A 72,089-nucleotide genomic window follows, 5' to 3' on the forward strand; every position below is an offset into this window, starting at 1 on the left:
GTGCGTTCTCGTAAGATTTGTAGCAACCGGTACAAGCCCAATATTCGTATTCCATATCTTGCAGCCCAATACATTATTTATCAGACAGTGACAGTGGCAGGGATCTGCGTGATATAAGAATAAATATAATAGTGGAAGCAATATAAAATATGTAATATTTAACACATTTATCCTGATATCAAAACTAATTAGACAGTTCTAGCAATACGTAGAGATAAATCATAAACATCAACTTCACCCTCTTTGTGTACCAACGACGAACAGTTTGCCGCTTACGAATGCTAGGTACTTGCATCACGCAGACGGAAGTAGAGAAAATGAGAAAAAAATACATTACAGATTGAATTAGATAACCTGCCGTTTCATTAATTCTACAGAGCTACCAGAAGTGATTCGATGTTCAAAAGAAATTCATGTGGAATATCAATAAAACATTTATGGTAATGAGCTCTTCCAGTTGAAACCAAATACCCATATTGAGTACTTTTACGTGCACTAAAGTAATTACAGGATCAGGTGCAAAGTATGATAAATAACCAAAAATATCAGAAAATTCACGACTATTCTTTTGCTTTTCCGCAGTAAACAAAACTTACGTAAACCTACTGTTGTAGCATTTTAACATTCATTATGAGAAGTTATAGTTTTCAAGATACCCTTTCATGTAGCGTGAAATCTTGAAAAGAATGTTGAAAATCGGTCAATACAATCTTTGTTAAAAGGTACTAGTGTCTCTGTCTGCTCACTGGAGTTAGACGTTATGCGTTCCAAATTGTAAATTTTTTTAACAGCATTACTGGAATAGTGGTGAAGAACCTCCGTGGCTCAGATGGCAGCGCTCTGGCCTCTTACCGCTGGGTTCCGTGGTTCAAATCCCGGTCACTCTATGTGAGATTTGTGCTGGACAAAGCGGAGGCGGGACAGGTTTTTCTCCGGGTACTCCGGTTTTCCCTGTCACCTTTCACTCCAGCAACACTCTGCAACATCATTTCACTTCATAATTGTTCCAGAGGAGTGCGACAGGCTTCGGCAGCCGGCACAATTCCTATCTTCGCCGCTAGATGGGGCTTCAATCATTCCATTCCTGACCCGGTCAAATGACTGGAAACAGGGTGTGGATTTTAACTGGAATAGTGATGAAATCATTATTTATTGGTGGCTCAAATTTATTACAATGTGTGTCATATCTACTGTTAATAATAAAATTCGTCGTTCTCTGCTAAGTTGTAAGTAAGTGTATTGAATACAATAAAAAACGCAAGTACTAATTAAGTAATGAGAGATAGAAACGAAAGTAACAACGGCACCTAATGAAAAAATACATATTCTTACAAGCAACGGCTGTTATGAGGTTACAATACCTTTCACCTCCTTTGAGTACTCAGTAGGAATTTGCATCATGGTTACCTGAAAGAAAAAGAAACCTCGTATAAGAACTAATGCATACAGATGCCATATACAAAACAGTATTTTATTTTATTTAGAATATGACTTTCAATGCCTGGTATAGGCCTTTCTATTTGACGCTCATGGGCTACTTGCGCCCCTGTGATTGAGGTGATGGGGAGAGGGTGTAACCCAGTGTCGAAAAATAGCCTACTCCTGTCGAATAACACAGATGGGTCTGCTCGTCTCCACCCAACGGACGAATCACCATCAACAGTGTCACACGTCCTCACTCAAAGTGAACGCCGTGCAGAAGTTTAGAATTGAACCCAAGCTATCTAGTGTTTATAAATTGTATCCCACAACCTCCCCTACCCTGTCTGCCAACATTCTGATGGTGTTTTTTTTTCCTAGAACGGGACCCGAACTTACCGCCCACTGTTCGGAACTTCTCATTAATAATATCCATGTACTTCTGTCTAATTTCCTCGTCCTGGATATTTTCTACCCTTATTCGTTTGCTAGCAGATTTCACATTCTCTATCCTAGGCTTAGAGAAACTTAGTTTACAACAGATCAGATAGTGGTTTGTATCTTCAATAAAATCCCAGGAAAATCTGATAATTCGAAGTCGCTTAAGATATAGTCTATTTTGGATCTGGTACCCCTATCCACCCATGTGTAGCAGTGAATAGCCTTATGCTTCAATAATGTATTCGTAACTGCTAAACCCGTTCTAGCATAAAAGTCCAACAAACTCTCCTCTTTCTATTAGTTTACATATCTTCCCCATATTTACCAATCACCCTTTCGTATCCTTCAGTTCTATTTCCTACTCTCGTATTGAAATCGCTCATTAGCACTATCCAATACTTGCTGTTGACCCTGACTACGATGTGACTCAATGCTTCATGAAACTTGTCAACTTCACCCTCACATGGTGAATACACTGAGAGAATTCTCATCCTATTTCCTCCAACTGACAAATCTACTCAGATCACCCGCTCATTTGCGTGCCTAACAGAAATTATGTTGCGTGCAATGGTATTCCTGATAAAGAGCTCTACCCCACACTCTGCCTTCCCTTCTTAACACCCGTGAAGTACACTTTATAATCTCTTCCTCGTTATCTCCCCTTACCCGAATATCACTTACTCCTAGCATATCCAGATGCATCCTCTGTGTTGACTTAGACTGTTCTACTCTCTTTCTTCCATAAGCCCCATTAATATTGATACCTCCCCATCGAATTCCATTTCGTTCGCCAAGTTGTTTCCAAGGAGTCCCCTGGTCTGTCAAATGGGAATGGGACATCGTTACTCCCATAAGTCCGAGGTTTGCTTAAAATGTTCTGAGCTCGGTAAATTTTGTGAAGCAGGATGCTACCGTACTTACACATAGACCAAGTGAGGATCTCTCCTCTAACGCGTTAGGGACCACCGGTGGATTGTATAGTCCTAGCCACCTTAGCACAAGGAGGGCCACGACTCAGAATATGTACTAGATGCCAAATCCCATTCCATAGCAACTGGTATCCCGACTCTCAGGACCACTTACTAGGCCACTCAGTCGTTGCCCATGGTTCACGGACTAGGACGTGACTGCAGTAACCCACACCATGAACCATTTAAAGAGAAAATTCGAACGATTTTGTATTTAAAATATACAAGAGCAAACTTGCGCAGAAATATCCTCTGTTTGGCCTATAGTATTTTATCTAATATAATAGTTTTATTACAATAAAATTTTCAAAATAATTTCAAAGTAATAGACTTATATCTCGATTCTCTTTCATTTGTTTTTTCTACCCAGCATAATCATTTCGAGAACTTGCAGTATCGTTTTCATTCATACAATTACATTCTGATTCCTCGCCACCTCACTAACACCTCCAGTTAATCTATTGTAGTCGTCGTGGATTCTTTTTCCATACAATTTCAATTGCTTTATGTCTTCCACGAAACTGACTATAACTCACCAATTAACAAGAAATCATGAGATGTTAAGTAACCAAGTGACTGAATCCAAATCTCTAATTTGCTCTAAAAATGGCCATTTTTTCACAAAACCACCATTGATTTGGCCGTTTTAGTTTTTATTGTAGATACATATTTCAAAATAATTTTAACATATTTTTGGCAATTTTTGTGACACAGTGATCTATAAATCGTAAGCATGCTGACAAATACTTTTAGACTCCAAATATTCTATGAAATGAATGGGGATGCAACATTTGGTTGACCTGATCTTAGAATATCTTTTATATCTTCCTGTTAATTCTGTGACCAATAACCAAGATTTGAACACACATTTGAGTAACTCAGTGGCATATATTCCAGATATTCCATCAGAGCCGATGTACTTGCTAAGCTCCTTTAGAGAACGTGTGGCGGTGTAGCTCAACAGTAATGTATGCAGATCTAGTACTTGTATAATTTAATTGTTTATTTGATGACCTCTTACATTCAGGATAGCCACGGGGTCTGCTCTAGATTTAAGCTGTTTCAGTTTAAAAGACCGTGACATAACTGCTAGACAGCCGTCACAACACGTATGTTCTGCGGAGTGCATAATTATCCCCTGCATCATCCAAGTTATCGCAGGGAAGTACAGTACATTCATTTCAGAGGTTCAAGGTTCAAACTTTCCGAGACCAGAAGCAACGGAGCAAACACGTCAGTTCCTTATCGTGCCAACGAGGACAAAGTGTATAATGGTGGGAGTGTGAAACTTCGTTTGCTGTTACCACAGGTCTTCTACTTCAAACGGTTTTTGGCTGAAAACATTATATACGGAAGAAGATTCACACTTGCTTTAGAGACACTATATTTACAGCCCAGAACTCTTATACGTAATTTTCTAAAATGTTACAAAATATTTGCAAATGCAGTCAACTTCTACAACTGAAATATTTGAAAAAGTTTACATTTCCCTACAAAATCTTCCATTTTTATGTTTTACATATGAGGTGTGTAATTCATAGGGGCTGCCTGGCCGAGGTAGTAAAGGGATGCTCGGTTCGCTCAGAAGGATGTGGGTTCGAATCCGCGTCAGGAGGTCGTAATATTAAATAAATGAAATTTTCACTTCCCATAGGTACATATGGCCCTGAGGTTCACTCAGCCTACACCAGAAATGAGTACCAGATTAATTCCTGCGGGCCAAGGGGGCCGGGCGTAGAGCTAACCACTCTACCCCATCAAGTGCCGATGTTACGGACAGTGGAAGCCTTTATCTTCCACCCTTCGAGGGGCCTTCATGGCGGAGATGACCCTTCTTTTGCTTTTTATATCATAAATCGTTGCTGGTCGGGCAAGAGGTCATATCTCACAATGCTCTTCCTATCCGTTACTTCCCTTAAGCCTGGTCACGCCTCCCAGCCACATAATGATATACAGTCCATCAGAACAATTTTCGTTGTGTTCACTTAGCCTACCTCTGCTGGTGTGTAAACGTAAATGAACCTTAAGCACGGTATAGTTTAGGAGTGCGTTAATAATTCATACAAACATACATTCCTAGAGTGCAGAATGATAAGGTTCATTTTCCAGTCTTAAAGTCCTATTGGGAGATACGACCTTTAGGCCGAACAGCGACGAATCAATAGCGCAAATTGAAACAGCTGTAAGTGCACAGCACTAGAAGCAAACAAGTCCAAGTAAGGGTTGGTCCGCAAACGAACCGTTTGCGAGATAAATTAGAATTTGTAGTTATCAGCCACCGCTGAGTTGATTATGTGTAAACGTCATCCTAGTTTGAAAACCGTGCCAATACAACATTAACCCTTGGAATGTCACTCTATTTTTAATTTCATTCTGTACCTAGGGCGTAGGGGGGGTACTTTGTACCTTGTGACCAACACTTAAAGTCAAGTTTCCGGCAATATTGGATATATTTATTGAAACAGAGTTTAATAACTTATTTTACATTCCTTAAAATCAATTATATACAGTATTTACCAATAACAGCTTCAACTTGATCACATTATCAGTAGTCAAACGTTCAATGGATTGCCTATTAATAAACTGCTGACTGATCTATTATTAAAATGCAAATATTTTCTATGTTCCAGTTTCAGTCTGATGAATCATAACTTTCACTGCGTTTTCCACACGTCTGTTTCTCTGTGTATCTCTTGCATGATGAATGTATGAGGACGTGAGTTCCAAAACATACCACGTGACTTTTTCGGTCAAATTGAGTTATGCATACAATCCGTCGTCAATTTCAAACTCTACCATGTGCTGAAAAGTAATCTTGCATAAGTCAATCATGTGCTGTAATGCAAGGCATTGAATATTGCGATTATTTTCAAATCCTGCAACTTGAACAGAATTATTTCATTCTTTCCCTTTCAAAACCTGCAACGTGTGTGCACCAATCATAACGCTCCGCGTCGGGTCACGCCACTCTCGCTGCCTTTCTTTTAGGGTGTTAGAGCAAGCATCACTTAGTTTCTGTGAGCTGTAGTTGTGAGTGCTGAGTGTGTTGACGGCCAAGATCGAGAAGAGCATTACCTAGAATAACCACTTACGTTTTCCTATTGTTAACTCTGAGGATAGAATAAAGCATAATGTTATTAATTATGAAAGATGTACTTGCTCTACAAAATCCTATAACACATTTTTTCACAATTCCCTTCAATTTGAGTTTCAGAACTGACAATGTGCAAATAAAATACACAAAATTCCTGGCAACAGTAGATTCAGATCTTTGAATATTCTAGATTTTTATAGAGATCACAAATAGCAATTCATTCACAAAATCTGAACTTTGTAAGTATACTAGTATAGAAGTTACACGTTTTTCTCCTTTTTCTTAAAATATTAAAAATATTACGTGGCAGACACTGAAACTCACCCCCTCATGTGATCTGGCCCACTTTCATATACCTTTCATCTTTTGAACGGAATAGAGCTATGATATTCTCAGTTCCACTTTAATTTTCACTAACAGAAATATCACTGCTATCATCTTCAGATCAACTAGTTATATCTGAGAATATTTCAGAATCCAGCAGGTATAAATTACTTATGGTGAATGTTCTTGGCGTAGACACAGAACTATGCACGCTACATCCAGTTAATAATGACTTGTAGCAGTCAACATTGAGTTCCACAGCAAAGAAACTATTTAAATTTTACCCTGTGTGGTCAACAATGCTTTTAGTAGAGATAAAGACTGCCAATACTAAATAAGTCATTTGTGACATCAAATACCGACCGGGTGGGAAGAGGAGGTTGGGGGGGGGGGGGGAGAGGCTACTTCATGCCCTCTCATATTCGAATGAACCTGTTCCGCCTTCAGACGGAAAAAATTATAAAACCAACTACACCATTCGGCGACATTGTTAGTTAGTAACAATAAATATATTTCACAGCCTTTTATTTCCAAAGTTAAAAGAAATAGAGAAAGAAATAGCAGATGGCTATTATTATTATTAGCGTATGATGTGTACATGACAATCAAAATATACAAACATAATACAAAATATATAAATATACAAGTTGGTGACAGCATCAGGACTTCATTTTTATATTTTTATGTCTAAATTTTTAATCCATGTAATCACTTCTGGTGTTACTTCAAAAAATTCCTCCGCAGAAACAGGAAATGCACGTAGGGGCACTCTTGAACTATGTGCTTGATAGACTGCACTTGAGCACCACAGTCACAGCAGGAAGAATCTATCCATCCCCATAGATGTAAGGCTGCGCCAGTCTTACCAACACAACATCGGATTCTGTTCAGGGTTGACCAAACAGCACGGGGAAAACTGAAGCCAGCCAGTTTCCTGCTGGGTCGGAGATATCACATAAGCCACTAGGAGACGACATCCTCCACTCTTCTCTCCAGGGATCCCTGGGATTGAACCGAGGACATGACAGGTCCAAAGCTGTCTTCCACGCTGATTTTCTTCATTTCACTCTACTTGTAGTGTGGTCATTCTTCACTATTCTGCACCATAAGCTAGTAAGTGCTTGTTGTCTCCTTATATGAGGAAGAGAGATATTGCAAAGAACAGGTAACCATTGCACTGGAGTTGAATATAGCGTGCCGGATACAATACGCATAGCCTGGCGAAGTTGGATATCAATTAGATTGCAGTGTGAGCTATTTAACCATATTCCGGCACAATACTCAGCTGTAGAATACACCAAGGCCAAGGCGGTAGATCGCAAGGTATTGGTGTCAGCTCTCCATGAAGTTCCGCCTAACTTGCTCAGCAGGTTATTCCGGGTCGCGTTGGTATTCCTAGGGTTAGGAATATTTTGTAGATTATTGATTTTAATGAACAAGTAAAGAGTCTTGCTTAGTATGTTACTTTCTTTCTTAATCTGCTTACCCACCAGGGTTGGCTTTACCCTGGGACTCAGCGAGGGATCCCACCTCTACCACCACAAGGGCAGTGTCCTGGAGCGTGAGACATTGGGTTGGGGGATACAACTGGGGAGGATGACCAATACCTCGCCCAGGCGACCTCACCTGCTATGCTGAACAGGGGCCTTGGTGGGGGGGATGGGATGATTGGAAGGGAGGGAAGCGGCCGTGGCCTTAAGTTAGGTACCATCCCGGCATTTGCCTGGAGGGGAATCGGGAAACCACGGAAAACTACTTCGAGGATGGCTGAGCTGGGAATCGAACCCACCTCTACTCAGTTGACCTCCCGAGGCTGAGTGGGCCCCGTTCCAGTCCTGGTACCACTTTTCAAATTTCGTGGCAGAGCCGGGAATCGAACCCGGGCCCCCGGGGGTGGCAGCTAATGACACTAACCACTAAACTACAGAGGCGGACTGTGGTATGTTACTGTTAAATGATATAATGCTGTACGGTGTACTAACTCGTAGTTAAAGGAAGTGTCGCCCTTATATCCGAATGCAGGAAATCCTGGAAGATAATGCCGCAGAAACTGAAGGTAATTCCTTCCTTTGAGTTTGTCTGGTAAAATACGGCCAAGTGAGATGACACTCCGGTTAACACGGTTGAATAATTCGGGCAGAGACTTGGAGATGCTTGTCAAGAATTTCATAAAGATTCAGGCGTGTTTGAAATAATTCGAAACTCAATGCAGCGACGAGTACAGGTCTGCATACGGTTCGCATCAGGAAGGGCATCTGAGCGTAAAACAAGGCAAATCCCCAACATGTTCCGAACGAAATTAATTTGGAAAAGAGCCTGAAGAAGGAGTAGTCTGCATTTGTTTCGTGTGGCTAAGAGTGTGTGTATGGGGGGGGGGGGGAGGGGTGAGACAGAGAGAGGTACTGAATTAATCAATTTTGAAATAATTATTCCAGTAATAGTTTCAAATTCCCAACTCATAAAATAATACCCCTTGTAAAGGAATGGCAGTTAACTGAAGAGGTACAAAACACTTCTGATTAAACCAGGTTGTATGCAGTTCGTATGAACGAACTCAGTAACACTTCATAATGTATTGAAGGCTCAACATGTACCGGAGGTGTTACAGCTACGAAAGTGGAAGCGAGTGTATTAAGGATTGAATATGTGTTTGTCAGTTCACCACTGCACCAAACTCTGCTTCCCAGTGAATAGGATAATGGAAGTTGCGCGCGCAAATCACGGATTTCTTTAATATATATGTTTTCAGCACGGTTTAAATCCTAAAAGTGGCTCTCCATCTCGCCCACAGAATGCGAGGCACGTAAATGTCAAACAGCAATTCTATGAAGCTGAAAAAAATGTATGACTGCAAAAAAATAATTTTAGGAGTTAATCCAGCGAGTGTTATCCGGAACGTGTGGGTAGAGTTCTGTTTAATGAGTTTTGAAATAAAAAATCTTGTTTTTTCATAATTCTTTTTAGGAATTAGTCCACCGTGGTGTACACAAGATCCCATCTACGAGGAATACAGGATCAATGATGTATTTGAGGATATGTCAGCGTCAGCACGACCGAGTGCGTTGGCTGTGGGGTTTGGGTCGCGTATCTGTGAGATTGCTTTCTTGAAATGTTGGGTTCGACTCCCACGGTCGGTAGTGCCTGAATATGGTTCTCCTTGCGTTTGATATTTACAAAATAAATTTATTTAATTTATAATAATTTTTCTTTATGAAGTTGTCAGCATGTATTAAGAACTTGTACTGTAAAAATGGCTACTAGTGAACAACATTCTTGTTCATTTTTTATACCAAATCCCGCCCGGAATACAAAATGAAAAAGAATGCTGTTCACTAGTAGTCATTTTTACAATAGAATTACTTGATACATACTGACAACTTCAAAAAGAAAAATTATTGGAAATTAAAGAAATTGACTGAATATTGAATTTTTACGACCGCATTGTAATAGAAACCGACTTTCAAACTATTCGGTCATGTTACGTACATTTAGTACGTGTAGAAGAGATGTTAAGTACAGAACAAAAATTGTCCAACCGCACACCAGTGGGATCCGAATCCACAACCTCCCGATTTCGCATCAGTTGCTCTACCAATTGAGGTGTAGTGGCCTAGGTCATCCTTCTTCTGTTGTAAAGGATCTAAGCTACATTACTGCCATCACACCGTAGAGTGCGTTCAAGTCGCCCGTTGTGGGCCAAGTCAATGAATATTGAAATTTCACGACCTCATTGTAATCGAAACCGACTTTCAACCTATTAGGGCGTGTTACGTACATTTAGTACGTGCAGAAGGGATGTTAAGTACAAAACAGAAATGGCCAAACGGACAACAATGGGATCCGAACCCACAACCTCCCGATTTCACGTCGGTTGCTCTACTAATTGAGGTATGGTGGCTTAGGTCATCCTTGTTCTGTTGGAAAGGAAAGAAGTTTACCTTGAAACATCAAGCAGTATGATTTCCCCATTTTCACACCAGACAAATGCTGGGGCTGTACCAATGAGCTAGATAAACGTAGAAAGGGCAGACATGTTTCTAGTTGTCAGAACAATGCGTGTCGGCGCGAGAACGTGATGAAGAGATATGAAGATTGTGCGTGGCGATTGAACATTCCTAGTTTTACGAGGTGAAAACTTAGATTCTCGCCTTCAAGAATGCCAGCTAGTCGTATGCTTAGCGTACGGCTGCACTATTCGGAGTAAGTTGATAGATAATATTCTATTTTTTTCAGATTTATCATAAGTAATGATTTGTTGGTTCCGTTTATCTTTGATGTTGGTGTATGATTCATTGAAGTTTGATATTCAGGTTCTTTATTTTTTCTCTGCATAATGGTTCTAACGACTTGTCTTGTGCGTAGTCATTGGTTTGATTTAGATTTGTTTCAGTCAAACGTACACGAAGCATGGTAAATACAGTATTTTACTGGTCTTCGTGAAATTTATGAAATGTTTATTGTACACCGAGCCGAGTTAGCCGTGCGGTTAGGGGCGCGCAGGTGTGAGCTTACATTCGGGAGATAGTGGTTTAAACCCCACTGTTGACAGCCCTGAAGATGATTTTCCGTGGTTCTCCATTTTCACACATACACACATACCACCTGGCGATAGCCCTAATGGGCTTTAATCTACAGTACAAGTCAGCGTTGCTCTTCCTGAAGACCAGCAGCTTACAAGTTGGCGCGGGATCAATGCGACGAATCCTATCCTCTTGGTCATTATACTTGGACTTGTAGACTGAGACCCAGAGTTGTTTTTACGTAGGCTGAGTGAACCTCGAACCAGCCCTCAGACCGAAGTAAAATTTCGTGAGCTGGCCTGGTATCGAAACCGGATAAGAGACGGGCTCACTACTACTAGACCTAATTCTCCCTCGTGCAAGGATCTCAGCCTGCTCTTTTGGTTATTTGCATCGCATCCTCCCTTCTGGATCCCTCTCTCCAGGACCAAAAGAATATTTCGTCCGTTTCCATCCAGTAATTCTCTCCTGGCAGTTCTGGATTTACACAGTATAACAAAATTTAGTTGATGTTAGAGCACAGTGGAAGAGAGATACTGCGACATACTTGACACAGAACAAACACACCACATCGCTAAGCCGTAAGCCTTAAGATAACTATAATGTCAGCAGGTAGCTGCAGCTCAGCTGGAAGCGACAACAAAAGGAGAGAGCTGTTCTCGCTTGAGCCGTGACGTCAATATGTCAGGGGTGCCAAAACGTCTACCGGTTTGAATTCTCATCTTATGCGGATTTGGAGGAGAGAATTAGTCTCAAATTCTCATTAGCCTGGAAATGCGACCTCATCTTCATACGTCAGCGTTCTGTCTGATAGTAAAACAATGTTTTGAGATATCTGCTAGAGCATATTCAAGGGCAACGATTGCTTTCCTTACCACGGCCATGTAAAGTAAAGACAGGTTTTAATTGTGGTCGTAATAGTTATATACCCAACTGACACGGAAAGTGCTATTTACGTTACCAGTGAGATGTTTATACCCGAGCCGAAATGAGAGCGGAATTTTGAAACGAAAAGCGTAAAATTATCACTTTAGAGGCTATTGCGTACAATGTATAATTTTTTCTTCTTCACTTCGAATCACTCATCTTTGGGGTACGTGAGATAAGTCTCTTCTTACTTGCCTGTGCTCTTTTGTTCTCCCAATAGTTCTTCATTGTATCTGATTTCCACCTTCTTTCCTCCTCTGATATCTGAATCGGTTTTCTGGTATTGATCTTAACTTGGAAGCTTTTAGTTTTTTCTTTGGTCACGGTCTTGGCTGTTCCATTCTTTAACTTGACTTCGATAATCTGAATATCTCTCAGATCCTTTTTCACTTCCTTAAACTAATTGGGTTTAGCCTTCCCCTTGTAAAAGAAGTCAAAGATCTGTTTAGTTAATCTCTCAGGATTCATTCGGAATATGTGCCCATAGAAATGAATCCTCCTTTTCCGCATTGTATCCGAGAGTATCTCCGACTTTACGTTTCTATAGAAAACTTGTTTGTTTATTTTGGAATTTGGGACCCATCAACTTCCTCAACATTTTTCACTCTTTGATTTCCAAATATTTTATTTCATAATATGTTGAATGTACTTATTTTAAATTAATAAATACTTTCTATTCGTCACGATCCATGCATTGACGCGTCCTTGTTTTATTATTCTTGCCTTGCCTCGAAAGGTATAAGAGGTATATACATGGGGTTATATTGCGATAACACATATAAATCTTAAAAATTAATGTTGTTTGTAGGAGCGAAAAGTCTACTAAGCTACCAGAGTCGTAAACATGGTCTTCTGATCCTGGATTAATGCAGGTAATACGAAATGTGTAATATACAATAATATCTATTGCAATGGATTAACCTATACAATATTCAGTGTTATCATGACGGCAGATTATCTATGCCGGTAATGCAGAGACGTTAGTTTTGGTACAGGTCAGGGCCTCTCAAACGACCAAAATCTCACGCGTGCAAACTGAGGCGCAGAGTTCCTGTGCACAGTGCATCGGTCCCACTCGGCTCTGCTCGGACCAACGCTTCGTCTCTGGGCTACTCGGCTAAGCTCGGCTCAACTCGGCTCAATTCGGCTCGGATTTGGAGCGCTACGGAGTAAGTGAGGAAGAGGGAGACGGGCGGAGCGAGCGAGACAGGCGTGGGGAAAGAGAGAGACAGCGCTATTGCTGCAAATCGAGGAGTGGTGGTCTGCACTCTGGTCAACCAAGCGAAGTCGTCTTTTGCACCGTGCACAGTGCATGCACCCTGAGAGGCCCTGGTAGAGGTGGATATGACACCATGGTGCTGCATCTGGCGGGGGAGCAATTCAAAGAGGGTTGTTCCTTGATTCATGATCTCTCTGACTATCCTTATTTACTTTACTGTGAAGCGGAGTTCAACCAAAAAGAGACCATTTGTAAAAAAGACCAGCAGCAGCAGCAACTACTCATTTGTATATAGAGATGTTGCTCAGGATGCAAAAATCTCTATCATTTGTTTACCTACGGCTTACTTAAATTATTTCAAAGAATTTAGAAAGTTATCGAACATCTCCCTGGGTAAATTATTACAGTCCCTAATTCTCATTCCTATACACGAATTTTTGCCCCACTTTGCTCTTTATTAATTACAACGTTAAATTTTCTAAGAACTTCATTCAAGCGCATTCGCCTTGTAACGTCATTCCACCCCGTCTATCCGCTGAGTACTCGGAACACACCGCTCAGTCAAGCAGCTAGTCTCCTTACTCATGAAATTGCGCATATTATATAAACAGCTAGACATTAGTCTATACTTTTGAATTATAGAGTTTCATTATACAAATAATACCATATCTCTCGTCTCACACCTAAACTTAATGATGTCAGGTTAAAAGTAGAACGAAAGTTTATATCGCTTGTAGATTTGTGGACGTGTTCTTTGAAGTTCCTACCGTTGTTCACTGAAACAATAAAATAAAGAGCACGGTCATCCTAAAATGGCTATACTTATTTTTAATTTTTAAGTAATAATCCATATTGACGTTATTTGCAATCTATGCACTGTAACTCAGCCAATGCAACAGCTCGTCAGCAGTACAAGAGAATACTGACCCGCAATACAAGACTGACCCGGGACTACTATTGAATTTTGAGACAACCTACATAAAACTTCATTTCTAATTTAACAGTTGTAGCAAGGTAAAGATGTAGATAATTTGGTTCTGGAACAAGAAGAGGCTGTTGATGCTGATGAAATGGGAGACCCAATTTTGAGGTCAGAGTTTGACAGAGCTGTGAGAGACCTAAATAGGAACAAGGCACCTGGAATTGATGACATTCCTTCTGAATTACTGACTGCCTTAGGAGAAACCAGCATGGCAAGGTTATTCCATTTATTGTGTAATATGTATGAGACAGGAGATGTCCCATCCGATTTACGGAAGAATGTTGTTATACCTATTCCCAAGAAAGCCGGTGCTGACAGGTGTGAAAAATACCGCACCATTAGTTTAGTATCCCATGCCTGCAAAATTTTAACACGTATTATTTACAGAAGAATGGAAAAACAAGTTGAAGCTGAGTTGGGAAAAGATCAATTTGGCTTTAGAAGAAATGTAGGAACACGTGAAGCAATAATGACTTTACATTTGATCTTAGAGGATCGAATCAAGAAGGACAAGCCCACGTACATGGCAATCGTGGATCTAGAAAAGGCATTCGATAATGTTGATTGGACCAAGCTATCTCCAATTCTGAAGGTGATTGGGATCAGATACCGAGAACGGAGAATTATCTACAATCAGTATAAAAATCAGTCTTCAGTGATAAGAATTGAGGGCTTTGAAAAAGAAGCAGCAATCCAGAAAGGAGTGAGGCAAGGCTGCAGTTTGTCCCCACTCCTTTTCAATGTTTACATAGAACAGGCAGTAAATGAAATCAAAGAGGAATTTGGAAAGGGAATCACAATTCAAGGAGAGGAAATCAAAACTTTGAGATTTGCCGATGATATTGTTATTTTATCTGAGACTGTAGAAGATCTCGAGAAACTGCTGAATGGTATGGATGAAGTCTTGGGTAAGGAGTACAAGATGAAAATAAATACGTCCAAAACAAAAGTAATGGAGTGCAGTCGAACGAAGGCGGGTGATACAGGAAATATTAGATTAGGAAATGAAGTCTTAAAGGAAGTAGATGAATATTATTACTTGGGTAGTAAAATAACTAACGATGGCAGAAGTAAGGAGGACATAAAATGCAGACTAGCACAAGCAAGGAAGAGCTTTCTTAAGAAAAGAAATTCGCTCACTTAAAGCATTGACATATGAGTTAGAAAGGTGTTTCAGAAGGGTGTGGAGCGTGGCATTGTATGGAAGTGTAACATGGACGATAACTAGCTCAGAAAGAAAGAGAATAGAAGCTTTTGAAATGTGGTGTTACAGAAGAGTGCTGAAGGTGAGATGGATAGATCGAATCACGAATGAACTGATACTGAATCGAATTGGCGAGAGGAGATCGATTTGGCTAAATTTGACAAGAAGAAGAGATAGAATGATAGGACACATCATAAGACACCCAGGACTTGTGCAGCTGGTTTTTCAAGGAAGTGTAGGTGGTAAGAACGGTAGGGGTAGACCAAGGTATGAATATGACTAGCAGATTAGAGCAGATGTAGGATGCAGTAGTTACGTAGAAATGAAAAGTTTAGCACAGGATAGGATGGCATGGGGGCTGCATCAAACCAGTCTATGGACTGATGACTCAAGCACAACACATAGATTTAGACACAAGCAGAACGTGACGTGTCGTGGTGAAGATGAAGTGATCATGAAGACGATACATACACCCACCCCTCGTGCCGTGGAATTAACCAATGGTGATTAAATTTCCCGACCATGCCGGGAATCGTACCCAGGACCCCTGTAACCAAAAGCCATGACTCTAACCATTTATCCATGGAGCCGGACAGAACTACGGTAAACATGTCCAATATCACGCGCAAACACTTTTAAATCACCGACTGAGCTTCCCAAATGTCACCATGGGAATCGTTATTTATAGCATATCTAAATACATAGATTGTATTAAATGGAACAAATCTGTGTACTTGCCCGTATTTACAGTAACATCACACTTAAGTCCCCTTTACAATTTGAGTATTGAATAAGTAGGTATAGAAACATTTGTTCGAATTTCGTCAGTAATGGTACCGTTAGGGAAGATAATCTCAGCAGAAATTTTCACAAGGTATGGAGTTCATTGATTCCCTTTGATATCCTTTGATCCTGCTTCTATTTTAGTCTCCATGCTGAAGACAGAGATAGAAGCGAAATGTCCAGTGCAAAGCAAGCAGATGAATTGACCCTTCTTTTGTTATTTTCAACTCATTATAAAAGTGGGAGTCACTCAGAATGAATCCAACCCTTTGGGATTTGCTCGGAAGTCGAGTAAAAACATAACAGCGAGTATAATGAGGACATCAGTTACGCTGATAAAGCTTTGAACATGTTCATAGTCACTGTAACGTTTCCCAGTAGTATTGTTAATCATAACTCCTAATCGGCTGTGTTCTATTCAAATGTGTATTTGGCGTTCTCGAACGAACACAGTATCCAATCTCTATACTACCAGATTTCCCAACCGATGTCTAGAAGTACAAACGACACATTGGGATAGAATTGCGCTTGATATATTTATCCTATCTGTAACTGGAAATCCCATTCCAGCGTAAACGCTGTATAAAGATACACGAAGGATACCAGATTTGCCTGTAATTGTGCCTAATAAAATTCTGTAATTAGTTAAATGGCAAGCCAGTACAAGCCTTTTTACTCTGCTTTTTATTCACGTTTAAAAATTACCATATCATTGTGGTCAGTTGAATTCCATTTAAATCGATAAACAGGTGAGTGGCTAACAAAAGGGGGAGAAGGCGTCGTAATATTGTTGGTTTAGCGGCTCTAGAGGGATTGGATTACATTTTCCTCCACAGTAACACTCGTTTAGTTAAATTTAAACTCCTTACAAAGCATCATTATGCATAACAATATCTGTCAGAATCGATATTTTATGCTATTATTATTATTATTATTATGATTATCATCATCATAATCACCATTATTATTATTATTATTATTATTATTATTATTATTATTATTATTATTATTATTATTATTATTTCCCTGAAGAGATCTAGGCCAAAGTACGTAAATCAAGCAAGCTATGTTTCGAACCATTCTTGTGAAGTTGATTCAAAAAGATACACCACCTGACCTAAGTTTCTGGTCACCTACCCAAAACTGAAGGGGACCTAGACCCGGACTTTCCTATACCTTCAGCGTTAAATGTAAGGTACATTTTCTTCTAAACTGCACTAGCGGAAATGGAAATTGTAACGTCATGAACTCATGACGGAATGATACCAAACTAATACGCCAGTATTCCCATGCCTGTGAGATATGGTGATTAAATTGTCATCCTTATATAACCTGTGTAAGTACAGGAAAAAGCCTTTCCTAAACATGGCGTCTGGGGTGTGTACGTGATGGCTGTTGGATGTGTCTAGCATTACTGTCTCTTTTCAAGTACAGATTGCAACACAACATACCTAGATGACGTGCATCTTTCGGACTTTGTGAAGATCGAATCATTGGCACGAGGAATATGGGAGCACCATACCGACAGATTACGCAGACGGTTGGTGTAGTGCGATGACTGCGGACCGAGTAGTGACGAGATGGACTCAGGACAACAGTGTGGCAGGAAGAGTAGGCACGGGTCCTTACAGAAGGACTACACCACAAGAAGATCGTCGGAATCGTCGGATGGCTCTGACGAGCAGACAGATAACAACAGCTGAAATCCGGGCAGACGTTAAAAGCAGAGAGTCACCACGAACCGTCGGGAACAGATTACTGGAAGCTGGGTTGAGATCTCGCGTTGCCTTACGTTGTTTACCGGTGACACCAAACCACAGACCACGGAGACTTGCCTGGTGTGGAGCCAGAATCAAGTGGGATATTGAGTGGTATTCTGTGTGGTTCAGCGATGAGTCTTGCTTCTGTTTGTGGCGATGAGATCGACGTGAACATGTCCGTAGACGACCTGGTGAAAGTTTACAGGAAGCAGTGATTATCGAGATGGATACCTCTCCAACTCCTGGAATTGTATAATAACAACAGGACGGAATTGGTACTTATTGACGGGAGACTAAAGGCTCGCCACTATGTGGCAAGAATGGTAAACCTTGTTGTCATACCCTTCACGCGAGGGTACCAAATGGCATATTGCTGCAGGATAATAAAAGAGCCCACACTGAAATTCACACCAGAAACGCCTTAATGAATGTACGGATCCTTGACTGGCCTGTCCGGTATCCTGATCTGCCACTCTTAGAGAATGTCTGAGATATGATGGTAAGACGTATAAGTCCATACCAGCCTCCATCCAGCAATATTCAAGAACTGAAACAGCATGTGTTTCAGGCATGGTAAGAACTTCCTCAAGATGGCATTCGGAAGTTCTTTGCTTCCATGCCACGAAGAATACAAGAGTGTGCTCATGCCCGTGGGGGGGGGTCATGCCTCATACTAATAATGATTATGATGGAACGTTCCAAATGGACTGAACGTTTAATCATTTAATACCTGTTATTGGTGAACATCTCCACAAAGTTTGATTAATATCGGAGTGGCACTTCATGGTGTAACACTTTCCATTTCCGCTAGTGTATTAACACCAGAATGATGAACCGTTTGCAGTAGTATATTACATTTATTTACCAAGATGTTCCATAGGAATTTCAATGTATTGGCATTTCCTTGGAAGATATTAATCAATTTGTTACTGAAAATAATTAACATATTTTTGACATAGTTTCTTTGACATAAAATCTGTCATCAATTAAGTAGGGCAAAAAGGCTGTGTGGAAAGGAGAATATTCTACAATCCCTGAAAATGTGATGTCTCTGTTTCTAAAAATTTAAGATAAAATGTTCCTTATATGCCAAAAAAGTAAACTTGTGGAAAATGAGGTTCAAAATTTAACTAACTTTCTAGTTGAGTCCAGCATCATAAGAGGGATTTTCGTATTCAGTAAACATCTCATTATCTAGCCTTCTTTCTACACCTTTCATTCTTTGTCCAGCATGCCTTTTATACTCCTTTTCTTTCCTTTCAGTATTCCGTTTCCTGTTATTGTCTATCGACATCAAAGCACTGACCATGTATTTTTCGGGCATTACTTCTATCTTCTGCAGCACACATAAAATTGTATCATGTTAAATTTGCTTTGTATATAGCGATATAATCGTATGCTACAAAATGAAGAGTATACATTTCCAAGAACAAACTTTTTGGAATTTTGATCCAAATTACATTATTTACACTCTCATTTTGTTTTTGAAGTACTTTCTATCGTTTGACATTTAGTGACAATATCATTTTTCAACATTCATTACAAAATTTTGAATTATCTATCACCTTTTATAGCAATGAAATATTAATTATTTTGTTAACATTATCATCAATGCACTGTTCCAATAAATTGGAGAATTTTTCAGTTGATCCATGCAACTTCTTCCTTGTACTAAAGACAGGAGCAAATATCACTTCACGTATATCCTCACTATTTTCTTTGTATATAGCGATATAATCGTATGCTACAAAATGAAGAGTATACATTTCCAAGAACACACTTTTTGGAATTTTGATCCAAATTACATTATTTACACTCTCATTTTGTTTTTGAAGTACTTTCTATCGTTTGACATTTAGTGACAATATCATTTTTCAACGGTGCAATAAATTGTCTCAGTTCTACTAGTGTACCTCTAAGGAGGCTTTAATGTTCGTTGATCTCTGGGTGCCGGTATATGTTGCCGAACAGTTCATGCTTGTGATTCGGTTGTACATTCACTGTTCCACTTTACAGTTACAGAACTGACAGTAGATTTGGGTACACTTGTAACGTTAGAAATTCCTCTTGCAGATTTTGCTTATGTGGCAGCCAAAGATTACCCCACGTTGGAAGTCACCAAGCTAACCCGACCGACCTATATTGCTGTATCGTAGTCGCAGTGAGCAATACAACCCCCATTTTATACCATCACGATATACGGGTGTCCGTATACCTTTTATCATATAGTGTATTTCCTTTTCTTTTTGCTAGTGGTTTAACGTTGCACTAACACATTGAAGGCTTTCGACTACGATTGGAAAGGGGAAGTTAGTAGTAGTAGTAGTATTTATCACTCATTACGTTGTTTAGATATTTACAGAACTCTGTGTCTTATATACATACTAACTCTTATAATAGCATTAATACTTTAAAAAATAATCTTGTAATTAACTCTTACATATTTTACAGCTGTGGTATTATTATACTAAATATAAATTGAACTTTTAACTCTCTCTTTCGCACATTAAATATATTAATAATATTATTATACACAACAAATCACACCAACTTCAATAGAGTCCAGTCAGGACAGCAGAAATATCACGTAAGTGAAACCTTGTGCGTGGCAATTTAGAATGTTAATTAAATAGAATGAAATACATTTAACAATGATTCCTGAAGGACGAGTATGGGTATGAGTGAATGGTAGATATGATCAACATCACATGGTGGAGCATCGAATGAAAATTGAATATGATGATGCGATATTTTCATTTAGTTATTTCTTCAAATTAGCAGCCGCAGCCTTAATCAAGGTACAGCTCCGTACTTTATTTGTGGTGAAAATGGGAAACCACGGGAAATCACAATACGTGACAATACTGACATTATTTTTTCCTTTCACTTTTCTTTACGTTGCGCCGATACTGACAGGTCTTACAGTGATGATGGGATATTAACGGCTCCGCCTGGGAAGGAAACGACCGTGGCCATAAGTGAGGTACACTCAACTGCAAAAAAAAAATGGCCGGCAAAGAATTATTAGTTCTATACATTCTCTAAAGGCGTGAACTGTGAAAAACCGGTGGGCGAAGAGATGAATACTTGGAATTCTACCAGCTGCAGAATATGTTCATCATATTTCAACCAAGGGAATTTTGATTAAGTGCTGAGTGTATATTTGCCTTGTGTGAGAATGGAAAACCATCTTCAGGTCTGCTGACAGTGGGATTCCAACCCACTATCAGCCGAATGCAAGCTGACAATTACGTGACCCAAACTGCAAAGACATTGGTCTGGCCTTAAAATAAACATTCTGTATTGCAAATCAAGGTTATCAGCTTACAGAAAATAAACTACCTTTTTGTCACTCTGGCCAGGAATATAATTGGAAGGGTGTCGTACCTCCGATAGTGGCTAACGTATGAATGCAGTTCGGATGTACCTGGGATAAGAAAATCACAATCAGTGTTACAAGAACTGCGTTGGTGATTTTGAAGCATTTTGTCCACGTCCGCAATTTCCATTTGGGAAGTCTTTGGCGTTTCGTGTGAAGTGTAATAATTGTTGGAAGAATATTCTGCTGTCGAAGGCTGGACATTAATGGCTTCCTCACTGAACCGACTGCATCTTTTTGAAAAATCGATAATGTTGAATTAATGTATACGTCTGCACTCTACAAGGACCGGCAAGAAACTAATGAACCTGAGCACGGCCGACTGGATCCCTCGATGCGCTCCTTGAACTAGCTAGAGCGACGCATCAAGTCAGCCGTGACCTGAGTAAACTGCTAGGCACATAACAAGCGCCAGTTCATCGTTTGAATTTCATATTTATTTCCCTCATTACAAGCCCCCGTGGCTCAGGCGACAGTGCGTTGGCCTCTCACCTCAGGGTTCCGTGGTTCAAATCCCGGTCACTCCATGTGCGATTTGTGCTGGTCAAAGCGGAGGCGGGACAGGATTTTCTCTGGGTACTCCAGTTTTCCCTGTCATCTTTCATTCCAGCAACATTGTCCAACATCATTTCATCTCATATGCCAGTCATTAATCATTCCCCCAGAGGAGTGCGACAGGCCTCGGCAGCCGGCACAATTTTTATCCTCGCCGCATGATGGGGCCTTTTTTCATTCCATCCCTGACCTGGTCACCGACTGGAAAAACAGGTTGGAGGTTTCCATTTTCATTTATATTGCTCATTCCATTTCTGTTTATATTCGTAGTAAAAGTATATCATGAGACACAAAATGATATGTAGTATATTTTTTGTGTACAGTTTTTAGATAGGACTAATAATAACGGAGACATTTCATTATTTACTTTCAGACGTTCCTCTAAATTCGAACCCAACAGTCCTTATCATACTGTTACGAATAAAAGACTCTCTGTTTTACCGACCTAACTGAATTAATAATGATGATGATAATAATAATAATAATAATAATAATAATAATAAAAATAATAATAATAATAATAATAATAATAATAATAATAATAATATCATTGGATTTACGTTCCCACTAACTACAATTTTCAGTATTCTGAGACGGCGAGATACCGGCGAGACTCCTGGAGGAGTTTTTGTACGAGCTCGTAAATCTTCCTTTACGAGGCTGACGTATTTGAGACCTTCAAATACCAACGGACAGCCAGGATCGCACCTGCCAAGTTGGGGTCAGAAGGCCAATGCCTTGACCGTCTGAGCCATTCAATCCATCTCTAATTTAATTTAACTGAGGATGACCGAAATGGCACAAAGGCGCATATATATATGTACAACCGTAAATGACCACTAACTGCTGTCTATTTAAAAAGTAAGAGTAGGTAGAAGTACTGCCTGGAATTATCTGACAGGGCGAAAATCCTGATTGACAGCTCTCATTTTACTTCCACTTAGATTCACACGCTCAGTCAGTTCAATCAGCAGTTGCACTCAGACAGGCTCGAACACACAATAATGATAGGGAGGAGAGGTTGGCGACATAACCAGGCTGGCAGGGAGGTTCACGACCTGACTTACTCAGCACTTCCAGGAAATAACTAAGTGAACTACGACAGCGCTGACAGGTAACAATTTACTAAAGCCAAGGTCCGCCTTTGCTGGCGAGACATAGTGTTGACAGTGCACTATGTCCTCTGCTAACGATCACGGATACCGGTGACTGTTCCTTGGTTTGACTGCAGATTAATCCGGAAAATGACATAGTCAACACAGTAAATTCAATTAACTCGCAGAATATGTGACTACTCCACACAGTGAAAAACTTAACACTAAGAACCAATCAGCGGTTACACAACAGAAACACCTCAACAGGGCTAATGAGCACTATACAACAACGACAGTTGGTAGTGGTTCAACTCTGTTCAAACCAACTGTTCCACACACAGTACTACAAGGCAGCACACACAGTACTCCAATTACACTTCAGTGTGACGATCTTCTGACACAGACCCCGACGGAACATCCACCACACCAACACTAACAACTGCAAGTTCAAACTACTCGTTGACTATTCGCGCTAGCGTCCGTTTTATATCCTGATGATGGAGTACTAAAATATTCGGGGACCGTGCAGAATGGAAACGATGTCGTTTAATGTTAGAGAAGGTACAGGGGGAAACCAGACAAGAAGAGCAATAGAGGGGAGAGGGTGGCCAAATCTTCGAGTCCCCTAGGAGGTTTCCTGCATGATTTACTCATTCCTTCCATGAAATAACAAAGGTGGCCAAGACAGGTTTGGCACGTAACATTTTACTGAAGTCGAAGTGTGTCTTTGTTGACGAGGCCTAGTGTTTACAGTGTACTATGTCCTCTGATATGGACTAGAAAATATTTGTCAGCTTCATGGACGTTTTTCAGTTTAATCCTTGGTTTTTCGACAATATAAAAGTGACTGAAGTATGATTGATGTCAGTAACATAACTCTTTATGCTGCCAGTCTCTGTTATCGATGTTGAAAAATGTCACTCATACGGTCGGTTTTTAAGTGCTATTCAGTAGGATTGGCAGACTGCAGCGTAATAACCACTTATCACTCGATGAGGAAAGCAACGGAAAACATTTCTCTTGATTAGCCTATTCATGGTGGAGCTGTTAAGGATCTAACTAGTCTTCGAACTGAGTACTCTATATACACATAAAGACAAAGTCTTGTCTCTGGAGTTAAACATTTTAAATTTAGAGTAAGACTTGCAGTACATCCTCGTCAGCAAACTGAAATAATACTTTTTATTTCCTCATATTTCCGGCAATTCTTTCCTACGAAGGAAGTCACTATACCGTGCAATGTGGCGAACAAACCTCCTGCTTGAAACTTCACCGATGAGATCTTATTTTTATCAACCTCTCCCAACGCTTCTTGTTATATTTTTACACAATGTTTCCTCAGTATTCACATTTCTACTGCTTACATATTTTCTCCCACTTTCTTTCCTTCCTTGAGTCCAGCTTTCTCTCCCGATTACTAGCACAGTCCAGTGGAAAATGTTTACAAAGACCTTCCGTATTTCTGGGCAATATTTCCTTCAATGTACAGAAATAAAATATTAGCCATTGTCATCCTCTTTTTGATACCAGATATGCTCCCGTTACCACGAGCTTTCATGGTTTAATTTTGAGTATGCACTTGCCTATTACTGCTTCTTATACGTTAAGCATTTTGGCCATTCCTGTTTGTACTCTGCTAGTGTGGCTTTAAAAACATTTCTTCCTAATTTCTGATCATGTATTAGGCTTCTGCGTGAAAGGTGAACTGTAAAGGAGCTGACATCATTACACAGTGCGGACTGTACTGGAAGCATTCCTGCATTTGGAGAAATGACAAGTGTTTAAACAACTAAATCATGTTTCAGAAACCAACTCAAAAAAGAGATTTAACCAGTCAATATCACTATGCAGCCTACCTATTCGACCCAATGGTCCGGTTTGAGACGATCATTGACCAACAGAAAAGGGAGATATATATAACCTCTGCCTGCCCTCTATCATTAAACAAATGGAGAGTTCAAATCTTACTCTTTGGTGCCAGAGGCGCTACAAGACACTGACTCAACAAGGTTTCTCTGTCAACGTCCTCAGGAGTATGATCTTAGATGTGATAAGGGGCTCTAAGTTTTCTTAATTGCCATCACTACTTCTATCTCTCATTCAGCTTCGGAACTTCCAGATTATCTTATATGAAACGCCTACCAATTATACAGGGCCATTCAATTAAGGCAGAACCGCAGCTGAGACGAGACTGAAGCTTCCCACCGGCTACGCAATACAAGAGTAAGTTAAAGTGATTACCTGATAAGTTCTAATGCACTTTAAAATTAATGCCTACTTCCTCATGATGAAGAGGTTCCTCACGAAGCAAATGAGGGTTTTAGGTACTTCAATATTGGCCTGTTTTGAGAATTTACGTACCCACGTAAATTAAAACACTATTCGCATGAGAAAAAAATGAGATTAGGGTAAATTTTTCGGTCATGCTCTTTGTTCGGAACCCATTCAGTAAATCTAACCCTGCTCATAGGATCACCCGCTTTTAGTTCTTCCACCATAGTACATTGTGTTAAATTTAGTAACTTCGTAGCCCTATGAACCCTATGAAATTCCCGTTGGCTGTGAAAGACGGCTAAGAGGTTTCTTAGGAAATTCTTTAGGGGTTGTCCAATGTCGGCATGAATTTCTTGTCTTAGTACCGTACATCGCTTTCTTGGATCCTTGTCATTGATATTTTCTGTTCCACAAAATGCATAAACTAATTTGTGGACCGTCCCAGGACTTAGTACTCGAACACCTTGGAATTTCTCTTGTAATAATCTCCTAACAGAAGGAGCGAATCCTGTACAGACACATGGATCGTAAATGAACACTCTATATGGAACAGAATAATAGGCATATGCTTCTTTTCTTATTGTTAATATTATTATTATTTCTTTCCGCGTTTTGGTCTTCTAGGGACTAGGTAACAATTTCAATGCTTAATCCTTTGTTCCTTCTTCTTCCTCTAATACTCCATCTGCTCACTATGTCTCCTTTTCTTCTCCCTGAATCATTTTAGTCTGTTTTCACTCCCTCCCGACCTTGGAAACCTTCCATTTTTAACACTTTCTTTCTAAATCTCTCTCTCTCTCTCTCTTGCTGCTGCTTCTCTTATATTGTTTATTTCCAAATCTTTCTTGACTTCCTCCAAAGATATTTGAAGATGTTTGGTTAACCTGTTGCCATACATTCTGTATAAATGTCCATAAAATACCAATCGCCCCTTCCGCATTGTTTCTGTTTAGTTTTCTATGTCCCGGTATATTTCATCATTACTGTTTGATTTCCAGAGTTCTGTAGTTCTTAGCAGGCCAAGTATTTTCCGTGTAAATTTCCTTTCCGGCACTTCTACCAGTCATTTACTCAGCTTATAATTAAGTACTATACATTCACTCGCGTATAACATTACCATTTGACTAGTTTTGTAGTGTTCTATTTTGAGGTTTTTAGATATACACTTTTTGTTGCAGATATTCCTAGTTATACCACATGCTCTTGCCATCTTGTGTATCCTTTCTTCTAGAACGGACATTTCCAAACCATTTTCTTGAATAGTTTCTCCCAAATATCTGATTGTTTTTACCTTCGTTATACAACCAATTTCTGTTATAAGAATTTCTGGAGAATTTTTTATATTTGTCATAAATTTGGTTTTCTCTTCAGAAATATTAAACCTGATCTGTTGGCTATTTCTTCCAAGTGATTGAATTGTATTGATTCATTTTTCAGGTTTTCTGAAAGTATGGCAAAATCATCTGCAAATGCTGAACAGTTTATTTCAACACCTCTGGCTTTTCTTTCCAATATTATTTGTCATAGCTTCTGTTCTTTCAGTTTTCATTCAAATTATTACTTTTGTACAATTTGCTTAACGCCGCACCGACACAGATAGATCTTATGGCGACAATGGGATAGGAAAGGACTATGAGTGAGAAGGGAGTGGCCGTGGCCTTAATTACGGTACAGCCCCAGCATTTGTTTGGTGTGCAAATGGGAAATAATGGAAAACCATCTTCAGGGACGCCGACAGTGGGGTTCGAACTCACAATCTCCAGGATGCAAACTCACAGCAGTGCGCCCCTAACTGCACGGCCAACTCATTCGGTCAAATTATTATTATTATTATTAATATGCCTTTGCTGGCAGGATGTAGTGTTTACAGTGAATTTTGTCTTCTGGTATGGGTAGAAAAAAATGTGTTACTTTCATTGACCTGTTTCAGTCTCATCCTTGGTTTCGTCGATATGAAAGTGACCGAGGTATGAGCGATGCCAGTAATACCGTTCCTTATGCAGCCAGTCCCTGTTATGAATGGTGTGAAAATATCGCACATAGGGTCGGTTGGTGCATGCATTTCACTGGGCTTGGCGGACTGATGTGTAATAGCAACTTCTGGCTCAGTGAGGAAAGCAACGGGAAACTACTTCACTCCTCATTTCCCTAGTACGCCTCTTCAGTGACACCTAGGCTATCTATGACAGCTAATGGTGGAGCTGTGGTGGATCAAACCAGCCTTCTCGCTGAATACCCAACATACATACATACATACATACATACATACATACATACATACATACATACATACATACATACATACATACATAATTCTTATTCGTATTATTATTATCTGTTTATTCTCACTTCGCTTTTGCACATAGGTGTTAAACACGTAACAAACTGTGTTGCGAGACAAAACCCGAACAGGTAGTCGCCGCAGGCTACTCTCCCTCCAGCGCAACCAACTGTCGGCTGAGTCGCTCCCAGACGCCACTCCAGTTCCAAGGTAATTGGATGACCCAACACATTGTATCAACATATTATGTGTGTATGTATGAATATATGTATGTATGTATGTATGTATGTATGTATGAATGTATGAATGTACGCATGTATGTTCAGTTCTCAGCCGTAAGGTAGGTTGGATCCTCAACAGCTCCACCATTACCTGTCACAGATGCCCTATGCATCAATGAGGAGGCGTTCTAGGAAAAAATGGTGTGAGGTAGTTTCCCGTTGCTTTCCGCACTTATCTAGATGTTACTACTATCATTCAGCCAAGCCCACTGAAATGCTTGCACCAACCGACACTATGACCAATATTTCCGCACCATTTATAGCAGGGACTGGCTCTATAAGGGATGGCATTACTAGCATCGCTCATGTCTCAGTAACTTTCATATTGTCAAAGCCAAGGATAAGAGGTGACATAAGTGCGGCCAGTATCCAGTAATCGGGAGATAGTGGGTTCAAGCCCCACTGTCCGCAGCCCTGAAGGAGGTTTTTCGTGGTTTCCCATTTTCACACCAGGCAAATGCCCGGGCTGTACCTTAATTAAGGCCACGGCCGCTTCCTTCCACTTCCTAGGCCTTTTCTATCCCATCGTCGCCATGAGACCTATCTGTGTCGATGCGACGTTAAACAAATAGAAAAAAATAGACTGTGTCATGTCAATGAAAGTAATAAAATTGTTCTATCGCATACCAGAAGACATAATGCACTGTAAACACTAAGTTTCGCCTGCAGAAGCATGTAGCATCCTTATACAATACATATTATGGTATTCTGGGTTTTTGTGGTAATCTGAAATTCCAGGCAGACGAAATAACATTTGTTCCTCTTACATAAATTAAATACAGAATTAATAAAAATTACATTTACCAGTATTTACGTGATTTATTAAGAGACAGACAGACAAAATGTAAGAAATTATAACATACTATAGACTCTTGTAACTCAACTTTATAATGATAAAAAGCAAGGTACGGAACAGACGTTACACGCTGATAAACCAGAGCACAGTTCTTTCATGAATAGATTTTTATTGCAGAAGGATGCTGCTCATATCCTCCCTACATATGAATTCGGAACTAAGTCATGTACTTGGGTGTCGGCCAAGTTGACAATAAATGTAAAGCCAGGGCTTCGAGGCAGGAAACCACCATGAGACTGAAATGTGCTAACTGCATGTGGTGTTAATGTAGTGTAAAATGTCGATGTAGATATCGATAGTTGTAACACAAACACTGTATGCCCCCACACAATTATTCTGCCGGTTAATTGCCGGTCTGGCAATGTTCCGCTGTTTGGAGCAAGCAAATAAAAAGAGAACTGGATGCACATGCTACAGCATCACTAATTGAAGTTTGACTACGGTACTACCACAAGCAGTACGTTTTACGACATAATATTATATTGGGAATTAAATAATTCAGAACAGCCATGACGGGAAAGTGTATTATGGTAATAGTTATAACGTGTTATTGCTTTTGTCGTCAGTCCGTAGACTTGTTTGATAATAATAATAATAATAATAATAATAATAATAATAATAATAATAATAATAATAATAATAATAATAATAATAATCGTATGGCCTCAGCTACCGTGTGCAGACATTTCGATTTGAAGCCATCTGGCTGTCTGCTCGTCAATCTCGACGTTCCGTTTTACTCTAGGCCCACTAGATGGCAGACCGAGTAAACCGAATCTCTCTTGGGCGTCTTTGGTTGAGATTTAATTAATTTTGTCGGGTAAATACCAAATGTATCACCAGAGATCTTTTACGTGCCGACATCGTACAACATAGAGTATCGAATGGACTTTTTTCCGCCCTTCAAAAATCCGACTACCTCTGCCGGGTTTGAACCCGCTATCTTGGGATCCGGAGGCCGACACTCTACCACGAATCGACAGAGGCAGATAAGTTGTTTGATGTAACCCTGAATGCTACCATATCAATCGAGCAGGAATGTCCAAAATGACCGAGATTATGGATGTAAGTATGTATGTTCCAGCATAGCTTTCGATCAAACATGATACATGTATGACTTATCTGGAACAAATCTACTGCGGGAGGAAGACACTCCTAGAACACGTAGGAGAGGGGGTGAAAGGGGGTGAAGTATACAAACAAGAGAAAACTGCCAATATTAACGTATAGTATTTAATAATAAAAATAAAATAATGTTATTTGTTTTACGTACCACTAACTAACTACACTTTTACGGTTTTCGGAGACGCCTACGTGCCGGAATTTTGTCCCGCAGGAGTTATTTTACGTGTCAATAAATCTACCAACACGAGGCTGACGTATTGTGAGCACCTTCAAATGCCACCGGACTGAATCAGGATCGAACCTGCCAAGTTGGGGTCAGAAGGCCAGCGCCTTAACCGTCTGAGCCACTCAGCCCGGCCAATATTAATGTAGAATCCATACTTTTCGGGCTCGCTGAGACGATTCATGACACTTTAGATGTCGTTTTAGTCCATGTTCAGCCCTATAGGCATGTGGGAGCGATAAGGTAGAAAAAAGATTGTGTCCAAAATGACAGAGATTAAGGATGGATGTGTGTGTGTTCCAGCATAGCTCCGAACCAAATTTCGTACGCATATGACTTAATATCTGAAAAAAAAATACTGGTGTGTGTGTGTGTGTGTGTGTGTGTGCGTGTGTCTGGGGAGAAAGACACCCTTATCACCCCTAAGGAGCAGGTTAAAAGGGGGTGAAATAAAACAATAATAGAAAACGAAAAATATGAATGTAGAATCCATAGTTTTAGGGGTCACCGTGATGAATAGTGACACTCTAGATGTCGTTTTAAGTTCAAGGTCAGCTCAATCGGCATGCGGAGTCAAAAATTAGTTTAATTAACTCGAAAGAAGATAATTTATAAAGAAAAGTGAAACACATAAAAATAACACTTAATCTACAAAATATTTCGTAAAATGTCATCTATCAATATTCGTTTAACAAATAATTCAATAATTCAATTCAGCAAAGTACTGAAATAAATTTAGCCTGATAAGGTATGGAGTTCGCGGTACACTGATGATATTATGTTACTATTTGTGAAGATACTTCCAAAATGAAGCCAAATATTGGCATGATCGTATTTGATAATTTGGCATAAGAGTACCTTGAAAATGCCCCATCTACTTGCTACATCGAGATTAACGTTAGAAGTACAAACATAATGCTTGCAACGCAATGTAATTTCATTAGAATGCCAACGTCGTAAGCGCGACGCATAGAGCAGGCAATCACTTGAGGGGAGTGGGGACATAAATTATGCAATTTTTGACCCAAAACAGAATTTTCTATTTTAACGTTTAAAATCTCCCAAATCTACCTCTTCCAATCCCGTTAGCTCTTTTGCCTTAACGCCATCTTTAAAGCTGTAAATGCCGCATTTAAAGGATAGTGGTACGGTGTATAAAGAGCATGCCCACGCTCCCTTTATGTCACGCTGTCAAAACTAATTAGCTTCGATGTTCTTTCGGACTACCATTACAATAATGCAGTTCATGCATAAGATGCTCCTTGTGACAGAGTTCTTCTCAGATTCACCAGAAATTTTCAAAACCTCAAGAAGTACTCATCTGATTTGCAAAATAGGCACATCACCGAATTTGTCGCTCGATTCTAAAGTATTCTATTTGGTGAAAATCGTTTAGCCCCATTTAAAGTAACAAAGTTGCTACCGTTTCTCTGTAATTACACTTATGATCGAGAGGGATAGGGCAGGAATTTATGAGCCCCTAAACACAATTTAAGAATTTTAAAAAAGAATGTTTATATCTTTAACAGAACAGGTGGATAACTTAGCTGAATCACCCTGCATATAAGTTAATAAATACACTGACTGACAGAGCAAATGCAACACCAAGAAGGAGTGGTTCGAAAGGGATGAAAGTTGGGGAAAAAGCAGAGACGGCACGGACGAATAATTGATGTTTATTTCAAACCGATATGCAGGTTACACAATGCGCACGGCATCGACTCAGTAGGATGTAGGACCACCGCGAGCGGCGATGCACGCAGAAACACGTCGAGGTACAGAGTCAATAAGAGTGCGGATGGTGTCCTGAGGGATGGTTCTCCATTCTCTGTCAACCATTTGCCACAGTTGGTCGTCCGTACGAGGCTGGGGCAGAGTTTGCAAAAGGCGTCCAATGAGATCCCACACGTGTTCGATTGGTGAGAGATCCGGAGAGTACGCTGGCCACGGAAGCATCTGTACACCTCGTAGAGCCTGTTGGGAGATGCGAGCAGTGTGTGGGCGGGCATTATCCTGCTGAAACAGAGCATTGGGCAGCCCCTGAACGTACGGGAGTGCCACCGGCCGCAGCACATGCTGCACGTAGCGGTGGGCATTTAACGTGCCTTGAATACGCACTAGAGGTGACGTGGAATCATACGCAATAGCGCCCCAAACCATGATGCCGCGTTATCTAGCGGTAGGGCGCTCCACAGTTACTGCCGGATTTGACCTTTCTCCACGCCGACGCCACACTCGTCTGCGGTGACTATCACTGACAGAACAGAAGCGTGACTCATCGGAGAACACGACGTTCCGCCATTCCCTCATCCAAGTCGCTCTAGCCCGGCACCATGCCAGGCGTGCACGTCTATGCTGTGGAGTCAATGGTAGTCTTCTGAGCGGACGCCGGGAGTGCAGGCCTCCTTCAACCAATCGACGGGAAATTGTTCTGGTCGATATTGGAACAGCCAGGGTGTCTTGCACATGCTGAAGAATGGCGGTTGCGGTTGACGTGGCGTGCAGGGCTGCCACCGCTTGGCGGCGGATGCGCCGATCCTCGCGTGCTGACGTCACTCGGGCTGCGCCTGGACCCCTCGCACGTGCCACATGTCCCTGCGCCAACCATCTTCGCCACAGGCGCTGCACCGTGGACACATCCCTATGGGTATCGGCTGCGATTTGACGAAGCGACCAACCTGCCCTTCTCAGCCCGATCACCATACCCCTCGTAAAGTCGTCTGTCTGCTGGAAATGCCTCCGTTGACGGCGGCCTGGCATTCTTAGCTATACACGTGTCCTGTGGCACACGACAACACGTTATACAATGACTGTCGGCTGAGAAATCACGGTACGAAGTGGGCCATTCGCCAACGCCGTGTCCCATTTATCGTTCGCTACGTGCGCAGCACAGCGGCGCATTTCACATCATGAGCATACCTCAGTGACGTCAGTCTACCCTGCAATTGGCATAAAGTTCTGACCACTCCTTCTTGGTGTTGCATTTGCTCTGTCAGTCAGTGTACACAAAAATTATTGCGAAACAGAGTTGTAGTTTTACAATGAATATAACGCTCTTTTATCCATTAACTTGATATTAAACATTCGTGTAGTATTCTTCAATGGACACAAGTAGTTAAGTGAATAAACACAAAACGAAAAATAATCGGGATTTAAACATGGTGCGCAAAAGTGTGGAGTCGCGGTGACCGTGTCTCTTGAACTTGGTGAGCTCTAAGCACTTAAGGCACATCGGAAGCGGGTTGAGTGTCTGTGAACATACAGTATGTTCGCTTATTTCCACCCCTTTTTTTACTGAGCATATTTTCTGGGCAATAGGCTTACTTGGTGGGTAGCCCTCGTAAGTCCAGTTCGTCTTGAAGCAGAAGGAGAAGAAGAAGAAGAAGAAGATATTAGTGTTTGGCTCTATGACGTAAACATATCAATTCTGTCTCAAAAATTCCGAAAGTTATGCTCTGAAACAACATAGTATATTAAGTAATACATTATGCATCTGTAATTAATTTTGAATTCTCTTCTGAGAGTTACACGATTATCAGAATGTTCACAGAGCAAAACAATTTCCTACGGACTTGTTTATTAAATGTAGTTGGAACAGTTGATTATTGAAATGTCATTTTCACACTCTTATACACATACATTGAAACGATTCACCACAATTAAATGCTGCAAGTTGTACCATGGTAACCATTCCAATTCCAGTGAATTGCGTCACATGCTATAAACACTTACCCAAAGTCAACAAAATTTTACGTTTCACAATATTGCTTTAGGGAATATATGTTTAACTGGATGAACTGTATAAGTCCCACGTGGTAGGTATTTACACAATAGGCAGGTTCAGAACCTAGCTGTGGAAAATGTACTAGTCTACCAGAGTTGAACAGTCGACTTTTCGGGAATTATATTATTGTTATGAAGAGAGACTGAATAATTCAGTGGCTTAGCTGCTGGCTCTCCACCCAAAAGGGTGGGGTTCTAATCCCGGTCAATCCTTGGTTGAGATATTCATATCAAAATTCACTTGGCGTCAGGAAGGGCATCGAACCTTAAACCTCGTTCAAAATCAAATTTAGGCTGTGTAGCTCCAGTGAATCCAGAAATAACTGGGTTAATTTGAAGAAAATAGTATTGTTTTAGAATGTAATTGGATCATGATAATGATGATAATGATAATAATAATAATAATAATTTCGTGTGGCTATTTCTAGCCGAGTGCAGCCCTTGTAAGGCAGACCCTCCGATGAGGGTGGGCGGCATCTGCCATGTGTAGGGAACTGCGTGTTATTGTGGTGGAGGGTAGTGTTATGTGTGGTGTGTGAGTTGCAGGGATGTTGGGGACAGCACAAACACCCAGCCCTCGGGCCATTGGAATTAACCAATTAAGGTTAAAATCCCCGAGCCGGCCGGGAATCGAACCCGGGACCCTCTGAACCGAAGGCCAGTACGCTGGCAATTCAGCCAACGAGTCGGACTTCGAAAGGGTTAAAGTAGGGGCTTTGACCAGGCCAGTCAAACACATCCACCTGATTTACTTCGAACCACGATGTAGCGGGCCTTTGCTTTCGAACAGAAACATTATCATGCTGATACTGAAGAGGTCCAATTCCAAACTATTGTGGGAAGTATACTATTCTCTAAACTGTGTTTCATAAACAACTACGGTCATTGTGCCATCGAGTCCAAAACTAGTAATTAGACCATTACACCACCTCCAATGTATTTCACTGTTGCCACAATACACTCGGGTAAATATCATTCGCCAGGCATCGTATGTTTCCAGCCACGCTCTTCTGAGTCCTACAGCGTATTACATGACTCATCACTCCATAAAATATTCCTCCACTGATCAACAGACGAATGACGGCATTATTTGCACCACTCTCATATACGTCATGCATTCGTTTGTGTGATCAGTGGCTTCCTTCAGCAGCATGACCCTGAAAAGTGAGTCCTATCGTCTCTCAACGTATCTTCCAGTCGCTGAGCTTTGTCCGTAACCTGCAGCGGAAGTCTTCTGCAACAATTGACAAGGATGTCTGACGATTGGCTCTTATAGTGTGCTTTAGAGTTCGGTGGTCCTTACCATAGCAATGATTGGGTTCAGTACCTCCTTGACTTTTCCACTCCATAATAACATCGCTATAGTTCTGAAGGTATACCTTTAGGCACTTCCCGCCGCTGCATTGGTTTGAACGCAAGGCACTGCCTTGGGGCAACCAATCACAGGTGCGTATCCTGCGGAATGTTGACACCCAGTTAGTGACACCCAATCATGTGTCAACAGCACACTGGATCCCCGAGTGTGATTGGTGAACTGAAGGCCGTACCTTGCGTTCAAACCTATGGGCGGTAGGCGCTCGAAGTTATACCTTCTGAAATACAGTATAAAAGTGGATCTGGTCGTATGGATCTCCCGTGAAATCACTCTCATGGAATGCCGAACTTGTGAGCCCCTAAATATCACGTTCCGTTCGAAATCACCCAGTTTCCTACATTGACTCATTCAACCAGAAATTACATCGAAAAAGTTGACGCATTGTGTCCGCACTTATATACGATGGGATTTATAACCAGACGTCACACAGAAGGGGTTCATTGGGGATCCGTTTGGATAACAGTGTATGTAAAACTCAATGTCTTTATCGGTGTTCCGTTTTAACTCGCGAACGGATAGATAGATATATAGGTGGTTTTCGGTGTAGGCTGGAAGAGCTTTCGAAGAGCACATATTAAATATCGAACTGTAATGAAAGGAAGCAGAGTATTATTGTCCTACGAAACAAGTCGAAGAAAATGATGAGACTAACTCTTTCTTGGCTTACGCTGCGTAAACACTTATTTATATAATACTGTATGCATAAGAGCCGGCCCCGTGGTGCAGGGGTAGCGTGCCTGCCTCTCACCCGGAGGCCCCGGGTTCGATTCCCGGCCAGGTCAGGGATTTTTACCTGGACCTGAGGGCTGGTTCGAGGTCCACTCAGCCTACGTGATTAGAATTGAGGAGCTATCTGACGGTGAGATAGCGGCCCCGGTCTAGAAAGCCAAGAATAACGACCGAGAGGATTCGTCGTGCTGACCACACGACACCTCGTAATCTGCAGGCCTCCGGGCTGAGCAGCGGTCGCTTGGTAGGCCAAGGCCCTTCAAGGGCTGCAGTGCCATGGGGTTTGGTTTGGTTTGGTTTGGTATGCATAAGAACTGTAGCGGGGGTGTTTATGACAAGTAATACTTATCCGTGCGATTCGAATTTCACTACAGACTACAGGTTCCGTGGTTGTAATAAGGACATGGACAGTCAAATAAGGCCACACGCTTGGTAGCTTGAATTATCTTACATTCAGAAACTGCCAACATTTGAAAATTACAAAACATTTTACATATTTTTGTTCAATGTTAAGAGTTAATAACTCACCACTCACCTATTTATCGGGTACTCCTATTAATTCGTATAATAATATCAGAGACATAATGTGACATTATAAAGTGTCCATTAACTGACAGATTTCTCTTATCGCTACCATTCAGAACATCTCTGTAGATGAAATATATCTGTTCAACTAATCAAATTCGCTGCACTCGTGCAGATGATTCTACTATATTTTGAAGAACCTAGTAACATGCTACAAGCCGCAATTTTTGGACAATTCCAAGGGCAGCAACACTGTACCCTTGTGTAAAGCCGGTTTCTTCAATAGAATTTCTTTATCATAGAGAAACTGCCCGTGACGTTTCATTTCATATCATAGCTGTAAGGTAACTGTCAACCGATAGTTACACATTTCAATAATGTATAGATCTAATACTACTGGTATTTACATCATTACAGATCTAATACTCGGATTTGGTAAAGAAAGTAAAAAAAAATACTGCAGATTAATTTAATGTACACCGTTCAGATTCTAAATCCAACTCTGTAGTTTGACGGAAATCTATTATTTTTAACACTATATCAAGTATATTCATTTCCAAATCACCGTTTGCTCTGAACTGGATTCAGATATACAAATTGTCTGCTAAATTTAGTCGAGTGTACACGTTATGTGTTTTCTGTTCATGCGGTAGCTAAGTGTAAATCATCAATATTCACCTTCATGCACATGGGTGAGTGGTAGGTTGTTGGCTTTTAGCCCGAAGGATTCCTAAATCGAATTCCGACCAAGCTGTGTGGCTTGAACCGCAGTTGATTAATAGCTATGTTTCTGGAACTGGGAGTCTACACTTCATTGCAACTAGCAAATGGTATACAATCCGCTCCCACAATTAAACTATAAGCCATAAATCACACAGCAGATGCTACCTTCTCTCCGCGGGAGAATTGCTTAACAAAGGCTCCCTTCATATTATAATAGTCAAACAAATAAGACACACTAATATTCACGATATTTGATACGCAAGTTATAAGTAGGCCTTTGCTGCAGGACCAGGTGTTTACAGTGCACTGTGTCTTCTGGTATAGGCTAGAGCAATTTTGTTACTTTCATAGATCTGTCTCTGTCTTATCCTTGGCTTTGACAATATGAAAGTGACTGAGGTATGAGCGATGTTAGTAACGCCAATTCCTTATGCAGCCAGTCCCTCCTATGAATGATGTGAAAATGTTGCTCATAGGGTCGCTTGATGCATTTCAGTGGGCTTGGCAGACTGATATGTAATAGCAACTTTGTCTCGGTGAGGAAAGCAACGGGAAACTACATCACTCCTCATTTCCCTAGTACGCCTGTCCAGTGATGCCTAGGCCATCTATGACAGCTGATGGCAGAGCTGTTGAGGATCCCACCAGCGGAAGCGCTGATGGACTGAACATACCTACATACAAGTTATAAGTCATTCAAAATTGACAGGATGGATTAGAGATCAAAAATTCAAAAAATCAGCTGGTTAGCTAGTTTTGGTCTCTCGGAAGGAAAATTATCAGTGACAACACAAGTATTCATCAGGTGAATAGATGTGGCACAGAAAGCCTTCCAGAGCAAAAACCATTCACTAACCAGTCAGTACGTAAATATCGAAACATATAAGGCATTTGTAACGAGCTATCGCTGAATCGTACTTGTTAAAGGATGTATGAGTTGGACGTTAGAAAAAAAGCCCGAAGAACAAATGTTGGAAGCAGCGAAGGTGAGGATGTGTACAAAAATGATCCAAAATCTGGATACAATTGAAGTGTAAGATCACCCAGAGTTTCAAGGAAGTTGATAAAAAATCTGACTCACGTGTTCGAAATACGGAAGGCAAAGATTTTAGGGTACATCTCTGGACATAGGGACTTACTTCGCAAAAACATTGCAGGAATGTATTAGAAGGAGTCTTATTTTTAAGTACTTGACTACAGGAATGAACTGCAGTTCTTATACAGAGCTAGAAAGTACTCCGCGTTTGCTGCGAAAGAGCTTAGCCTTGAGATCATGAATGGATGAAAGTATGGTAGAAATTTCTGAATAAATTACGTATATCGTGTTTCAGGTTTTAAAAAAAGCAACATAACGACTATCACATTAATTACACATCACTATACTGTAGACTTAACCCCGGTGATTGTACTTACCGTTGATATAGAACTAAACCTATGAATCTACGGCAAGAAATATTTTATCACAACAGAATGTATGTTTCTAAAGGGCAGTTACAGAAAAATTTAATTTCTTCCATAATTTATATCAGCACACAAATATAAATCCTCATTTCCAATGAGAAACATTAAAGCAGACCCATTTTTTACTTCTAAACGACTATTTGTTCCATGTTCTTGGCTGGGAGAAGCCTTAACGTAATTTAGTGTAGACGATGCGCAAGGAAAATTGCTTGGCCGGAGAGGAAGACTCAGGCGTCCTGGGAGCGAAGCTATTATCTTATGGCTTCTAACATGAAGGCAAACAAGGCGAATGGAAGTCTGCAGCATTGTGGAGGAGAGAAATAATATTGAGCAAGACCATCGCTGTGAATCTGGGGCTCAAAATTAGCAAGCCATAGTCCTACTTAGAAATTATGAGATAATTTAGAAATGAGAATCACATCTTATCCTGAGTTTAGCTATAGAACACGTACACTTACTTACATCTATATTAAACATTGTTGTGCCTTTAACCGTTAAACCTTCACTATTAATATAATATATATACATAGTACAAAATAAAGGCCTCGATCCTGTCTGTCTGTCTGTCTGTCTGTCTGTCTGTCTGTCTGCCTGCATGTCTGTCTGCCTGCATGTCTGTCTGTCTGTCTGTCTGTCTGTCTGTCTGTCTGTCTGTCTGTCTGTCTGTTTGTGACGGATATTCTCAAAAACCACTTGATGGAGGTTGATGTGGTTTCCACCATTCTACAAAGCATTACCTAAGAAAGGTTTATGTATACAAAAAAATCATCTACGACCAACAGAAGCCGAGCAGTAGCGATTCCAGTGAAGGAAGTCGAATAAAAAATTGCCATTCGTGCGAATTTTTTGGCTTACGCTTACTAAATCGTTATGAGGGTAAGAATTTTTCAGCATAGTAAGTTCTACGAAAACGTCCACAACAGCATATGTCTGTCTTTAACACGTAACCCTTTACAACTGTTTTAATGTTACAATTTGCAGTAATAAACACCACATTTAAAAGCAATTTTTTAAATTCAATAGTTAATCTTTTATAAAGTAAACTGTTTACTTCCCTCAAGCAACTGATGAAGATTAAATTATCGTTTATAGAATGTAATTTTCGTACATAATTTCGGAGATATTATCGTTTTCAATTTTTCGCGCAATCTCCACTCTGAAATATGGAAATGTAAATGGCCAGCTTCAGAGCGAGTGAGAAAACTGCGAGTCAGCTGGAAAAACTCTCATCAAATATATCAACACCTTCGGCCAGCCGCTAACACACCTAACAATCGAGGTGTGGATGCGTAGCAGGTTTCTCGATGAATTCGATTCACATGGCTTTTCGGTATTCCCTCGGTGAACATTTCGTTCCACTGTCTGTTTGTAGTTTCCGTTGTAATTTGATGCACATCGGCTTTTATTCATTGTGAATATTTCGTTTCCCAGGCTACATAGTTGAATTGAGATTGTGGGGGAGGGGGGATATGGTTACCATGCCGGCTTTTCGTCCATGGGATCCTTATGATTCTCGGGCGGGTTGGAGATTTTAAATTTCATTGGATAATTCTTCTGGCTCGAGCAGAAGGCTTCCCTGGAGGCCACACAACATTAAAAATAATGACGGGCCACTGTTGTACCCTTCATACGATGAATAAAACAAATATAAACCTATTTCTCCTTTAATTATATACGACGTAAACGGAACATTTACACACAAAATCTAAGGAGAGGAAAACAAAATAATCTAAAATCACCCTGAATTTTATTCGTGCTTGGTGAGACCTACAAATTTATTTTATGTTTAGCCGACTATTGGATAGATTCACTCCCATATTTTGACAGAGGGGGTCATCCGAAAATTCGTGTAACGTGACGCAATGCGATAAAATGTGTCACGGAAGTGTAACCATAGCAACCGTGTAGGCAGTGATGTAAGGTACGGATGGATGGTCGGACAATGTTACCTAGCAACCATGCAGACTATGTCTTACGGCTGGTTGCCATCTGAAATTAACAGCTGTTGATAGATGGCCATGACCGGGAGACATATTTATGATCATTTGATTTGTGCAAAGGGAAACGTTTGTCTTATCCAATCAGTATTTCTCAGCAGCATGATATTTGGCATGACAGATAAACTTGCTTTGTAAGAATATTTTGACGAAGGAAGTAACAAAACTACGGCAGCCCGTTTAGCGATATGTGGAAAATCTTCAAAAAATGAAATCCAGAATTGATCTACATCATCTCCTTGGTGTCTTAAATTCAGGTTCCTATAATTTTTAAATGCCTTTGCTGGCAGGACCTAGTGTTTACAGTGCACTATGTCTTCTGGTACAGGCTAGAGCAATTTTGTTACTTTCATAGATCTGTCTCTGCCTTATCCTTGGCTTTAACAATATGAAAGTGATTGAGATGAGCGATGCTAGTAATGCCTTTCCTTATGCAGCCAGTCCCTGCTATGAATGGTGTGAAAATGTTGCTCATAGGGTCGGTTGGTGTATGTATTTCAGTGGTCTTGGCAGACTGATATGTAATAGCAACTCTGGCTCGGTGAGAAAAGCAACGGGAAACTACCTCACTCCTTATTTCCCTAGTACGCCTCTTCAGTGATGCCTAAGCCATCTATGACAGCTGATGGCAGAGCTGTTGAGGATCCCACCAGCGGCATCGCTGACGGACTGAACATACATACATCATCAGATAGTTGTAAATACTTCATTTATTTCTTCATACACAGTGAACTTTACTGTAATGGGAACATTTCATTACTGCTCTCTTTCACTTTCCAAGACTTCGTGGCAATCCATAAATCTCCAGGTGATACTCCTGGCTATCATGATACCCACTTTGGAAAGCACTGATCTACACTATTGTCCAAACGTTAAGCATAAAATAATTACAACTAAGCAGGGCAACAGAAAATTCCACGACATATGCACCTAGCAATCTTACGTGTTCGCTAAGTATAGGAAAGGAGTGTTCCCTGCTTTGATTAGCGGCGTAAACGCAAGGTAAACAAAGCCGGTGTCTGCGCCCCATATTCCCTCAGTCGTGTTTGCCCTGCTATAGTGTGCAGAGTGTAGTCTCGTGGTGAACGTGACAACATAATGGCACTACGACGCCATTTGAATTCCGTTTTCCAGGGTAGAATACTCGGCCGCCAGGAAGCAGGCCAGACACAGACCGAAGTCGCCATATCCTTGAATGTGCCACAAAGTGTCATTTTCAGGATTTGGAGACGATTTAGAGACATAGGAGATGTTAGTCGTAGTCCAGTACCAGGTCGACCAAGGGTAACCACCCCATAGCAGGACCGATATCTGGCCTTAACCGCCCGACGAAATCGGAGTGCACCTGCAAGACAAATGTCGGCGGAACTTTCAGCCGGCTCAGGGGTTGCCGTTTCCCGGCAAAACTGTAACCGGAGGCTCAGAAAATCAGGGCTGTCTGTCCGACGTCCAACGGTGTGCGTCCCGCTCACTCCAGCATAGAGATGGGCCCGTTTACTATGGAGCCGTCAACATCGAAACTGGACCATGATGAATGGAAGCATGTGCTCTGAACAGAAGGACCCCGCTTCCGTTTGAGGAACGATTCCCGTTGCACAGGGTAGGCGGTACAACCACAGGAACATCTTGGAACGGGACCAGTATGGTGGTGGTGGTGTCATGGTGTGGGGCGGCATCATGTTGAATGGCCGTACGGACCTGCATATCTTCATTGGTGGTCCGAGGAAAACTGTTAACGCTCGGAGATATAGGGATGAGGTACTGAGATCACATATTCGACTGTTCAAAGGTGCGGTTGGCCCAGACTTCCTATAATGCCAGACCGCACAGCGCGCTGCTCTGATGGATCAATTCCTGGCTGGGGAAGACATTCATCGCATAGACTGGCCAGCGAGTTCTGCGGATCTGAATCCTATAGAACATGCCTGGGATGCATTGGGGAGGCGAATTGTATCCCATCAGCCTCGACCCAGGACGCTCCAAGACCTTCGCATTGCCCTTTCGGAGGAATGAGATCGGCTGCCACAAGAGCTCTTGGACCATCTGATAGAGAGCATGCCACGTCGCTGCGAAGCATGTGTGGTCGTTAGGGGTAACCATACATCCTATTAACAGCATATTTTGTTGTGGATAACATTGCCAAGTTTTGTTAGTTGTTGTCAAAGGTGAACCTTAGCTATCAGAAATTTTCTGACACTGTTTTTGTGGACAAGTTGTGTGACATATCGTGTGTGATTCAGCTTCCGTTTGTTATGCAATCCGTCTGACATTCCTATCAGGCGGTATGGCCTCGTTTTATGATTATGCTTAGCTTTTGGACACTAGTGTACATGGACCCTATCAACCCGTATGTTTTCGTATTACTCTCATAATCCCGCACGTACTCTGTTTGCGAGGCGTGTTGTGTATTTTTCATGCTTATTTATCATTTAAAGAAGAATTGTCTTAGATCCTTTTAATGTCTCACCATACTGCGTTTCTAATTCTAATCTCTAACACGGCAGTTTTACTTATCGTCTTATACAGTAGAATTGTACCTGTTGAAGGTAAACAAACAACAGACGAGCAGATGTTGCTACCGAGGAATTTTTAATGAATTACGTTAAATCTCTCTGCATGTCGGCAGTGAATTGGATTACAGAATATGAATGCAGTACTTCCGCCGGTATTACTTCCGCAGCTTGAATTTATTGTGCCATAAAACGTACTTAAAGCCCTCAGCTGCAATACAGGAATAGTTCCGCGCGTCTCTATTACAAATATTCTGCTCCAAAATATCACCTGATATTCTTGAAACGTCCTAGACATGAGGTTTTGTTAGAATATCATTGAAGTAGCTGTGACTAAATTATTCCCTCATATTGTCATATGTTTCTTTCGGGCTGATTTGTAGTACCACTTGACCTCGTAGCAGACAGAGTAGAGTTCGAAACACAGTCCTCACATAAATGTTTGTAGCCCAGACACATTTATAATTCTGGTCTAGTTGTTATTTTTTATTTTCCTGAGACGAACTTCTACCTATCAAATCGTCCTTATTTATATCAATACTAGCCGATGTGCCCTTGTTTCGCTACGGTATTCTACGTTGTATAAAGATTTCTGCGTAAACTACTGTACACGCAGTGAATAAAATTTTATTAAATTGCATGTCCCTTAGCGTGATCCGAAAAAAGAAACACCACGGGGAGGACCCCATACTTTGTTTCCGATGTGAGATGCGCGTTGGGGAGTTTTCATAATAATGGCAAGCCACGTTTCCTACTGCCATTCACAATCAAGTTCGGGAAGTTCTACCATACCGGCAGGCTTAGTTGCCTACTGGCATTCACAATGGAGATGGGGAGTTTTTATTATAGAGAGAGGCCCCTTTTTCTAATGCCAGTCACAATCGACTTGGCGAGATTTGATTATAATCGAGAAATGCAGCTCTACATAACGTATATAAAATCGAGGTCTTATAAAATGTCTTAAGACAAAAGTTGTAGATTTCTCCAAACTGAGCTGCGAGTTATTTTTGATACGACTTAACATTTAGCCAACAATTACCCAGAAACGAAGGTCTGCGCCGTCATTAAAATTGTCTCCACAATTCGATGTTTATCGGGGCCAAAATGTTGCACATTTCATCATCTTGGAATTTTTCCTCAAAGGAAAGGGAGTCCAGTTTTCGGAATCAGTATTCGCATACATACAGAGAAATTAAGAAAGAAATTAATACAGTTAAGAAAATTTTCATTAATTGACGATAGGACAAAACATGTAAATACCAAGTGGATGAATTGTCTCTCACTAAATTGTGATAATGTTAGTTACGGATTTAAGACAGGGCTAACCGAGGAAACATTTTCGCGCAGGGATTCTTATGTAAGAAGATGACTTATGGCGTTACCACTTAAGCCTAAAGAGGTAGAGGAAGACATAAAAGGAGATAACGGAAATAGAACAGAAATACAATTTATAGCCCACCAAACGCCCCCATGGCGCAACAGCCCCGAAGGGCTTTGGATTATCAAGCGACCGCTGCTCAGCCCGAAGGCCTGCAGATTACGAGGTATCGGGTGGTCAGCACGACGGATCCTCTCGGCCGTTATTCTTGGCTTTCTAGACCGTGGCCGCTATCTCACCGTTAGATAGCTCCTCAATTCTAATCACGTAGGCTGAGTGGACCTCGAACCAGCCCTCAGGTCCAGGTAAAAATCCCTGACCTGGCCGGGAATCGAACCCGGGGCCTCCGGGTAAGAGGCAGGCACGCTATTCCTACACCGCGCGGCCGGCAACAAGGAGAGAACGGAAACAGAACAGAAATAGAATTTATAGCCCACCAAACGCCCCTATGGCGCAAGCCGTGAAGGGCCATGACCTACCAAGCGACCGCTGCTCAGCCCGAAGGCCTGCAGATTACGAGGTGTCGGGTGGTCAGCACGACAGATCCTCTCGGCCGTTATTCTTGGCTTTCTAGACCGGGGCCGCTATCTCGCCATCAGATAGCTCCTCAAATTGTAATCACGTAGGCTGAGTGGACCTCTAACCACCCCTCAGATGCAGGTAAAAATCCCCGACCGACTTGGCCGCCGGGAATCGAACCCGGGGCCTCCGAGTAAGAGGCAGGCACGCTACTCCTACACCGCGCGGCCGGCTACAATTTATAGCAAATGCCATTGAATACCTTACAGTGCGAAATAATGGCTTACAGTCCGCGGTAATCTATATAAATAAAGTTGTATGGGGTCCGATGTCTGTTATTTCGTTTGTTTAGCCAATATTTCGGATATTTATCTGTTTTAGGTCAACTCAAGACCGAATCTGTGATTTTTATTTTTCGTATCTGTTTGTTTGTTCCACCATCACAGCGAAACGGCTGAATAAATCTCGACCAAACGTCATATTTAGAGTATAATTATACCGGGGAAGTTTCCAATATGTATATAATTTAAAAATATTAGAATAGACGGGGGTTTATAGGAAAACCAGAACTGTTGTCCTCCATTTTCTCTTAAACTATTGATTTTATGTAAAATCGGTGGACTGTATGTGGATTGTTTCTTTATTATAAACAACTTTTGTTATGATCATAATTTAGCTTACTCTTCAAATGACAGAACATTACTATTTTCTGCGATTATCATGCTGTGCCTTGAGTGATCGGCAGACCGACAACAAACCTACAGGTTAACATGGCAACGTCTCTGACTGCTTTCCAGCAGGGATGTAAAGTATTGCCATTTTCGTCATCATTCCTGTAAACTCGTGGTTGTTCCTTGGGTAGAAATCAAGAGAGACGTCAATCGGACATTCTGCACGATATTGGCAGAATATTGTTGGAGGTTATAACCGTCCTCGAATAACTTAAGGAATAACACCATAAGTCATCTTCTAATACGATTACCTAAGATTCCCTGAGCCTAAATTTCTCCTCTGTTACCGCTTCCTTATATCCGTAACTTCACACCTTCATAATTTATTGAGGGACATTTTATTTTCCAATACATTCACTTGGTATTTACACATTTGTCCTATCCGGCTGTCCTCAGTTATAATCCTATTTTCTATTAACTTCCACTCTCTTAACTGTATACTTTCTTCCTTAATTTCTCCGCATGTAAAGAGTGCTGGACAATCTTTTCTTTGAGGAAAAATTACAAGTTGTTCAAATGTAATACTTTTGGTCCCGGAAAATATCGAAATTTTTATGAATGCATTTTAATGACAGTTCGGACCTTCATTTCGGGTTAATTGGTGGCTAAACGGTAAGTCGTATTACAAAACTGATAGCACAATCGCCGTTCTATTGTTGATACGATTGTTGATACGTTAGATAGCTCTGCATTTCTCTATTATAATCAGATATTTTGATCTCGATTGTGACTTGCATTAGGAAAAGTCTTATAATGAAAATTCTCCATCTCTACTTTGAATGTTTGTTGCCAAGTGAGCCTGCCGTTATAGTAGAAACTCCCGGACTCTATTTGATTGGCAGTAGGAAATGTGGTCTGCCATTATTTTCAAAACTTCCCCAAACTTCCCCTTACATCGGAAACAACGTATTCTGTCATCCCTCCTTTGTTTTTAGAATAGCGCTAAGAGGCATGCAACTTAATATAATCTTACTCACTACCTTTACAGTGGTTTACGGAAAAATCCGTGTACAATGTAGAATACCGCAGCGAAGCAAGGGTACATTTGCTAGTGTTGAAATATGAACAGCCACCCTTAGTATTATTCGAAGACTATTGTAACTCCCAACAACATTCTGCAAATATCTCGTAGAATGGCAGCTTGACGTCTCTCTTGCTTTCTACCCAACAAACAACCACGAGTTTACAGAAATAATGACGAAAATGACATTACGTGTTTCCCTGCTGGAAAGCAGCCAGAGACCTTTCCATGCCGGCCAGTAGGTTATTGTTAGTCACTTAACGCAGAGCATGAAACCCGCAGAAAATAGTAACTTTCTCCGTTATTTGAAGAGTAAGTGAAATTACACTAATGTTCATAGAAACCAGAACACCTTGAAGGACTATAGATAGGAAGTTCATATTCACATGACATGTGCATTAGTATGTTCTGAATAAATGATTAGCATTTGAATTATGTCGGTCCTCAGGTTCAAGGTCCACATCGATATCTCGGCGCACCACCACCGAATGGTAAAATGTGTCTTCGGCTCTCGTTGCCGTTATAAACCGAAGGTAATTGATCAGTACGACTTGAACAGACGCGCAGAATGCCTCGCAGACGTATGCGAGAGACGTACCTTTAAATGAGTGAGTTTGAAAGAGGGCGCATTGTTGGCATGAGAGAACGTGATGCATCCATCCGGGAAATTGTTGCTCGTATGGAACGAAGTGTGTCGGCAGTGCAACGGGTGTGTACAGAATGGTTCACAGAAGGCCGCAGAACACGACCACCCATACCACCCCTCGAGAAGATCGACACTTCATCCGAATGGCATTGCGGGACAGATCTGCGTCCTCCTCGGCTCTGGCGCAACAGTGGAACAGTGTTACACATCGTGCACTATCAGAAGTGACAGTCCATCACCGTTTATTACGGTCTGGGTTACCGGCGCGTCGTCCACTTCTCCGACTACCTTTAACTAATGTTCATAAACATGCTAGACTGCAATGGTGTATGGAACGACGTCACTGGGGACAGGAATTGCAGCACATAGTGTTTTCGGATGAATCAAGGATCTGTTTGTTGGAAAATAATGGCCGTATTTTGGTTCGCCGCAGGCAGGGGGAGAGGCATCACATTGACTGCATTCGCACAAGACATACAGCGCAAAATCAAGGCCTTATGGTGTGGGGGCTATTGGGTACAACCACAAATCCCAGTTGGTGCGTGTGCAGTGTACTGTGAACAGTTTGACCTACGCGGATGACATCCTGCGACACGTAGCCATACCCTTTCTGCACGACACCCCAGACGCAATATTTCAGCAGGGCAATGCGCGACCACATGTTTCTGCAGGAATACGTGCTTTCTTCTTGTCACAGGATGTCAGACTGTTGCACTGGCCCGCCCGATCACCGGACTTGTCGCCAATCGAAAATGTGTGGGATATGGTGAAACGACGGGTGCGGGGCTGTGACCCAACACTAGCCAAAGGTGAACTGTGGAACCAGGTCATTGCAACATCGATGGTTATAACTCAGGACGCCATTCGTGCCTTATACGCGTCAGTGCCATCACGCATGGAACAGGATATCAGTGCCCATGGAGGACCCAGTGCCTACTAGGAAACAGGTCACATGCGGAACCTAGGTGACTGAAATGCTAATCGTGTCTGCAGTACATACTAATGAACATGTCCTGTGAATATGAAGTTCCTATCTCTAGTCTTTCAAGATGTTCTGTTTTTATGAACATTAGTGTATATACATAACAAAAGTTTTTCAAAATTAAGTGAAGTTTCGTATACGGTCTACGGATTTTACAGAAAATCAATATTATAAAAGAAAATTGAAAATCCAGTTTGCGTTTTTATATAAAACGCCAGTCTATTCAGTGATTTTTAAATCATATGCATATCCAAACCTGCTACTGGATGTGTATACTCTAAATATAAAATTTGGACGAGATCTATTCAGGCGTTTCGTCGTAATGGTGGAATGGTCTTGAGGTGACCTAAAAGGGATAGAAATATGAAAATTTTGCAAATCAAACGAAATTACATACAGCGAACTCCTACAACTATATTTATATAGATTACTTCTCGGTATACAGAACGCATTTATGAAACTGGATAATGGTAATAGTTCAAATACACACCGTGATAATTTCCAATATTCTTAAAATAATAAATGAAATATACTAGCCTGTTTGTCTAACACTATAGAACTCTACAGCAAATGGTATGCGTGAGTTTGTCTCGTGTGTCAAGGAAAAACCTCTTAAATTTCGGAGTGTACAACAAAAATCTCAAGAGAAGTACGTCCACTATATCGTGCATCAATTGAACCTTTGATGTTATCAAAATTTCATCAACATTCCCATACATGTAGAATCAACGTTCTGCAACGCATATCTCAGAAAGTTTCGATTGTACCAAAATAATTACATGAAGGACTAAAAGATGTGAAGAGTAGGCGCCAGCTCCTTACATTTGATGCTGAGGATAATTAGTGTGGTCCAGATAGGGATTGTATGTTTGGTTGTTGAGCACAACATTTCTCCCTTTTTACTCACCTGTTGAGTTTGAATTTTGTTCACATAGTAAAAGTGACATGGTATTTTATTCATGAATAAGCTGCAGCTTTAAATATTTCTATTTACTTCCACCATTCTACATGAATTCCTCTTTTCATTCTACATCTCACCAGCATTAACACAAAACTGTGTAATATCATCATGATCATCATGGCTTTTATAAATCGTTACTATTGTGAAATCTCGCTGTGACATTTCGTCGACGTTTCCATGTTAATTTTATTAACAAATTGTCATTTTTGAACTCTAAACATACCATATAACTCGAATGAATACAGTTGGTATATAAAATATCATTAATGAATATTCATATAAAACGCGATCGCATATGAAATGTAATAATGTATGCATCATTTCATACGCAATAATGATTATTTTTACAGAAATTTCGTTAAAATTGTAGTCCTAGTTGTGATGTTTTATTCGGATATGTAGTAATGTTATTTTAGTAAATAGTATACTATATACGTAAACAAAGTTCGTTTCTTCCTTATAATTTACCAAAGGTGTATATTCAATTATATTTTATATTTATTTATATTTTTGCACTGGAAACTACCTCACTACTCATTTTCCTAGTACTCCTCGTAAGTGACGCCTACGCTCACAGTGACAGCTGATGGTGGATCTGTTGAGCATCCAGTAGGCCATGGGACACTAAAGTCAGCAACAGTATCACGGTTGTGATAAATAATATCAGTTTAATGAAGCAGATTCGACCCTGACTTAGTATATAGTATATGTTTAGTATACAGTATAATGCTGCAATATTCGAGAACTTGAGGAGTTAACAATATTTGTCTTCGTATTAAGTAGCCGCTTTTACATTTATTTAAACAGCGTGTAACGAAAAAAAGTGAGTAAAATTCAGGTTATATAGACAAAAAGTGCTTTGTTTCAGAATGGCTCTCGAAATGCTTTGTTGCCGTGTCATGGGTTACAAGTGCATGAGGGTGTATCTGGAATACATGTCCTGGCGTTAAGATAATGAAGCTCACTTCATTCACCCCACAAATGGTATTACACATGACAAAATCATGTGAGACGTGCCTCGCAGTTTCCTTCAGCAAACGAAGGTTCTATAGTGCACACTGGCCTTGCTGCAATACTTGATAACGTGGCAAGAAAAGTATCCCAGCCTATGTTGATATAAAATTGTTATACTTTCTGCGCATGAAAAATCCATATCTGAAGTGTTTACAACTTTATTCATTACACCCGTATTGTAGTACAAAATAGAAGGAAATTTCAGATTTATATTTTGGAACAATTGGAAGTCACTGCCATAATTTGAATTACGGGGTAACTTTGTATGGATTTAATGAATACTGTTAGGAAAATTTAGACAATCTGTTTGGTGCATCAGAGCACATTCAACCAAGGATGCACACAAAAATTTACCACCGATATCCAAAACTTAATCACAGGAACAAGGAAATTACGGAGAGCACTTGATACATTGCTTGCAATATCGAGCACTATAACAAAGAAAAATGAATGTGAACAAAAATATCTGTTTAGCAAGATATTCAGATATCATTAAAGAAACCTTTCTCCTTTCTTTGACGTATTATAATGATTGGAAATTTAGCTATTATTGCTTATTTACATGAGAAACCATCAATAAATAGAAATACGTGGGTTACTTCGTATTAACCACCTTTTCGCATGAGAAGAGAAAATTACTGATAAACTTGTTACGTCTGTATTTTAATTTAGAAATTACTGTGTTAGCAACAGTCATGTAAACTTACTGTGCTAACTGAGATCGGTAGCTGCTGTCGCTGAAGTGCGGCCAGTATCCAATATTCGGGAGATAATGGGATCGAACGCCACTGTCGCCAACCCTAAGACGGTTTTTCCATTTTCACACTAGGCAAATGCTGGGGCTGTACCTTAATTAAGGCCACGGTCGCTTCCTTCCCACTCCTAGCCCTTCCCTATCCCATTGTCGCCATAAGACCTATCTGTGTCGGTGTGACGTAAAACAAATTGTAAGAAAAAGATACGGTGTGTGTCTCATGACATTACCAGGTGTGCGTATGGCAAGAAACCCGAAAACAATCACACTTTTAGCATCTATCTGTCCTCGTAACTGAAATAGCCGATACAGAGGTCTACGAGCAGCGATTCTACCTCTTACCAGGAGGCCCTGGGTTTGACTCCTGACCAGGTTGGATTTTTACCTGAATATGAGGGCTGGATCGAGGTCCACTCAGCCTACGTGTGAGCAATTGGCGAGCTATTCACAGTGATGTAGCGGCAGTGGTATATAAAGCGAAGAATAAAGGCCTAGAGGATTTACATCGCTGACCACGTGTAATCTAGTAATCTTCAGGCCTTTATTTGATTTATGATAGCGAATTAGACGTCATCAGGACCTTACAAATTTTCAGACAGTTAGATGATTGTATTTACCATTCACCTCCATATCGGTGGTTTCATAAACACATTTCATTCTAATAATAGTACGGAATCATCCATTTTTTACTGTATCCATTTCTTAATGGCTGCAGTACTTTTCTCTGTCTTATTAGAGAGCAGATCTATTATTTTGCTATATGTTTTACGTATTACGGCGACGATGCGATAGGAAAGAGCTAGGGCTGTGAAGGAAGCGACCGTATACTTAACAATTAAGAATTTGCCTCGTGTGAAAATAGGAAACCACTGAAAACCATCTCTAGGGCTGCTGACAGTGGAATTCGAACGCGCCATTTCCGAACAGAAGCACGCAGGCAAGTGACACCAAGCTTATAACCATCTCCCACGGTCCAGAAAGTTTGATATATATGGTCAGTTAAGTGTGCTGCCTTGCTTGATTGAGTTCAGCTTCACAAAACTCACTGTCAAAATTTCCCTAACATTACTCCTTAACTTCATACAATGACACCCCATAACTCAAATTCTGGCATTGCACTAGGGAAGCTGCAAGTATTTGAATGGTGCTGAGTAATGGCGTCCAGAGCACTAATGGTGCCCCTAGGTGTTATGTGACTGGTGCTGCATTACCACTTATACAACCTTCGCTCATATGAACTAAACGCTGACACGCTTCCAGAGGATAAAGTCACCCTTTGGTGTGATCCAACCAGCCTCTGGGCAGAAGATTTAACAAATAATAATCCAGTTTTGAGCACTGCGGAGATGTACCTTTAGACCCAGAAATGCAAGAAGCAACCTATACTTTGACATTAGTAAGGTGAAAACCTACCTCTCGACTCTACATACCAAGCCTCTGGAGTTAAGTACTCTTCCTAACAACAACAAAAAATGACTAACTGAAGAGATTCAATTCAAACACAGAACTTCGTAAGAAACGAGTGTCTACACTTCACAACTATGCCCTTCAGTGTTCTCTATTTGGGACTGCGCGGGCAGTGAAAGACTCATGATCATATTTTGCTCTCTTTTGACACCGACAATGTTAGATTTGCAAATCCCAGGAAGTGCTTCCTTCTCACGGATTTTTTGGGTCTTCCATTTTTCTAATACTTCGATCTCTACAAGAATCGGGTTTCTATGAAGCTATAATTCCTACCACCAATCGAATAGAACACTGTCCCCCGAGCTCGATAGCTGTAGTCGCATAATTTCAGCCAGTATCCAGTATTTGGGACATAGAGGGTTCGAACCCCACCATGGGCAGCCCTGAAGATGTTCCGTGGTTTCCCATTTTAACACCAGGGATATTCTGGGTTTGTACCTTAATTACGGCTACGGACGCTTCCTTCCCACTCCTAGCCCTTTCCTGTCCCATCGTTGCCATAATATTTGTGTCGGTGCGACGTAAAGCAACTTGTAAAAAAAAAAAAGAACACTGTCTACGTCGGCAGTGCAATAGTGAGGGGTAATTGCTGTCGTCCTTGGAGGCCTGGGTTAAAATCCCGGGACAGGCAGAGATTTAAGAACATCAGGAGGGCTGCTATGTGAATACAAAGTACATACAGCCCATGAATCTGAAAAGGATACGAAGACAGGAGTTTAGTTTAGTTTATGACTATCACTCTCTATATGATGTGGATTAGTTGCAGTATAACGTGACCAGATTTAATACAGGGAATATAATGTAACGAGTCTGCTGTATGATAATTTCTCTGAAAGTGAATGATTGCAATTATCTGCGATCCAAAAGCTATCTAATCAAGCAAGTGGTTGCGTGGTTTGAGTCACGTAGCTGACAGCTTGCATTTCTGAGATAATGGGTTCGTACCCTGCTGTCGGCAGCCCTGAGGATGATTTTCTCTGGTTATCATTTTCACACCATGCAAACGCTTGGGCTGTACCTTATTGAAGGCCGCGGTAGTTTCATTCCAACTCCTAGCCTTCTCCTGTTCCATCGTCACCGGAAGATGTTTCAATGTCCGTGTGACGTAAAGCAAATTGTAACTTAAAAAATAACAATTACCATCTATGCTTCAAGTCTTCTTCCTGGAGCAATATTTTCGTTCGTATGGATCTGACCACTAAGCGAAATGCGAGCCTGATCATTTCGGGGATATTTCAATAATGTTTCCCGTACAAAGCCGTAATCATCGTGTTTAATGTAATTAATGCAAAACGGGTTAGCAGTTAGTTAGCAAAAAATATTTCTGGATGGAAAATGTTCATCTACAAACCACGAGCATATTTTCAGTGGTTTCTTTATAAATTTCATTTCTCACCACAGAAAATTAAAGAATAAACTATGATTATGGTTAGGATAGTACTAGGAACTTTCCCAGAAATGAATGACAATCATCAGAGGCTATGTCAATCCATTTTATTATAACGAATGAATTCATTTTAAAAACGTTGTGCAGGAGAAACACAGGAGGGAGCGGGGGCAGATACTACGAAAGTAATAGCACTTTACGTCACACAAAGAACCGAGAACTGTCACAATGATGCGTATCAGCACGTGTGAAAAGGTTTTCTTTGACTTTTCTTTACCTTTTTGAACAAGTGTCTTCCTGACACACGGGAACCAAGAAGTGATGCGTAGACAAATACAAAATAATGAAAACAACAACTTCGATCGTTACAAATATCACTCACATAGTTCTACACTGCACTGATTGAGTCATTCAGGAGGACTAGTGAAACTGCTTCAGGGAAGTTCCTGGGGAATACATTTGAAATTTTAATTTTAAAATTAGATTTTTAAGGAAAGTTTTTTTACAATGATTTATTTTCCGAACAGGACGATATACCCTCATCCCCACAAATTAAAGCGTATTACCTCTTCTCAGTAATAGTGTAGCATGAATTTCCTGGGAGGCAGTAATATCCAGGGAAGGCGGTGCTTGTCCCTTGCAGTCTCGTAATATATTGACGTTAATATGTCACTAACTGATTGATGGATGACGGCAGTTGACGTCCAGGAAGCATGTTCCCACCTGTCTTGAGACAGGTAATACTCAGCAGATATCTAGCGATGCACAAGAAACGAATCTCTCATAGATGATGTGTCACAGTACATCCGATACGGTACACCGCAAGTAATTTATAAGTGACAAATGCCAAGAAGTGAACAATAATCTATTCCCCTAGGGATGACTATACATTCCTACTTTGAAGAAAGAAACAGACCAACCATAAGAGGTAAACCTAGAGAAACAAGAGTTCTACGAACCTACAATTCCCTATTAGAAGTCAAAATACAATCTACAAGAGATTGAACTAATAGGACTAATAGTCGGAGCACGCGGCACCATAACTCAACATTTCGCCAACACAAGGAAGCGTTTATAGCTGCCCATGGAGGGTATTCACGAAATAGTTGCAATAAATCTCCGAGGTTCAATTATGCTCCTGAGGAGCCACATATTCAGCGCATAATGTTGTTACGGATAAGAACATTAAAAAAATTATAATTTCTATATTTTATTCCTTTGTAATGTCTCCATCACATGTGATCAGCATTACCTTGTTATTCAAGGCAGCCTGTTAATATAGGAGGTTGGTTACTGTTTTAGTAATAATAAACACGTAGATGTAAATGGCTGAAATTGCTTTTGTGGGTTAGCAAAAGCTTTACATCCATGCTTTACATCGCACCGACACAGATAGGTCTTAAGGCCTAGGAGTTGGAAGGAAGCGGCCGTGGCCTTAATTAAGGTACAGCCCCTGCATTTTCCAGGTGTGAAAATGGAGAAACACGTAAAACTATCTTCAGGGCTGCCGACAGTAGGATTCGAACCCATTATCTCCCGGATGCAAGCGCAAAGCCGCGCGCTTCTAACCGCACGGCCAACTCACCTGGTAGGCGCGGTTATCAACACACTTGAGATAGGTGAAGTGTTTTCGTAACACCGTGCCCCGACAAGGTATGGTTTTACACATTTTAATAATTGTCATGCTATGGAAATAGCAATATCATATAAAATTGGGTACTTATCGGTATAAAAGTGCTAGGTGAAAAATTTAAAGAGCTTAAATTTATTGCTGTAAAAGTGTAAATTGCAAAGAAGCATCACGTGTCATCGGAGCAAAGTCCAGAGAAGATCACCTAAAGATGGCAGTAATACTAAATCCCTAAGCTCTCACACATGAAAGGTGCATTCCTTTCGATTTTATTCCATTGACTACAATTCTAAATTTCAATGTATATTGAAATGTTTGACTTTCAAAGTGTGATTGATAAGATTATCAACACAAAAATCTGAATATTTTACAAGCGTCACCTATAACTCGTCAGAATCGTCAACCTGTCCGTGAGAAAAAATCATACAATGAGATTTAGACATGCCGTAAGGTAAAATATTCTGGAAAAAAGCGAAAGACGAAACAGACACACAAACTGTAATGTTAAAAGTTAGCTCATCTAAACGTTCTATGTCACTCTAAATATACTCGTAGATTGATTTCAAGGCCATTGTTCACCTATGTGGTCATGGAAAGAATAAAAAAAATATAATTTGCAGATCTGCGAAGACTGAATGTTACATAGTACGTATGAAATGTTACACCACTCATAAATTGCGAGATTTGTTTACTTCTTGGCGTAGTAATTCTTAATAGGGAATAAATTATCAAGGAAAATGTTCGATAAATTTCCAGTTTTGATGAAAATATTCAAGAGAAAGCTACGTAAACAATTATAAACAAATGTAAATATGAGGCAAACAATTGATAGGGAACCTGCCACCTGGGCGGCTTGATGATTGATAAATTAATCTATTTTGCTAAAGATGAATACAAATATTTAATTCGTTCCCAAGATATATTTCCAAAGAAAAAATCCAACAATTTTATTTTAACCAGCTATTACCCACAGCTTCGCTCGCGAGAATTTGTCAAGTTGATAAAAATTAATTGTAAAAAATAGGGTTTCTTTGTTTCTAAAAGAGATTCCTAATTCCGATTTTCACGTCTGTAACATGTTAAGTATATGAGATGTACTGTAGATATACTAATTTAAAAAAACTGCCCCACTCCTTGGCTGAGTAGTCAGAGTTGATGCCTTCGGTTCACAGGTTTCCGGTTTGATTCCGGGCTGGGTCGGGGATTTTGATCGCGTGTGAGAAATTCATCTGGCTCGGGGACAGGTTGTTTGTGTTTGTCCCAACACTCTCCTCTTCATATTCACTCAGCACACCGCATTAACAACCAAGGCAGAAACAACCAATAGCTATTACATCCCTACATACGGAGTTGGCGTTAGGAAGGACATCCAGCCGTAAAACAGTGTCATATCCACATGTGTGAAACAGTTCACATCCGCGACCCCACAAGTGTGGGAAAATCAGTAGAAGAACAAGATACCCATCTTAAAAATCCACCCGCTTTTTTATTATTTCACTCCCGTAAGTGGATTTTCCAAAAAAAGTGTTCATTTATTTTTAAAAGAGATTCCAAGTACCAGTTATAACGTCTGTAACATCTTCAGTTTCTGAGATATATATGTATCCTCATATAAAGAATTCAACTCCTTCCTCACTTGTTTTCACACACCCTTAAGTGCATCTTTTGAAAACATAAATATGTGTTCTCATTTTTACAGATGATTCCAAATACCAATTTTAATGTCGGTAACATGTTAGGTGTTTGTGATATATTGTAGATAATCTCGCTGCTGTAAGAATACTGGAGCTGACGTTGCTATGGTTTCGGCAGTTCATTTATTTATCCGATTCCTACAGCAGGGGTAGTGTGGTGCCCATACATCCATAACGGTTGGTTTTAGGGCCTTAAAACATGACATGGTTCTCGGGCCCGTAGGGCTTACCGAATTTTGTTCTTTGCGTCAAGGGGCTTAAAATGAGCTTTGTCTCGTCCTTGTACGACAAAGTCGATTTCGCCTATATTAGCCTATTATTTTTATATTTTTATACCTCCCCCCGTCATTCCCACCCCCGTAGGATTGTTTTGAAAATAAAATACAGCCCATGTTACTCACTGGCAATGTATATTTCTATAGGTGAAATAATTTTTAAAATCGGTTCAGGAGTTTTTGAGTCTATCCGTTACAAACAACTAAGCAGATGTTTCCTCTTTATAATATTATGAGTATAGATATACAATTTTAGATCGACAACTTACTGTTTATTAATTTGAACCTCTACCTTTGTAATGATAATTAATGTACAATATTGCTATAGTATTTCAGATCCTTGCGATCAACTGTAATTTCAGTGAGAATAATTAAAAATAACAACGAATGTCCAGCTCTGCAGTGGCAACGGTGTGGGATAGAATTGTAGATCCATTACTGCAGTATTGTTCCTTTGATCCACTACTGCGCCTCTAGATTCGACAAACGCAGTGATTTTGTCTCACATCACCAATTCCTGCACGACTGGTTTACTGACAGATCTCTGCACGGTGGTTGATTTCCGATCCATCAACAGGAGGCGTCAGGCGTGTAATGGGAGAATAAGCAGAGGAGTTGTCAAAGGATAGACCGGTGTTTGCACATTCTGCGTTACGTTTACGTACGACATTATAGTGCTGTCCACGAACAAGTATGATGTACTGCAATGAAGTCAGTAATAAAAGCACGTTCTATATCAGCACGAATCGCATTTCTTTGTTAGAACCAAGAAGGAAACCCTTCCAACTATAAGTCTTCGATCTTATTGAGATTTGGTACGAATATTTTCTTCAGTCATATCAAAATTAGATGCCCAGTTGTATAGCACCTGTTTTGGTGTGTCAAAATTTGCTTATTTAACCCTCCCATTGCCAAGCTTTTCGACACCTTTATTTTACTAAGCGGGAGAATTTCGACTACCCCAATACAATTTTGTGTGATTTACTGTAATATATGCTTTTAGATTCTAAAATTATTCTATTATATTTTCTATTATTTTCATTGAATCTCCTCTGTAGATAATAATTTCGGTATCCTTACTTGCACTTGAAATCTTTTATTATCATGTCATTTCAGCACAACAGCGAATGACTAATTCAACTCAGCCATAATAAATGAAACAATCTGATTTAAATAATGGGTGTAGAAAATAAAATTCAGCAATGTAAAAATTAATTAACGAAGATGAAAGAAATATTTCGTAAAACCTTCATTTTTGACAAATAGGGGAAAAAAGGCATTTCATACCAAGCGGGGTTCTTTCACAGACCCGCGAATATATCCCGTCATTTAATAACCAAACAAACAAAGAAATTGGGACAGTCACGAGTGAAAATTGAATTTCAATCATTTTAGGACGAAGTCATCAAACCAGAGGTATATAGCTCTTCAGATAAAATTATTACAGAAAAAAAAATAGCCTGGGGTAGTCAGAATGCACCGCTTGGTAAAGCGAGGTTTAAGTATCGCACAGACAGCAGTGAGCGGTGGGAAGCAGGTAGAAGCAGGGTGGCCGGCCAGTTCATGTGTCATGCTCTCACTCTTTCTCTCCAACACACACACATTACTTCCCCACATCTACCTGCTTCCCGCCACTTACTCCTATCTACGTGGTGCTTATGTGAGCAAACTTTGACACCCCAAAATAAGTGATAAATAAACGACTCGGCATCTCATTTTGATATGACTGTATAAAGCATTTCTACTGAAGTAGTTGTACCAGATTCCAATCAGATCGGAGATTTACAGTTGGTAGTGTTTCCTTGTATGATGAACGTAACACACAATACATGGCAAACAACTTATTCTCATTAACACGTCGCATGTCCAATCTGTCGCATTTGCAGGTTTGTTGTAACCTAGTTTCAAGAAATAATTTCAAAGAACCGGTTCTAAAAATAAAATGCAATAAATGCTGATATAACTGTGTTTTCATTACTTTACTGTAATGTTTCCAATTTTTTATTTTGTTAGAGGTTTAAGACGCACTACTGTAACACATTGAAGGTTCTCGTAGACGTAAGGATTGGAAACTCATAGAATTGGAATGGTATAGCGGCCGTCACCTTAATTAGGGTACAACTCTAACATTTGCCTGAGGTGTAAATGAGAAACCACGGAAAGCTATCTTCAGAGTTGCCAATGAGTAAACTCGTATCCTCATCCCGAAGTGATGCAGCTCTTTTCAGGCACACCCCCATTGGAGGTGAACTGCATGTACAATTTCAACTACATACTAGCACTCCCGCCATTCATAAATTTCTGGCAGTAGCTGTAATCGAACCCGGGCCCCAGAGGATGGTGCTAACCGTTACACTACGGATGTGGACAGAGCTGCCGGTGATGGGATTCAAAAGACCATCTCCCTACAGTTACACAATACAAACCGTACGGACAGCTCGCTCAGTATATTGTAAATCATCAGAACTGGTTTCTAAGTATGGCTTTGTGATTACGGATAATAAAGGGATATCGAAAATTAAAGAGAGGAACATGATCTCTCGTTTCGTGAAGCTTGCAATATAAATATTTTCACCTACAGTATAAATATAATGTAAAACTAGGGCCATCATTTGCAATAGAATTCATCGCTTTGCCACCACCCAAATTTGTTGACAATACTACTTCTTTGATTTGGAAGTAAGAGACGAGCAATGAAGTTCTCTGACATCTTAAAAAAATCGAGACCATTTCTCGCACAGGGATAATTCATTTTTAGGAGGTGGCAGGTTGTGGAAAATCTCCTTCGCGCCGCCTACAGCTTAATTACCGCTTTGTTAAGAGAGGCCAAGAAGTTACTCTTGTGTGACCCTTCGACAGAACAACGTCATATTTAAATGGAATTTACACACGATCTGCTCGTCTCTGGAATCTTCTACCATCTGAAATAAAACTGCTTCCTCTTCCTCACTTCCTCCGGGCACTAAAATAAATGTATTCGTAAATATAAACCCATAAGGAATGTATATAACTTGTAACAATTAGAGTTTCAAGAATGGTGTGTGCAAGTACAATTGAATGTGTGCGAAAGAGTGTGCGTGCGGGTGTAAAACTTGTTGTGAACGAATGTCTATACAGGGGTATTTGTGAGGGTATAAATGACTGCATTTTCTTTCTCTAATATGGATAGCATAAATCGTGATAATTAGTATTCTAATATTAAAGTTTTTAGAGTGTAAGTACGTAATTTTGAAATTGTCTGATATGCAAATATTCAGTAGAGTTTATGTAAACATGAATGTGGGGACGGAGGCACTTGAGTGAATGTGCGGCTTGCCCTTTGTCCATCTACCACCCCTAGATTGTACATATAAAATATAAGAAAAGTAAATAAATAAATAAATAAATAAATAAATAAATAAATAAATAAATAAATAAATAAATAAATAAATAAATAAATAAATAAATAAATAAATATAATAGTAATATTTAATTCAAATTACGCACCTTCAGTTCAGTTGGTTTTCATGGTTTTGCTAGTTCATCGTATTGCCGCGTAACAGTATGTATTCTATTAATTAAACATATGGCTTTTGGAATCTTTATCAATGTAGGTGACTTAAAACTACGGGGAAATAGGGATGATATGTATTTTAAAAAGAATATTAAAACTAATGTTGAGGAGAATGTGAATGTCTTACGATGCAGAGTATTTTTCATGTAGGGCAGTAGAAATTTAGTGGTGGGAAGTTTGATCGATTAAGAAGCGAAAATAATTCAAATTTATTTATTGAATAACTTACGCAAGATGCATTTGTTTCTTTGGTTTTCCAGTGAGCATAGTCTGTTTCTGAAATTATGCAGATTTGTTGCCCAGAGTTCTTCTCCTTCGGTTTTGATTCTCACTGTACTAGAGCAATAAATTTACTGCTCACATCGTCCAGGAGCACCTCCAATTCCACAAATGCTAGTCGTTTACACTATAAATAAAATAAAACGCGGAAGACCTACGCGGGGTAGAAAAGAAAGCCATGTAGTGAGTTTAAGCTTTTTTATTTTCCTTGTCTGCATTTTATTTCCAAGTGTGTTGTTTACAACGGGCCATTCTGCAGAGAAAGCCATGGGACACAGGAGAAATTCTTGCCAGACACTGAATATATAAATGAGTCTCCCAATAGAGTTTGTAGTGGCGACCACATCAGATTTTATACCCTTTGGCCTGAAGCATTGTACTGTTACCAAGAGAATCGTCTGTTTTGTGAAGACAGTTAAGCCTTGGAAGTGTATTGTGCATGTACTTAGTGGAATTGCTATAAAATACAGTCTCTCTGGAGACGCAATGCCGATAGATAGACGTGATAAAGAGCTAAAAATTGTCATGACACAGTTATTTAATGATAGTAGAGAGATTTTGGACTCATATGGTGCATTGCACCATTGTTTGGAGCAATAGAAGCTCGCTTAAGATTGTATGCTCAAGTTGAATATAAAAAACGGTGAAATGGATTTTTTAAATGGTATCGTAGCACACGTCTTCTCACAAGACGTGATTACAAAACAGCCTCAACATATCCAGGGGTGTAATGAGAGTGATACGGACTCGCCTGTCAAAATAACCAATTCGAGCCTCTCAAATACAATGTAAAACGTTTGAATAACTTAATGTAAATTTAGTTACAGCAGATAGAAGTAATGCAATATATTGCCAACTTATACAAACGAAGGGAATATTCATTATTGTGAGATTATTTAAAAAGTTTTAGTAGTTTTTATTTAACTGCTTCCTTGTTTTAAAGGCTAAGATGCTGAACTGCCAACCATTAAACACTTGGATGTTCGAACAGGTAGTAAGGGAAATCAAAGAGGAGTTTGGAAAGGGAATCACAATCCAAGGAGAGAAAACCAAAACCCTGAGATTTGCGGATGTTATTGTTATTTTATGTGAGACTGCAGAAGGTCTGAGGAAATTGCTGAATGGTACGGACGGAGTCTTGAGTAAGGAGTACAAGATGAAAATAAATAAGTCCAGAGGGAAAGTAATGAGGTACAGCCGTACGAATTCCGCTGATGCAGATAATACTAAATTAGAAAATGAATTCTTAAAGGAAGTAGGCGAATATTATTATTATTATTATTATTATTATTATTATTATTATTATTATTATTATTATTATTATTATTATTTATTTATTTATTTATTTTAATTAAATTGTACATGTACAATTTAGGGGTGGTAGATGGAGAAAGGGCAAGCCCCACATACACGGAAGTGCCTCCATCTCCACATGTGTACATAAACTCTACTGAATATTTACATACAAACTTATGTAGACAATTTTAAATTTACATATTTACACTACAAATACTGTACCCTTAGAATAATAATTATCTTGATTTATCCTGAAAATATTAGAGTAAGAACACCCAGCCATTTATACTCTCACTCAGACCCCTGTATACACACTCATTCACAACCACTCACACACGCGCACGCATACACATTCGCTCACATACACCTGTACTTGCACCCATCCTTCTTGCAATTCTAATTTATACAAGTTATATACATCACATATAGGTTTATATTTACATATACATTTTCTTTACTTCGCGGAGGAAGTGAGGAAGAGGAAGTAGCTTTACCTCAGATGGTATAAGGTTCCACGTACGAGCAGCCCTTGAGTAAAACCCATTTAAATATGAGGTTGTTCTAGCGAAGGGAGGGACAAGAGTAACTCCTTGGCCTCTTTTAACAGAGCGGTAATTGAGCTGCAGGCGGTGGAAAGGGAAGAGGTGTGTGTGATCTGTCAGGGATTTCCTAAGGAAGGCTACATCTATTTGTATACATAACGAGTTCACTGGTGGCAATGACCTGGCTGTGTTTAAGGGGATGTGTTTGTTAATTAAACGTTCTGCTCGTCGCTGGATACCTTCTAGTTTCCTCATATTTTCCGTTGTAGTTGGATGCCAGGAAGGAAGGCCATATAATAGTATGGGCCGCACGAGGGAAACATAAGCCGTTCGTAGGGCTTTACTTCTTCCTCCCGAGAGACATCTACGGACGAAACCTAGCGCCCGGTATGCCTTACACCTCACTTCCTCCACGTGTTTATTCCATTTCAGATTGTCCGTAATGTGAATACCGAGCAGTCTGATGGAGTTAGAAGTCGGCAGTTGGATTCCACATAGAGTAGGTTGGTTCTGGAGTGGTTGTTTAGCTCTGCTTAGTCTTATATATTTACACTTCTTAATATTTATATACAATCTATTTACCTCACACCACAGAGCTATACTATACAGATCCGATTGGAATTGTACAATATCATCACTGTTTTTCATGGCTCTGTAAATGACTGTGTCATCGGCATACTGCGCCATGGTCGTATTTACACAATCCGGTAAGTCGAGAGCATAAATCGTGTACAGGAGGGGCCCTATCACACTGCCCTGAATTACTCCAGAAGTAATTGTGGTTTGGTCTGATTTGGCTCCTCCGAACACAACACATTTCGTTCTACCCACCGAAAATGACCTTAACCATGACAGCAGTTTACCCTGAATGCCGTAGTTGCTAAGTTTTAACAGAAGTCTTTGATGTGACACCTGGTCAAAAGCTTTGCTCCAGTCCAGAGTCACACAGTCTATTTGTGAGACATCAGTCTGCTCCAAAGAGAACTGCCAGTCATCAATGACTTTTGTTAGAAGTGTTGTGCAGGATTTTCCCGGAATGAAGCCGTGCTGGTTTGAGTTCAGCAGGTTTCTCTCCTTGAGAAAATCCAACATACATTTAGCAACTAGACGTTCCATACATTTACAGACCCCTGATGTTATAGAAACTGGGCGGTAATCATCTACGTTTTCCTTATCTCCATCTTTGAAAATTGGCACTACGTTGGCTTCTTTCCACTCCAAAGGTACAGATCCGGTATTAATGGAATAGTTGAAGAGGGCGCAAAGCGAGGGCGCCAAGGCGACTGCACAATTCTTGAGAATTCTTGCTGGCACTCGGTCCGGCCCGGTCGCGGCATGAGGTCTTGTTTTCAAAGGCTCTCCTTTACTTCATTCGTTGAGAAATACAGGCTGGCTAGAGGGAAGAGAGGGGTAGATGTTGTCCTTGAATATAGCATGTTCTCTTCGTCAGTAGGGACGGAGAAGTTACTTTTAAATTTCCTGTTGAAGGTGTCTGCAATTTCTTGTGGTGTGGAGACTGTTGTACCGTTATGTTTAAATACAGATGGAGCTCTGTTGCAACCTTTACTTCTGAGAAGAGCCCAGAGTTCCTTGGAGTTGGTGTTGAGACTCTGGATGTAAGAATCGTAGGAATCTCTGATAGATTGTTTAGCCTTGTTCCTAGCCTGCCTGTATTTCTCCCACTCATAATCGGTTGGATTTCTTTTCCATTTCTGGTACAGGCGGTCCCTTCTTCGAATTTCTCGCACTATCTCCTTGGTAATCCATGGAGATTTCCGTCTGCTGGTTATATTTACTGTTGGTGTAGTTTCTTCTACGCATTGAAAGAAAATTTTCTTCCAGTCGTTCCATATCTTGTTTATGTCAGTACTGCCGCTGAAATCTGAGGTGAGAACGGGGAGGCGGTTGGATAGTAAAGTGGATAGATCGTTCCAGTTTGTTCGGGAAAAATTATAAACTGTTCTGGTATGGAGTTTGGGGGATGGTTTTATATGGGTCAGTGTTGCGAGGATTGCCTGATGGTCACAGAATCCAGGAATAGTATTAAGAGATTGGACGGACTGTGGTATATTACTCAGGAAAAGATCAAGGGTTGAACGTGTTGTTTGCGTAATACGCGTGGCTTCGAACATTAATTGATGAAGGAATAAATCATAGAAAGCGGAAAGGAATTTATTGGCTAGGGGGTTATTTGGAACAGGTGCAGCATTTCTGGACCACTTAATTTCTAAGTTGAAATCACCGACAATCTAAATGGCATCGTAATTTTGTTGTACATGTTGCACACGCTCGAGAGAGAGGATTAGATCACCGTTCATTTCCGGCGACGACTTAGGGGCGCGATAAATTGATTCAATAAGGAATTTGCGTTTGTTGCACGTCACTTCCACCCACAGTGCTTCGGCTGCTGTCTCCAGGTGATGAACTCGAGTTGGATTACATTCTGGCTTGGCTGCAATTAGAACTCCCCCTGCAGAGCGGTGGGTTCGGTCCTTACGGAACAATATCAGCGAGTCAGGGAACACTTCTGAGTCATTAATTTTGCTGGACAACCACGTCTCATTGACACATACGATGGTCGGGTCAAGGCTTTCAAGCGATGCGTGGATAATTTGTAACCGTCCAGGTCGCATAATACTGCACGCATTGAAGGCAAAAAGTGATATATATTTTTATTTACATATGTACATTTAGAATTATTTACTAAGTCACTGGGCGTATCACTGGTAACTGTAAAGAACGAGTCTGATAACAGCGGCATTTCACACTTCCAGCATAACCATGTACGGGAACCGTTCTTTATTTTTCTGAATTCAGACACTGAGACTTTTGCGCAGGTTCTATGGCCTTTTAGCGAGCAATTATTACAGTGGACAAATAATTGATTCCTCCTACCACTATTTCCGCGAATTGTGCACTGTTGTGGACCCGGGTTTAGTTCGATGTCCCCACTTAGGGCAAGTGCCAAGCACAGCAGTGGCTGATTATCTACAGGCAGTCTGACAACACCGCTCCCGTCCTTTCGCCGAGGCCGACCTATGGCTGCCATCCCCAGACTTTCAGCACTGCACCACGTCAAACCGTTAAGACTACATTTTTCACTCACCAATAGTTTTTCCAATAGAATTATGTTTTCCAGGTATCCAGGAGGGTTATCTGAAGCGATTGTAGCACTTTTGGAGTATTGCACTGCACTCTTTACCACCAAAAATATAATAATACTGCGCATAACACTCAGCGTCACTTCTGCACACGCCGCCATCTTGTCTTTCCAAACTAGCGATTGCAGAAGTAAGGTGGGTATAAAATGCAGGCTAGTACAAGCAAGGAAGGCCTTTATGAAGAAAAGAAATTTTCTCACTTCGAACTTTGATTTAGGAATTAGTAAAATGTTTTTGAAGACTTTCGTCTGAAGTGCGGCATTGTATGCAGGTGAAACATGGACAATAACTTGCTCAGAAAGAAAGAGAATAGAAGCTTTTGAAATGTGGTGTTACAGAAGAATGCTGAAGGTGAGATGGATAGATCGAACCACAAATGAAGAGATAATAGAATTGATGAGAGGAGATCGTTTTGCCTAAATTTGACGAGAAGAAGAGATAGAATGATAGGACACATCTTAAGACACCCAGAACTTGTTCAATTGGTTTTCGAGAGAAGTGTAGAGGATACAAACGGTAGAGGTAGACCAAGGTATGAATATGACAAGCAGATAAAAGCAGATGTAGGATGTAGGAGTTTTTAGCACAGGATAGGGTGAAATGGAAGGCTGCATCAAACCAGTCTATGGACTGATAACTCAAACAACAACAACTTTACGTTTATGACGATGGTGATGTTGCTTGTTGCTTAAAGGGACCTAACAGCTAGGTCATCGGTCCCTAATGGTTCAAAATGTAATGACAATTTAAAAGTCCAAAACTCATCCACTGACTAGAATTCAAAACGTGATGATGAAGAATGAATGGATGAATATGAAATTAATATAATTAGGAGACCCTGCTCCCAATATTGAAATTTAAAAATAATTCCAAAATTAATTCACTTACTAGTATTCAAAAAAGAGACGAACAACGATCATGAGCTTAAAATAATCAGTGGATTCGATCCGCAATGTGCCACCTTCCCATAAACTACCTTAAAACAATAGTATTACTGACCAAGGGGTTACTTCCAAAGCACAGTCCTGAATCGATGATGCTTGTTGCCTAAAGGGGTCCAAAATCCAGGTCAACGGCCCATCATAATGGGACTTATCGCTAGAAAAGTAAGAACCGTGGTATTTATCATGTAGCGGCACTAATCATGACTATCGTAGACTCACGGTGTTCCTCACATTGTGGTACTAATCACAGTTAATGTAATACGCACAGATAAAGCAGCCCTATGGTGATTTTCACATTACGGCGCCTGTCATAGGCAACGCACACCCACGGTGTCACTCATATAGTGGTACTGATCACAGGCAACGCCCAGACCCGTGGTGCTTCTCAGAATGGTACTAATCACGGGTAGTTTAAAACCCCTACTGATTCACACTCTGTTGCTACCAATCACAAACATATTGAGTACCTAACATATTGGTACTACTTGCAAGGAAAGGCCATCCATGGTGTTCCTCGCGTGATGATACTAATTAAAAGTAGTCTCATGGTCCTAATTAATCATCCCTTGGTCACCCCTTTTACTCGCCTCCTACGACAGATTGAGGATACCGTGGGTGTAATCTTCGTCTGCATCCTTCATCCACAGGGGGTGTACTTAACTTTAATTGGTTTCATGTTTCATTTTTCAATAACTACAGAACTATATTATGTAGCCGATACCGACTTCTCGGTTATAATATTTTATTCGATTAAAACACAGGGAGATTAAATCAAAAACTATTCAAATATAGTTTGAAAAACATCAAACCGCACGATTGATAATCCTAGTCTATTGTTAACTTCGCGCAATGAGAGCTCGATCTAAACTGAGCTGAGTGATTATTATTGTCATTGTACACTGATGTCCAATAAATGCGTGACAAAAGTTAAGTATTCCACAAAATGTTCGCATAATACAATCTCAGCTGTACTACACATCATGAGAGTATCATTTCCTAACTAATATATGCTATTTTGGTATCAATTTCCAGTGATGTATATAATATTATTTGTAAATAATTTTCTGCAGGTCTTTCCTCAGGAATATGTTGCATTGTCGTGAGAGACGGCAAGGGGAAGTATTTTTTAACAGCTGTGCTCTGTTATACTCAACGCAGTTTATTGCAACCAAGTGACAATTCCTCTACGTTAAAAACAAAAACATAAAACATTTTGCCTGATCCTACAAAACTGCCCAGACCATTTCCGTGCAGAGTGACATTATTATTTTTTTACAGGGAGCCCGCGGAGCCCCTTATAAACTCGGGCCATGCAGGCCCTAACGTTAGCCCCTCTGAACCCATCTCAGTCACTGAGCTTCATGCACGCGGGTAGTAGGGGTCGAGGAGGCTAAGCGGAGAATGCGCGTCACAAGCTACCTGCAGTGCAAGTCGCGGGCTTGAAGTGACGAATCCGCACCGCTTGATTGTCGTGTTCTGGGTCAAACAACGAACTGGAGGTAGCATACAGAGGCGGAAGCGCTGCCTGTCTGAAGCTAATTGAAGGAACGTCCACCATGTTTTCAGTTGACACATAAGCAAAAGAGATTTCGAATGACGAAAATGTTGAGAAAAACAATCTCCATGTCACCTGGTTATGTAATGCTATTCTAGCTCGTTGGGGTCAAGCATTACGGCAGGCACCATGGAAGCCCGGTTCATCGAGGAAGTTGAGAAGAAGGACATTTTGTACAGAAATGAAACATGAAAATGAGAATATTCGTCTTTACGCTTTTTTCATTCGTGAAATTACCAGCGTTTCTCCCCAGTGTAGCAGTGGGCTCATCAGTTGGAATGCTACACCTTTCCAAGACGCTGGCGCTAATGATTATTGCTTGGACATTCTGTAAAAAGTATCATGCTTCCTAATGGCAGTTATTTTGCTGCTACAAATATCTTCGGATGTACATTCAATCCTAAGTAGGGGTGAACTCGTATTTTCTTGATTTCCTGTGGCTCCGGCGTTGTGCAGATTAATAATAGTAAAAAACAATATCTTCGTCATCAGTTGATGTACTGGACATGATCAAGAATTCGAAACAACACTGTAGAAGGTACACAAATTACAACACGGGAATACACAAATCGCCCGATCTCTTTCCAGGTTGTGTGGCTCCGCTGGTGGATGCATGCTGTAAAATTAGCTCACCTGTAGCCTACCTTCATGGAGTTAGCAATTCACTCCCGTGTCGCGCAGCTTGCGTGGAGCTCCGTGTGTGGAGGGCCTTACGCTGCACCGACACAGATAGGTCTTACGGTGACAATGGGATAGGAAAGGGCTAGGAGTTGGAAGGAAGTGACCGTGGCCGTAATTCAGGTACAGCCCCAGCACATGGCTGGTAGTATAAGGAGAGATGCCAATTATGAGAAAACGAGGAGGCTAGCAAGTGGCAGGATTGCATGTAGACCTGCCATGTGGTGATTTACACGTTGTCTAAGTGGCTACGGAGAACTCATGCCCATGTTAGTGTTACAGAATTAATGTCCATTATTAACGGTCTCTGGTCTCGATTCGGTACAACGAACTTACTTGAATATTTTAGGTACTGACAGAACTTTTTTTGTTAAAGGAAGAAAAAACCACAACGACTCCACCTAATCGATATTGTTTATTTGCCTAAGAAGAATTATAACATGTAGAACATGTTTCGTCTACTTTGTACAAATCCTCAGCTGTATATGTTTAGGCGTATTATATTATTAAGTACGCATTCTTACAATCTTAATGTTAAAACACACATTAACAACATTCAATTTTTAAACTTAATTATGCTAAATGTACGTTTAATGAAAAAGAAGTTGATGGGAGTGTTCATGGATGGAAAGGAAGTATGGTACATTCACAAATTCAAACTAAAATATCTTGTTAATAAAAACAGCGTATTTAGTTCGTTTTTTCCGGTTGAACCGTGTTGTTGTTTTCTGTATATTCCGTACAGTTTGCCGACGTTTCGAATACAGTGTAGTAGTCTTTGTCAAGGCGACTGAAATACGCCGAGGTAATCAGTCTCCCAGGCAACAATAACACTACGAGAGTGGTTCCTGACCTTGGCCTTATATGAAAGAAAAGCAGTTTAAATCTGTAATGTTTGCCATTGTCACTGCTCGTATAGCAAATATTCGTCACAAATCTAGATACAATTCACTAAAGTGTAAGATTATTTGGTGTCCTCCTTTAGAAACTACACTTGTTGTGTTTGAAAGGAAAATTAGCAGTATTGATCAGGTGGAACCATTGTGGTTTTTACTTCTTTTAACAATGTATAACATCGCTACGGAAAATTCGGATGATTGCTTAGAAATTTTCTTCTCATTCTTCCCACATACATTCTATCACTGCTTCCTTGGATCTCCCATTGTACAAGTGCTGTAGCACTCTGTTCTGGAAGCAGGTTTGAAGCCCTACTACTTGATATCGTCTACAAAGAACACGCCTGTGGCTTTCTTCATTAGCTCTCTCAACTTGCAGCGATGAAATTATCAACCAGTCTGAGAGAGTCTAAAGGGACTTGTGCCTTGAAGCATTAAAAAACAGTAAATATAAACGGAGAGTATCATTGTATGCAGATACAGCGCCGGAGAGAGTGAGAGATATCATTTTACGTAGAGACTGAATTATTTATGTATCTGTGAACGAGTTGAAAGTTCTGAGCCATAGCAAACTTCTATGCAACAAGACGACGACAAAGAACAAGGAAGAAGAAAAGAAGGAGGAGGATAAGAATCTGAAACTCATCAAAACATTTTGCATTTCTTATTTAGAATAATAATCTTACTCCATTTCGAAAGCAAACACCACACCAGGACTTCAGAGAGGGACGAGACAAAGTGAAGCGAGCGAGGCGTCATGTAAATTGCAGAGTCTTTGGTATGAAGATACAAGAACGATTTCAATGTACAACGTAACAAAAGGTTCTAAAAGCAAACTGGAGCCTAAATATAGCCAAAACGGAACGGAATAAGAATGGAGAGGAACATAAACAATAGACGAGATGGTGGCTTGGAGAAAATGAAATGGATGAATAATGTAGAAAGCTTGTTTCGCACACTTAATGCAATACAGATGATGTGCGTGAGGCTTCAAATAAAAGCCTTTGTTTTTTTCGTCGTGTGAAATATTTTAATTCACAGTTTAACCCCCAACTGCATGCACTTACTACATTAGGCAAAATCACTTTAATTATGGACTGATATTTTACACTTCAAGCAAAAACTGACGCATGTAATTCGGACTGAGAAAGAAAACGATGTTTCAAAGTGGAATATTTAACGCTATTCACATAAAATTCGATAATACACCATTATGATTATAATAATAATAATAATAATAATAATAATAATAATAATAATAATAATAATAATAATAATAATTATTATTATGCCTTTGCTGGCGACAACACTCATATGAAGGAATTTATGCACTATTACGTGTTTCTATGGTGGATTGCAGTGCGATCTAATGTGTTGCGTGTACATTGAAATGAACGGAAGCAACTAGTGCCCGTACCGGAAGTATTAACCATACGCAGATTAAACTTTCGGCCTGCCAGGAATCGAATTCGAGACCCACTGAAGCGAAGCCCATTATGCTGATCATGCAGCCAAGTAGGTAGATTTTATTATTATTATTATTATTACTGCTATTATAGCTGCCTCTGTGGATCAGTGGTAGAATGTCGGCCTTCGGATCCCAAGATAGCGGTTTCAAACCTGGCAGAGGTAGTCGGATTTTTGAAGGGTCGGAAAAAGTCCATTCGACACTCCACGCCGTACGATGTCGAAATGTACAAGATCTCTAGTGATTCATTTGGTGTTTACCCGACAAAATTCATGAAAACTCAGCCATAGACGACCAAGAGAGATCCAGTTTACACTGTTATCTAGTGGGCTTAGAGTAAACCGGAACGTCGAAACGGACGAGCAGACAACCAGATAGGGTGAGAATAAAATGTATGCATAAGTTAGCTGAGGTCATACGATAATATGATTATTAATAATAACAGC

The sequence above is a fragment of the Anabrus simplex genome, chromosome 9 (genome assembly GCF_040414725.1).
Source record: "Anabrus simplex isolate iqAnaSimp1 chromosome 9, ASM4041472v1, whole genome shotgun sequence".
Lineage (NCBI taxonomy): Eukaryota > Metazoa > Arthropoda > Insecta > Orthoptera > Tettigoniidae > Anabrus > Anabrus simplex.